At 63.6% G+C, this 67,296-nt stretch overlaps 1 protein-coding gene across 7 annotated transcripts; it reads left to right on the forward strand.

Annotated features, from left to right (window-relative positions):
- Positions 1-9,432: 9,432 nt before the first annotated feature.
- On the forward strand, positions 9,433-49,279 carry Tpcn2 (two pore segment channel 2). 7 transcript variants are annotated; one of them, XM_076847743.2, is made up of 25 exons: positions 9,433-9,574; positions 12,592-12,656; positions 13,292-13,368; positions 13,691-13,868; positions 15,058-15,174; positions 16,875-16,981; positions 17,723-17,798; positions 19,794-19,893; positions 20,737-20,802; positions 21,143-21,207; positions 21,698-21,774; positions 22,268-22,349; positions 22,469-22,555; positions 24,546-24,665; positions 24,786-24,845; positions 25,981-26,109; positions 26,739-26,788; positions 28,015-28,114; positions 29,981-30,052; positions 30,618-30,691; positions 31,020-31,101; positions 31,216-31,298; positions 31,771-31,852; positions 32,216-32,295; positions 32,926-49,279. In XM_076847743.2, exons 1-25 carry the CDS (start codon positions 9,460-9,462, stop codon positions 33,002-33,004), a joined length of 2,223 nt encoding a protein of 740 aa, XP_076703858.2. In that variant the 5' UTR covers positions 9,433-9,459; the 3' UTR covers positions 33,005-49,279. The 7 variants fall into 7 exon arrangements, with proteins under 7 accessions (XP_076703858.2, XP_076703859.2, XP_076703860.2 ...); XM_076847744.2 differs by lacking the exons at positions 31,771-31,852; positions 32,216-32,295; positions 32,926-49,279 and having other exon boundaries at positions 31,003-31,101; positions 31,216-31,301; XM_076847745.2 differs by lacking the exons at positions 31,771-31,852; positions 32,216-32,295; positions 32,926-49,279 and having other exon boundaries at positions 30,646-30,691; positions 31,216-31,301.
- Positions 49,280-67,296: the final 18,017 nt, after the last annotated feature.

A 67,296-nucleotide genomic window follows, 5' to 3' on the forward strand; every position in this document is an offset into this window, starting at 1 on the left:
TGTCCACTGTGGCCAGCTGAGTCGGGTCTTGGGCAGCAGGTGTAGAGCCCCACCTTGGGTTGAGCCAGGTGGGACTGAGATGATTCAGGGCACCCGGGAGGGGGTGCCGTTTCACACGGGGACCTGAGCCCTGAGGATCTGGTGTCTGTGGGGTCTGGGGGCCCGTCCCCCGTGGATTGGTCCCCAGGTCTCGACTCTGTGGCTACAAGAAACACGGGCGAGTTGCTCGGGCGGCAGAGGGAGTTTTCCGGCCCCTTTCCCAGGTCCTGCGCTGGGTAGTCACAGTCTTCCCACCAAGTCCTCAGGGGCAGCTGGGGGAGGCTGAGCCCCCATCGCCCCCCGTGGAGCCTCACCAGCAGGTCTTTTGCAGTGGCAGTGGCTGTGGCTGTGGTCCCTGTGGTTGGCACCGTGGCACTCACTCCCTGTGCCCAGTAGCAATGATTCCAGGGGCTGCTTTGGCCGCTCTGTGGTGACTAGCAGGTCCCTGCTCCAGTGGCCATGGAGTCCATGCCTTTCCTGTCGTCGGCCAGAGGGCACCTCCCAGGACCTCCTCTCTAAGGTCCCTTCTCCTGGTCCCCCTCTGTCCTTCCCATCTGGGCTGGGAGGGGAGAGCGGCCACTAGGGCTTGCTGAAGTGGGGGCCCTGCTGCCGGGGCTCCAGGGGGCAGCCCGAGAGCCCAGAGAGACGGTCATCGCGCACTCTTGAGAGCCCCTCTCATCAGGGCCATGCCGTGAAGGGCATGCTGGGCCGCATGGCCACCTCAGAGGTGTGCTCGTGGGGTCGTCGCGGTCACCAGGTGTGCTGGGAGCCCCGCTCTCTCCCCTCTGTTCTGGTTGGGTGTTGACATTCGAGTTCGTGGTCCTGTGGTCCTGTGTCACCTCCGTCACGCTGTGCCCCAGCCCTCTCCTGGACGCCTCTGCTGCCGGCCGCCCGCTCTGAGCTGTGGGGCTCTCTGACTGTGACCTTCAAGGCTCTCTCACTTCAGGAACTTTTTCCTGAGTTCTTTTTCACGTGCTCTGTGCTGTGGCTTTGGTTTTCTCCCGGGACTGCTGCCGTCTGTACCCTGGGTCCTGCTCGCTGACTTCTCTGCCTGACGTTTCCCCTCGACCTTGTCTCCATGTTTCTTATCGACCTTAAACGCTTCCTCTTTCCCTCTTCTGTTTCTCTTCGGGAGCTACTTGTAGCAATGATGGGTTCTTGGGTTCTTTCCCACTTTTGTCTTCATTTCTTCTTTCTTTTGTTGGGTCTGGGGATGGAACCCAGGGGCGCTAAACCCCTGAGCCGCACCCCCAGCCCTCTTTACTTTTTGTTTAGAGACGGGGCCTTGCTAAGTTGCTTATGGCCTTGCTAAATTGCTGAGGCTGCCTTTGAACTTTCGATCCTCCTGCCTCACCTCCCCAGTAGCGGGGTTACGGGCGTGGGCCACTGCGGCTTCATTTCTTAGTCTCCTTTGTTATTGACAGTTCTCCTCTCCTCCGACTGCTTCATCTCTGAGGTTTTCTAGCTCTGATCCCTGCTCTTCCCACACCTTCCTGGCGTATGGCATAGTGGCTCATTTCTGAGATGGTGAGGTGACAGCTGTGGTCTTGTTGAGGGTGCATCCCTCTGGTATGTCCCCTCTGGCTCGTAGGGTGGTCATGCTGCTTCCTGGTTTTGTCCATGAGGTCAGAATGTGTCCCCAAGATTCCTGTGTTGGAAACGATGCGGAGACTGAATGGGGGTTAGGCGTGCTGCCGCAGCAGAGGGTTGCTGCAAGGCCAGCCGGGCCCCACCCCACCCTCCCCTCCCCCCTGGGAACGAGGCAGCCAGGAGACCCTCACCAGATGCAGGCCTTCCCGTAGCGCCTTTCCACCCCCAGAGAGATGTCCTTCCTGGACACTTCAGAGAAAAGGTGGTGGGACGCCTGGCTACTGTTCAGCTCTGCTTGGATTCCCTCACTCTCCACGCTGCCCCCTTCTCCCGCTGACCTCTGGACCTCTTCGCCCCCTCCTGCCCTGCCCTGTTTGGATTCCACCCCAGCGTCCAGTCCCAGCGCTGAGCTCTGCTCTGTTGGTTTCAAGAGTCTGTCCCGCCTGTCACAGGGCCACTTGACTTCCTCGCTAGGCTCTTCCCCTGCCTGCAGAGGGAGCCTGCCAGACCCACTCCCACTGGTCACTCCTGTCCCCTGAGGGGACTGTAGTACTTTCCAGGGAGCATCTGCTGGAGGCCGGGGTCTCTAGGTTCTCAGGACCACCAGGACTGCGCCCCCACCGCCATCCCTACCCCCACCCCTTGCAGCTGCAGCTGTCAATCTCCCACCCGCTCGTCAGCTGTGGGCAGAGGACACCTTGCCGCCCAGGCCCACAGGCGCTGTCACCGGGGGTTTGGGGTTTGCTGTCCCGGGTGCTCCGCCGCAGGGAAGTTTGGGCAATTAGAACAGCATCGTGGCCCCTTCCCCTCAGAGCTGCCCGCAAGCCCACCTGCAAACAGTAGCAGAAGCATTTTAAAAACTAAAGTGTCAACAACGGCCCGTGAGCTGTTCTTCAGTGGAACGGGACGCCCACAGAGAGCAGAGTGCGATGCATGTGGGGCCTGGCCGTGGCCACCCTCTGAGGGGCTCCGCAGTCCATTTGCAGGGGGTGGGGGTGGGGGCTTCTGTGTGCCCAGAGGCAAGGTGAGGTGACGGGCAGAGGCTCTGTGGCCTGGCTTAACCCTTTTGCATGCTGAGGAAGGACCAGCCCTCTGTGTGGCGATCAGCACCAGGCCCTTGGGGCCTCCCCTTCTGACCTCCAGCCTCAGGGCTTCTGCCCCTAATGGTCCTTGGGCATTCCCACTGTCGTAGGGTCTTCAGAGCCAGCAGCAGCTCAAAGTCTCGGGCAGTCTCAAGTCCGCCCTGCCTGCCCAGCCCGCTGGAAGATGGCCCGTCGCCCGTGTGCGCAGATCTGATCCATTCCCCACCGAGCTCGCCCTGAAGTGCAGAGTGCAGAAGTTTCAGCGTCCCGAGGCCGTGTGGCCACCAGCAAGTCCACCTAGAAGCTGTGCTCTCATGAGTGCCCACCACGCAGCAAGGGTGCGTCCTTCCCTCCCAGGTGCAGCGACTGCCCTGGTGTCACCTGTGGTCAGGGCCCTGGTGGCAGTCCCCTTTGAGAGGGTAGGGCCTAGCCATGTGCTGCCCACTGTGTCCCCAGGGCAGGCCCAGTGCTGGGCACTCGGGGCTGGTGAACAGATGTGAAGACCAGGTCCGAGCTGGGTGGTAGAGGCCACTGGTTCCTGCCCGAGCATGTTGTCACCCATGCGTGGGGATGATGACGGTGCCTCTCCATGCAGGGGATTCAGACCCTCGGTGCAGATGGCACTGGACAGGAGCAGGGGAGCCCCAGCTTCTCGCCCCTAGGCAGAGGGTCCGCTGAGCTCATTCTACATGCTCCCCCAGAGGTCCCCAGGCTGACCCCAGCTGCCACCATCTGAAAACCCCTTTCTTGGCTTCCTCCCTGCCCATGCCCAGCCCCCCCGCCCCCGCCACTCCTCTGGCTCTTCCCACAAGTCACTGGGGCGCCAGCCCTTGTCCCAGGCCCTCTTGACCTAAGAGGACACGCGTGTGAGGATCTGGCCTGCAAGGTCCCAGGTTCCGCCCCTCCGCCCTCCTGCCCCACCCTGGCGACCCCTGTCCCCACAGCCCTCCCTTGTAGGCTACCCCGGGCTGCCCAGTTCCCAGCTTAGCAAGCCCCCCCCCGCAGACCCCCAGGTTCTTGTTGCTGTGCCCCGGGGGAGAGGGCTCAAAATAGCAAGTGCGGCCCGGGCCTGGCTGGGCAGCATCTGGCTTTTCCAGGGTGGGTCCCCTGACGCCTGGCTCTGGGCTCTGGGCCCAGCCTTCCTGCTCTGCTCCAGGCTGGGGCCAGGGTTGGCGTCCACTGGCCTTGCTGACTGTGGACCTCGGACAGCATGTGTGGCCCCGAGCCTCTGCTTCTCCAAACGCAGCGCAGGGCTGGTCACCGGCTGCTCTTGTGGCCCTTTCATGGATAAAGTGGCTCCGGGGCCTGGGGAGGCTTTGAGGTTTCAAAACACCTCTCTGCTGTCCACCTGGAAACGGGCCTGAAGGAAAGGGGTGGCCAAGCAGGCAGGGCCCAGGGCCCACACTGTGTGCCCACTCTCTGCAAACCGGGACACTTCACGTTGTCACCCTCATGTTAAGGACGCGGTAACAGAGGGGCTGGGGCTGGCGGTGGGGCACCGTCAAGGACCTCGCCTTTTTCGCTTGGCCACAGGCCTGGTCTCTGCTTCCTTCCGAATCATCTCAGAAATCATTTGAAACTTAAGACGAGCCCCCTCTGCCCTCTCAGTCCTGCCGTGGGAGGCTCCGGTTGCTCTCGGGTGCTCCACGGATGGGGTTGTGAACAAGGGAACGAAGGGGTGAAGCCCAGGAAGCTGCCCAGGCTGGGTGGGAAGCCCAGCTCCCTGAGCACCCGTGCTGAGGCCCCCAGGGAGGAGACACGGCGTGCCCCTGGACCTCGATGGCCAGGGCTCAGGACCCCTTGGGGGTCCCTGGGGGGCGATGGCTGTGCTGCGTCCTTCAGGTGGCCCTCCCTGAGCTGGGGCTGGTGCTTCCCTCTTCCGTCCCTTAGATCCCTCTAAAACGGCTGGGGGGGGGGCGGACAAAATGCAGGGGCGGTGGGCACTTCACCCCAAGTGAAGCCCAGCAGTGTTTGGGAGCCAGGGGGTGTGTCGACGTTCCAACCAAGCCAGGCCTGACCTCTATTCTCTTGGGAGGAAAAGCTCACGGTGATGGAGGGAGCCTCCGGCGGCATCCCTGGGGACACACGAAGCCACCCTTGGGCTGAGCCACTCAGTGTCCCCACCAAGAGGACATCTTGGTCCATTGCAGTTTCCAGAGTGCACTGCTGGACATAGGATCAGTGCTGGAAAGGGCGGCCGACTGTGTGGTGTGGGTGGCTTCTTGGCTCAGCGGTGGCGTGGGGTGGGCTGGGGACGGGAGACACGAGGACAGGGTCCCCTTGGAACCTCCTGCTCTGTTGCATGCCTGGGAGGGGATGTCCCTCTAGGACCCCCTTGCTGGTCTACATCTGGGCTGCTGCTGACTCTGCCTGGAGGCTTCATCTGGGCCAGTCACTTGCCAGAGGGAGTTGTGGCCCTTGATGGCGGTCCCAAGGCTGCAGGTGGTGGGCCCATCTGGGTGGGCTCTGCTCCCCGCTCCATCCCAGCTGGTTGGGCTGATTGGGTGGACCCGCCTTGGGAGGGAGCAACAGAGCCCCTCTGCCCTCGGTTTCCTCATCTGCCAACCGAGAGGGTGACAGCTCCCTCGACCTGGGGCGGGGGTGGGAACCGCCTGAGAACTAAGCCCACCGGGGTACCTCAGGGGGCCCAGAAACGAGGGTCAGGGCCAGGTCTTCCTGCTTCTCCTGCGTTAGGCTGGCCTGTTGGACAACCTGGATGTCTGGATGTGGCGAGCCCCCAGGTGCCAGGGCGCCAGGCTTGGTCCGCAGTGTGGCATCGTGGAGGTGGAGGGATCTTTAGGAGGTGACTGGTCTGGGGCGCCTTCCTCGTGCACGTGGGGTGGGACAGAAGAAATGCAACCTGGGTGGAGTGTGAGACCCCGAGGAGGAACGAGCAAGTCAGGTTCAGTCCAGAAGTTCCAGACGTCCCCAGGCCTGTCCCTCTCCAAGCCAGTCCCTCTCCCAGTCCGCCAGTGCCAGATTCCTGGGAACCCCACCTTGTGCACTATTCATTAAACCCCCAATAACTAGATTAATCAAAGAGAGGCATGATGTCTTCAGAAACCCATAATTGAGGGGACTTTCCAGCATATTCAGGATCCTGAGACTGATGAGACCAGCATGAGCCATCTTAAGGTCACCAGACTGAGGCCATCCCTACACCTACACCTGCCCACCCCTCTCCAAGTTTCCTTTAAGAGCCAGGAACCCCAAAGTGTCTCTGGTTCCCAAGGTGGTCTGCATTCTCCCTTGAATGCATGCTCCTTGCTTCACCCCAAAGGCGTCTCTCTCTTCTCCCTGAACGGGCTCCTGCTCTCCTAGAGAGAGCTCTGCCTGTGTCCTGACTGGTGCATGTGGAAATTCTTTTCCATCACATATGACAAGAAACTTGCTCATCCTGAGTCGAATTTGCCCTTCTCTCTAGGAACTCCTGGGACCCTGAACTTCTCTGGAGACGCCTCTTCTCCCGTGACAAGTGGTTCTATGTAAGAATTGAGGAGTGGTTTGGGGCAGTTGTTTATTTATTTTTGGAGCTGCTGTTACAAAGTGAGGCCACCCTGCTTCCCCAGATAATGAGCCAAACAAACCTCTTCTCTTTATACAGTTCCCAGCCCCAGTCATTTTGTTACAGCAATTCAAAATGGACTAGGACAACCCCTAAGGAGCCCCTGCTCCTGGTGATCATACCAGCATGATCCCCTCCCCTAGGGTGGGGTGGACCTGGTACTTGCTTCCCATACATAGAAATATAGAAAGAGTGATGGGATGACACTTCTGCAATTGGGTTATAAAACCTAGAGGACAGTGTGTAAAGAGCTTCCAGGTTGAAGAACCCTTGGAGGTGCTGGGAAGGCGGTGAGTCCAGAGAAGTCATGAAAATTCCCTCCTCTATCTTGCCCTAGGCATCTCTGCTATTCGGGTATTCCTGAGTTGTGTGCTCTAATTAATTAGTTAATTATTTTTTGCTGTACATGGGATGGAAGCCAGGCTCTTGCAGTTGCTAGGCAAGCAGTCTACCACTGACATACATACTAATCCTCCTCCTCCTCCTTCTCCTCCTCCTCCTCCTCCTTTTTCTTTCTTTCTTTATTTTTTTTGAGATGGTCTTGATGAATTGCTCAGGCTGACCTCAAATTTTTGATCCTCTTGCCTTAGCATCCTGAGTAGCTGGGATTATTGTCCTGCATTCTGGCAAATTATTTAATTTTAGAAAGGGGTTGTAGGAACCCTTTATGTCAGAGCCAATCGGTCAGAAGTACAGAAGTACCAAGGATTGCTCTTCGTGTCTGAAACAGGGGAGTCTTGTGGCCTGAACCATAGCCTGTGGGTCTTCCCTAACTGTAAACAGTGTGAGAATCAAGTTGGTGTCCGGTGAGTTGGTTGGCATTTGGAAAACTCCAAGCACATTTGGTGTCAGAAGTGTGAGTACAACAGGTTGTAAATCCTGAGATGACCTCCGCTCCTGCTGAGACCTCTTGAGAGCCCAGAGCCCGTGGTGTCCAACTAACCCACATTCAGATTCCTGACTTCGAAAAAATGGGAAGATAATAAACATTATTTGAAACCATTACTCAGCAATGAATAACTAATGCGTACACTGATTTTGATGTATCTTGGAACAAATATGACTAGCAGTTCAAATCGAGTTGGTGGTGTTTATTGCTTGCAACACAACTAAGTAGAGAAAACGAGTCTATTCAAATCAATTTGAAGAGAACTGTCAGTCAGAGGTATGAGTCGGGGTAGGGTCCCAAGAGTCAGGAGCTGGAAGCATGTGGACGGCAGTTTGGGATGTGGGGACGCCTGATGTAACAGTGATTCAAAGGCACAGTGGGCGTGTTCAGTGCTAGGGATAATTCAGGGCTGTTCCCTGTGTCTGTATGCACCTGTCCGCAGGGTACAGCGGGTTTCTTCTTCCTGGGCCAAGTTCTGCTCTGCTGGGGGGTGGGCTGCACTTGAGAACCACTAGGTGCCGCCATCTTCCTCCCTTCGGGGTGATAGTTGCATAATATTAGGAATGCATTTAATCCCATTGAACTGTGCACTTGAAAATCATTGGGATGCTAGGTTTTAAACACCCCCGACCTCAGGGGAAGAAGGGCAGAGATGTGGCAGAAGGAGAAGTCAGATTTCAAGCTCCTTGCTGCATTTTGAAGCATCCCATTCGAAGAAGCATCCTTGCCTAAGGGACCTAGCTGAACTCCTATCTGGACCAAATCTTGTTCATCTTTTAGGAAAGGATGTGTGAAGGCCGGAAGTCCCTCTTCTGATGCACTAGCCAGAACTGGTTGGATCTAAGATGGTTTCCAGGTAATCTCTAACTTTATTTTAATCCCATCTACATGCTTTATGAACCCCAGCCCCACTCCCAGAAGACACAAATATTCCTCTGACCCCCGTTTTGTAGTCCTGGGGATTGAATCAGGGGCACCCTGTTTCTGAGCTACAGTCTCAGCCCTTTGTATTTGCAAAGACAGGGTCTTGCTAAATTACTGAGGCTGATCTGGAATTTGTGATCTTCCTGTCTCAGTCTCCTGAGTAGCTGGGATGACAGGCCTTTGCCACTTTGGTGTCTGACCTCCTCCCCTTTATTAGCCTGTCCTTCCTCCTCATTTCTTTTATTACCTACCCACCCCACCGGTAAAGGAACAGATTTGCAAGCCTTTCTTTCTGCTTCTTCTGTTCTTTGGCAAACAAACATCAACAACAAAAAAGCTCCCCCAAAGAAACCAAAACAAAAAAACTTCCTTCACTGCTCAATCTGGGCTGGTCTCCTTTATTGGTTCTGTGATTCCAAGAGGAAAGGGGACCTAACCCTGGTTCCCACTGTCATAGCAGGAAGGTTCAATATGCTCCTGCTGGCTGTGGTGATGGAGTGGGCCACAACGGGATGGCCCCCAGGAGCTGAGAACCACCAGCCGCCAACATCCAGCAAGTAGAGGTGAGCTTCAGTGCTGGCGACGAGCAAACAGATTCCGCAGCATACTGAAGAGGCTGGGAGTACATTTTCAGTCCACAGGTTAAGACCCCAGAGTGGCCCGGGAGGTCCGGAGACAGGAACTCAGTCCAGCCTTGGACTTTGGACTGCCAGGACTGCCAGATAAATGGGAGCTGTTTCAGTTGAGGTTGTGGTAATTTGTCACTTCAGCAACAGAAAACCAACATGAGATTTTTACATATTTGAAAACACTTTTTTTATATATGTTGTAAGTATTTTTTCAAGTGTGTCAATTGTGCTTTTAAACTTTACCCTAGATTGCATTTACCTTCTCTAATTATCGGAAGACAAACTCAAGTTCCACTCTGGGGGCTGACTTTTGTGGCTGTCCCACCTACCCAATCAATATTCACATGCATCACAATCACCCAGAATGCGTGTCCAAACGTAGCCCTGGGTCCTGTTCCCCACTCAGGAGGTCTGGGAGGGCCCAAGGAGTCGCATTATTAAAAAGTTCCCAGGGGACGCTCAGTTTCTGGTCCCAACAGTACCAGGAAATGCATTCTTTCCCAGCCCCGGGAGCTAGTTGAAGCCCCAAGGAGCTGCCCCTCCCGGGAAGGACACTGGTCCCACCAGAGGGGCGGGCCCTGTAAACTCCGCCCCCACGCTCGAGGCCTGCGTTCTCATTGGCTGCCAGTTTAGGGCTTCCCCGCGTCACAGTGCGCTCGCTCCTCCTCCCGAACGCCAGGGGCCGTGCCTCGCGCCTGCGCAGTGAAGGGGGCGCTCGCGGGTCCCGCGCGTGGTGTTTGGATGGCGGAGCTCCAGGCCGAGTCCAAGCCGCTCCTGGGCCCGGCCCATAGCGGCAGCGGTGACGGCGATTGCCCTCAGGCGCTGCCCACTTGCCGCAGCGTCCAGATTGGTCCTGGTGAGCGGCCCGGGCCTGGTGAGGGGGCCGGGCTGGCCGGGGTCCCGCAGGGTCCTGCGGTCCCGGCACCCGCGAGTCCTCCCGGGGCCCCACTCGGCTGGCGTTCGAGCGCGGCCGGGCGCAGGGGAGCAGCTGTCCCGAGCCAGGCGGAGTCGGGGCGCTGTGGGGTCGTGGCCGGCCCCGAGGGGTCGGGGAAGAGGACGTCGGGCAGCCCCCACCGGGTGTCGGGCTGGCCAGACGGCGGCGTTTCCGTGGTGGCCTTAAGGCTCCTAGGAGGCAGCACTTTCATCCCCTCCTTCTCCCTGTTTCTTGTGGGGGAAACTGAGGCCCAAGGGAGGTGCCACTCAAGGTCACAAGCCCGGAGTGGCTCATGGGGATTCCAGACTCCTGGAGTGACTTTCCTGGCCTGGTCACAGCAGGTGGGCCCCAGCAGCTGCTGGGCCTGGGGCCCTTCTCCCTCCCCAGCCTCTTCCTGCCCTTCCTGTTTCTGGTCAGGGATTGCAGAATCTCTAGGAGGGTGCAAGGGTGGAGTCCACCATCCCTGGCTGACCGCAGGGGAATTAGCTGCTGGGTCAGAGGCAGAAGGAGCTGTGTCATCTTATTCAGGAAGATACAGCCTTGGAGAGGCCCGGAGACTGCCCCAGGTCATGGGTGACTGCTGCTAGAAACACACTGGACTGTCCTGCCTTGCCACTTCCTCTCTGGGCTTCTTCCTCCTCTGCCCTGGAGGGGAGTGTGTTGGGATAGTGACCACCACCTGTGGGGTGGTGGATCCTTGAAGGTGCCTGACATGACAGGAGATAAGGGAACTAGAGCTGAGCTGGCCAGGAGCTGGCCACACTGTTTCTGCCCCCAGGGAGATTCTTAAGTTGCGTCCTGGGACCAGACATCCTTCAGCCCCTGCCAGGCTGGGACAGGATACATGAATGGTTCAGGGCACACAGGCTTGGTGTCTGGAGGGCTGCTACTTCTTGGCTGTGTGAGGATGGCCGTTGCTTATCCATTCTGAGTCTCAGTGGCCGTGATAGGTAGAGGGGCCTGTGTGATTCAGAGAGCATCCGGGAGGTGGTGTGGGTGCCGCTGGCCGTCCAGGGCAGGAGAGCCGTGAGGCTGCAGGTCCCAGCCTGGCCGAGTGGACTTCTGGCTGTTGAGACAGGAGCCAGGGTGGGCAGTGTTGATGAGGGGGTCTCAGGGCTCTTGGCCTTGTCACTGGGGTGAGGGCAGTTCTGCCTCTGTCCCAGCACTGTGCTGGGCTCTGAGATGGCCCCTGTGTTCCATAGGGAGGGGAGCTGTTGCTATAGAGTGCCCAAGGTCCCGGGGGCCCTGTGGCCAGGTCCTTTTGGCTCAGCCCACCTAACAGGGCTCCATCGAAGGTTGAGAAGAGTGCTTTTCCCCCCGGGTCAGAATCTCCCTTCCACAGCTGGAGAAGTAGTTGGAGTGAGGGATCCCCAAGACTGCAGACCCACATTTAGTGGGGTGATGGGGTGTGGGCAGATGATTGCCACCGTGATGGGCAGGTGAGCTGCCCAGGGTGAGATCCCATTCCCACAAGGTGGGGCGGTGCCCCTGGCAGAGGCAGCAGCCTGGGTAAGGGCTTGGCGGGGCCACCTTCACAATGGATGGCATGGTGGGGGACAGGGTCGAGAAGCAGCACGAGACAGTGGTGGGCAGAGGGGTGCCCCTGCAGTACCAGGCTGGACGGAGTGACCCTGGAGGACTCATGGGATGCTGTGTGGGCTTCCCAGGATTTGTGACAAGATCCCTTGGGACTTCAGGTGGGACTGCCTTCCTGGTCCTGGGGGCTGGGTGGGCTCTGATGGCTGACCCAGAATCTTAGGACCAACAACCAGAAACCAGGTGAAGTGAACCACAGGAACAGTGTGGTTTGGTGTCCGTCCCTCCTCTAGGGACCTGCGTGAGGGCTGGGCTCCCAGACCCTCTGCTTCCTGGGTGTTCATTGCCCACTGGGGTCTGCTGTGTGCTGGGCACAGAGGCAGATAGCGTCTGTTTACAGACATTCTGGGACACCGCAGCACCTCTGTGGTGAGGGTGAGCCTGTGGTTGAATGTGTGGGGACTGAGCCAGTCAGCCCGGGGGAGGTGACTTGCTGGCTGTGCTGTGAGGGGCGGGAGGTGCCCGTGAGCAGCTGGCCCAGGCTCTTCCTGAAAGCCCCCTCAGTCAGGGGCTGGCTGCGTCCATCACCTGGGCCTCCAGGAGCCCCACCTCCTGTGCCCTGAGAACCAACTTGTGCATGGTGAAGGACACAGCTCCCTTTGCCAGGGAGGGCCTGGAAGAGGCCTGGCACTTGGGTGCTGCCTGGGCTCTTCCCTGGGGGGACTTGGGTTCCTGGTCCTGAGGGCAGGGACCAGGAGGGAGTGGGACTCGCTTGGTCTCTGTATTCGATGCTTTCCATTTTATGTGTCTGTTAATTCTGTGACCTTGGTGGGTGGAGTGGGCTGGTCGTGGTAGCCCATTATATTGTTGGGGATGCTGGGGACATGCAGGAGGCTGGTGGTGGGACCCAGTGGCTAAGGAGTGACACAGCCCTGTCATGGATCATACTTGGGTGCCAGACTGGCTGGGGGCTCTTGTACTCCGTATTGTACCTCACAGCGTCCTCTCAGAACCGGGCAGAGGCTGTCAGCACTCCTGCTGGGCAGAATGGAGACACCTGCAGAGCCTGTTCCTGGGTGGGAGAGGGTCTCTGGACCCCAGTCTAGCACTGGGGCTCTGCAGAGTGCTGCTGCTCTCCATAGGGCTTCGCTGGGGGCAGCTGTCCTCTGCACTCTGTCCTCTGGGCAGTGGTGGTCCTGAGGGCGGAGCTGCCTCTTTCTAGGCCTGGTGCCAGGAGCTCCGGCTGCCATACTCCTCTTCTGGTGGGGACCTGCGGAGGCCAGGTGTCAGGTGCTGAGCTCAGGGTGGAGGGATCTGTGGCTAGTGGTCTTCTTCCGTCAGACCACCATGGAGGGTGAAGCCACATGATCCTACATGGTCACATGTGTCCCCTCTGCCCACAGCCGCTGTGGCCAGTCGAGACCTCTGCATCGACCAGGCTGTGGTGTTCATTGAAGATGCTATGCAGGTGAGTGTGGGCTCCCTGCCACTGCATCTCCCTGCCCCTCCAGTCCTTGCTGTCCTGGGTCAAGGCCTCAGCTGCTGGCCTGCGAGTTAGAGTAGCATGACAGCGGGCCCTTGGCCTGGTGGCCGTCCTGGAGTTCCTGCTGTGAAGAGGTAGGTGACTGGGTACTGTGGTCCTTGAGGTGTTGACTCACCACATGCCAGGGCCTGTCCTGGGTCTCCCCGCTCCAGGTCCCAGGTGGGGCTACATCCCAGAGGAGGACATAGTGCTGGGGACAGCAGCAGGCCTCACACAGAGGAGAGCCTCATAGGTAGGCAGGGACATAGTTGTGCCCTCTGCAGATCTTCCCCAGTGTCCCCTTTGACAGCTGGCCTTTGGGGAACTCGGTCTGCCTGGCAAATCTGGCAGCTTGAGAGGGTCTACAGCTGCAGCCGGGGGGTACCTGGGGCTGGGTCCACGCGCCAACACAGATCCTGCCTGAGAGGGACAGAATCCATTCCTACCCCTGGGCTTGTCTGAGCGGGTCGCTGGGTGTGCCCTGTGTTGGCTGTGCCTGTGGTAATGTGGGGACGCCTGTCAGGACTTCCGCATTGCCGAAGGGCCCTGCTCACGTCCTCCCTGTGAACTTTCCCTCCCAGTACCGCTCCATCTCCCACCGCATGGACGCCGGCTCGATGCGGCTTTACCGATGCTACTACTCGAACGCGTGCCAACGGTGAGACTGCACCTGAGGCGTGTGGGGTTCCATGTCCTGCTTGGTGGGGGTGGTGGCCTCACCCATTCTAGACTCTACCTGCCTCTGTCCAGGTGGGCACCCTCCCTGTGGGCTCAGAGGGAGCGTTAGTCTCCCTGAGGGAGGAGCCCTGGTAAGGGTGGTGGGGGCTCTGGGTGCTGAGAGCTCCCTTCTCAGGATGCTCGGCCAGCTCAGGGCAGTACTGGGCGGGAGGTGCCAGCTCCTGCTGTCCCCGAGCGGCCTGCCGTTTGCCTGCCAGGTACTTCTTGGCTCTGAGGGCAGCTGCTGCTTGTCTCCTTCCCAGGATCCTGAACTTCACCATTTTCTCCATCCTGGCCTTGGCCTTTATTGAGACCCCGTGTTCACTCACGAAGACTGCCGACGTGCGCTACCGCTCCCTGCACTGGGAGCCGCCCTGTGGCCTGACCGAGGGCATCGAGGGACTGTGCTTGCTGGTCTTCATGACCGACGTGTCTGTGAAGGTACGGTGGGCGGCGGGGTGCCTCTGGGAGTACTCAGGGGCTGACCTTTGTCGGGGGACAGTGAGGCTACACAAGAGGACTGAGTGGTCTCACCTAAGGGCACCCTGTCATCCCCTAAAGAGGAGGGTGTGGGACAGAAAGGGTTCTCTTGTCCACACAGTGGCTGCTGCACATCTGACTCTCAATTCTGTCTGTGACAAGATCCCTCTGGAGGCTGCAGGTGGCCCTTCTGGCTCATGTGGACCTGTGGCTCTGTCGGCCTAGGAGCCTCCAACTCCCCCACTGGGCACAGAAGGGCCGGCTCTCTCGGGGCTGTGTGAAGCCTTCCAGAACTGTGGTCCCAGGGCCCCCATGGCCTGGGTCAGGCTGCACGTGGCCTTCTGGTGGTGCAGTACCTTTGCTGGGAGCCTGCCTTGCAGTCCCTCCTGGGAGGGGTTAGTTGCGTGGCTGGACACTGGGGGGTGTGCAGAGACACGCAGGCCCTGGCACCTCTTCCATCTTTTTTTTAAAAATGTTTTTATTAGTTTTTGGTGGACCTTTATTTATTTATCTTGCTTATATGAGGTGTTGAGACTTGAACCCAGTGCCTCACACGTGCTAGGCAGGCGCTCTGCCCTGAGCCCTAGCCCAGCTCTCCCCATGTCTTTAACCCACAAACGGTCAACAGGTCTGGGGATTTTTAAACTGGAACCAAATCTGGTAAGAAGTTGATGTGAACTGTTCTGAGTGGCTGGTGCATTTGGTGGTCTTTAGATGAGAGTGGCCACGTGCTCTTATCTGCAGGGGTGACCTCAGGAGGCTGTCTTGCTGGTGGGAGCGGCTGTTAGGACAGGGAAGAGCAGACTAAAGCCCAGCCCACGTCACCTTCTGCTGTGGTCCAGGTGCCCTGTGCTGGGCGCTGTCTTGTCCGTCCTCCCAGGATGCCTTCCCAGCCTGTCCTCCTGCACTGGTGGCTTGCATGGGCAAGTTGGGAACCCTGTGACCAGGGAGGATGCTGAGGCCCACGAGGCTGAGGGCCACGCCTGAGGTCACACAGCTAGTGGTAGTGCTCTTGGCCAGAGGCTACTTCCTGACCACGTGGAGGTGGCCCTGTGGGGCAGTCTCCTGCTCTGTGGGCTCCTTCCGTGGGCACTGACGTCCCCGCCTGGCTGCAGGCGCGTGGCTCACCGCTCGCCCTCGTCTCCTGCAGTGTTTCCTGGTCGGGCGGGCCCAGTTCCAGAGGAATGTGTGGCTGCTGGCCTACATCGTGGTGCTGGCTGTGTCTGTTGTGGACTGGACCGTGTCCCTCTGTCTCCTTTGTCAGGAGGTGCGTGGTGAGGACATTCTGAGGTGGCGGGAGCTCCTTGGGGTTGTGGGGCACAGGTGCTGCTGTCTGGGGTCAGGCTGCTGTCCATTTCCCTAGCGCTGCCCTCGCCCTGTAGCCCTTGGGCTCCTGTTGGGCAGGGAACCACGCTCCCACCTGCGCATGGGGACCCGCTGCCTGGAGAAGGCAGGAGGCGTCCTTGGGCATCCCGAGCATGAGAGGATGACCTGGGAGCACATCCTGGGCCTCTAGCTCCTGGCCCTCAGCCCACCTGGCAGCCAGACTCACTTGCCTGGGTCTCCATGGAAATGCCACCCTGGTCTCTTGCTATGCCCAGAGCCATACCCCAAGCTCTGTGCAACCTAGCAGTGTTGCATAGCCACCAGCCACCCCCAGAGTTCTGACCGCAGGGCCTTTGTTCCCTGCAGAGCACCCTTGGGTGCCTTGGTGGTGTCGAGCGGTGACAGGTTGGCCGCTCTCAGCCGCGTCTGTCGGGGTCTGTGGGGGAAGGAGACCCATTGGGTGCTGTTGTAGGGAGAAGTGGAGAAAGACCACGCAGATACCGGGGAACCAGAGGAAGAGGTGGGGGTTGTTGGCATATTGGCACCTGAAGCCCCTGGGAGGGGACTCCAGAGCTGGGACCTTCCCTGCCTTTGGACTTCTGGGAGGGGTGGCCAGCGGGGGCTGCTGCTGGGAATGCAGTGGAGGGGGGGAGTGTGGTGCCCTCCCACCTCCAGCTGGCAGACCCAGGCCCATGAGCGCAGGGAGCCACTGCCCGAGAGGGAAAGCCCCCTCCATGGCCTTCTGCTGCTATGAGGGACAGCCTCTGGCTCTCCCATAAGTGCTGCCCTTCTCCCTTCTGAGAAGGGGAGGACGGCCCAGCAATCGTGAAGCTGAGTGACAGTCAGGGCATCCGCCTGACTGGCCAGCAGATATTCTAACCCATGGGCTGAGTTACCAAGCTAACCTCACTGAGAAGGGCGAGGAGGGGTGGTGGGAAGAGTCCACTGGTAAGCACTAGCAGGCCCCCGCCTGCCAGGACCCATGCACGGCACGGAAACAGCCCTGGCTGTCCAGCTGGTCATATTCTAACTGACCTCTGTCCTTCCCTGCTGCTGAGTGGGGCTGTCATGCTGCATGGCCTGTCGGGGGAGCCCTGTGATGCTGGACCACAAGACCAGAGCCTCTGCCTGTGGGCAGCCTGTGACTGCGTCTGGGCATGCGGGGTACCCATGCCCCTGCAGAGCCGGGGCAGGCTGGAGCCCCTAGCTGTGTTAGGTCACCTCTATTCCCTTTGGCCTGCTCAGCCCATGCCCGGGGCTGGGGCCCTTCCAAGGATGACAGATGCAACCCAGAGAGGGCCAGCAAGTTCCTGGATGGGTCACTCTAGAGGGTCTGCCGTGCCGGTGCTGGTGGACCTTATCCAGTGGGACCCAGGTTCTGTGTGAAGGAGAGGCTGCTGACCCCTGAGGAACGCCAGACCCAGGTGTCATTCCACAGTGCAGCTGGCTCTGTCATGGGGGACCAGGGCCAGCTAGAGAGGAAGGATGGCGTGACGTGCCACTGAGCTTGGTAGGCAGGTGCAGAATCCAGCAGGGCCCTCGATGGGCCTGAGTCGCCTGGGATGTCTGCCCCTGGGATGGCAGGGGTGGGTACAAGTGAGGACACAGACAGGGTTCTGAGTCTGCCCCGGGCTTTTCCAGCGTCTGCGCATCCGCCGGCTCCTCCGCCCCTTCTTCCTGCTGCAGAACTCCTCCATGATGAAGAAGACCTTGAAGTGCATCCGGTGGTCGCTGCCAGAGATGGCCAGGTGTGCTCTGGGTTCCTGGGGCTGCAGGGCTCCCGTGCAAGTGCATAGCCTGAGGGCCTGAGGATCAGCCTGGGCACTCCTGCCCAGAGTGCTGCCTGAGAGGCGCACTGGTGCTTTGGCGCTCCGAGGAGGTCATTGGATCTGGCGGCCCCCTTAAAGGCCCTGGCAGACCTGCTGCTCCTCCCCTTGGCTGCTGGTACTGGGGTGCCCCCTGACAGGTCTTTGCTTGCCCCTGTGCTCCCGTGGCGGTCCCCTGCCCCTGCTCCGCCGTCTCCTTCCACTCTTTCCACCCACAGTTCTGTGGCTGCTGCTGGGTGTTAAAAAGTTCTGATGGCGTCCCTGCTTGCAAGTCCTTGTCACCACCAGAGAGTTGGGGCTCTTGGGGCCAGTCTTGGCTCTCCATAAGTCCCCTCCCCTGCCCACAGAAATGTCACTCATGGTCCTCCCTCTGCCTTGAATCCCTTCCTTGGTGGCACATCTGGCTGATGTCCCTCTCATTCAGCCAGAAGGATGGAGGTGGCCTTGGGCCCTGGGTCATGCCCCTGGGTTGTCTCTGTCCCACCACAGAAGGCCGGCTCTGCGAGGCAGGAGCAGGCCACCTTCCAGCCTCTTGGGCTGAGTGCTCAGCAGATCCTCTGGGGACAGGAGGGGATGGCTGTGCCTGACTCTGCCCCAGGTGCCCCCTAGGCCAGTGGGCGGGGGCCTACGCCTGGTGGGTGCTGAGCCCCGCCCTCTCCCCAGCGTCGGGCTGCTGCTGGTTGTCCACCTCTGCCTCTTCACCATATTTGGGATGTTGCTGTTCACCGTGGGCCAGGAGGTGAGGTGGTGGGCGTGGCCAGAGGTGGGGCTGGGCTGTCCTCTGCACTGGCTAACCCTCAAGCGAGGTCTGCGCAGGGTGTCTGTGGAGAGTCAGTAGGCTGGAGGGAGTGAGGGCCGGCGCGGCCCTGCCTGAACTGCGTAACCAGGAGTCATGTGGCCACGTTGAGCCCAAGGTCTATCTTCAGGGGCCCTAGTGCTCCCAGCACCCCACTGCTGGGGCCCTGATGGCCCCAGTTCTCCTGGGCTTGGGGCCACTGTTCCCATCCTGCCCCTGCCCACACATCCTTGTCTCTAGCCCTTGATCCTGATCCCCGCTCTGCCCAGCCCCAGCTGAGCCTTTGACCCCCAGCAGATTAGTGTTGTATGAGGGTGTGCCCCTGTCACCTGGCCTCGATGCCTGCTGTGGGCCCCCCACTTTCCATCCTCTGTGTTTGCCCTCATGTCCTGGCTGGGGTCACTGTCTGCCTCAGGCCTCGGCCACCCTTCTTCTTTACTCCTTTGTCCTGGGATGTGGCTGGTCGTGGTCAGCAGTCAGGGCTGGTTTTTGTGAGTTTGAAGAACCTCTAGGGCTGGGGCTGTGCCGCCCAGGAGGGGAGCCAGGTGCACCTTCTAACCTGGGAGAGGGGTCAGCCTGAGCCACAGCTCCACGTCTTCATGTCTCTGTGTGTGAGTGTGCCTGTGTGCGCCTCCGTGCTTGTGTCTGTCTGTTGGGTGTGTCCCGAGGTGACAGGGCAGTTGCTGGACTGTGAAGGTGGCCTTACTGCTGACCCCCAGGACCTCCGCATGACTGTCCCATGAGGGTGTAGTCAATTGCCGCTTCCAGAGCCCAGGGGAGGCAGCAATCAGTGTGGGGTGGAGGTGTCCTTGGCCTCTAGCCTGGGAGTGCTAAGTGTCCCCAGCTCCTGGGAGTGTGGCTCCCCCTCCAGGTGGGTCTTGGCCCCAGCAGGGAGCTGGCTGAGCAGGGGGACGTGAGCACCCGCAGGAGGGTGCTGCCCTTGGTCTTGGCAGAGCCCGCTCCCTGCCTGGCTGGAGTGGGCGGGCCGGGCGGTGGTGGCTGGTTCTTACCCTCTCTAGCACGGCCTGGAAGGCAGGCTGGGAACCTGCGCCTGCAGGTCTGGGTGGCCTTGCTCAGTGTCCCCTGCTCGTGCCTACTGTCCCAGTACCTGACCTCGTTTCAGCCCTTTGGTAAGCACAGTCCTGGGCCAGCCTGCTCGGCATGCGGGCTGTCCCCGCGCAGGCTGGTTGGAGGTGTTTCTGAGGACTGGGGTTGGTGTAGGGCCTTGGTCCCATGGAGCAGTGTACATCCCATCTCTGGACCGTGCCCCAGGCCAGCCTGTTGTTGCTGGCAGTGGGTGGGGCAGAAACCCTGGGCTCAGACTTCCTCTGCTCCCCCACAGGGTGGGCCTTGGGGTGGGGGCTTGGGTCGGAGGGTCACATGGGGCGGCCCCCACAGGAATTGACTGTAGAGGTGTGGCAGGAGCCCTGCTGGGTTCAGGCCCTGGGCGGTGCCTGTCTTCCTGGGGAGCTGCTCCACCAGGGGTGGCCTTGTTATAGACTGGTGCCAGGTGCCGGGTGCTGTGTGCTGGGTGCCAGGTGCTGTGCTGAGGCCTTCCTTGTTCAGCTCAGAGCCCACCGAGCTAGGCCTGGGGGGTGGGTTGTTTCAAGCCAGGAGGGCCAAGCTCACATCCAGTTGCTGCCCTCCCCCTGGCCCTTCGCGTTCTTGCTCCATCCTGGCCCTGCGGAGGCCCTGCGGGGGCTGTGTGCCAGACAGGCCCCTGGAGCCTGTGAAGTCCTCCCCTCAGGAGTTTGTGGTGCCCTTACCACCAGTCGCTTGTCCATGCTCAGCACACCTGGGCGGGTGGGTGGAGGAGCAGTAGATGAGGACAGCTTGGTGGACCGTCCTGGCTGCTGGGTCCCAAGGTCAGCCGACTGGAGGCCCAGCCGTGGGGTGAAGGCCTGTGTGGCTTCCCAGAGCCTCCTCTGCTCTCGGCAGGATGAACATGAGAAAAAGGAGAGGCTGACCTATTTCCAGAACCTCCTGGACGCCTTCACTTCCCTCTTGGTGCTGCTGACCACGGCCAACAACCCTGACGGTGTGTGCGGGTGGGCAGGGCAGGCGGCCTGGGCGGAGCCCCGTGGCCTGGAGGGAGCGTCCAGGGCTGTCCGACCAGGGGACGGGTGACTCTGGAGTCCTCTGTCCTTTTTTCCTGTTTTTCACCCCTCTCCCCCTTCTTGCTGCTTGTCTTTCTGTCTGGCTCCTTGTTTTCCTGCTTCTCCTGCTTCCTGCTCCCTGCATCTTGCCTCCTTTCTCCTCGGAGAAGCTGACTGTGAGCCGTGTTCTCTGTGTGACGATGAATGGCGGTGGTCAGTGGGCCCTCTGGCAGCCTCACTGGGGCCCAATCACTTTCCCTGCTGCTGCCCAGGCCCAGCGTGAGGTGCGTGCTGCTGGGGAGCATGGCATGCGAGAGACCCTGGGGTCTTGGCTGGCTGCGATGGGTGCTGGCAGGTCCCCCACCTGCCCAGGTGCAGCGGTACCCAGAAGGGAGGCCTGTGGCCTCGTGGGCTTGGCTGTGGCTCTGCCACGCTGGCTGGTGCCTTTCATTTGGGCTTAGGGATGCTCGCACCAAAGGGGCCTTCCCCACCCGGGAGAGCCAAGCACCCTGCCCTGTGCTGTGAGACCCAGCCAGTCTCTGTGGGGAAGGGGGTCTGGCCGCAGGGAGGCCGATCTCAGCTTGGCCCAGGGTTGACTGTCCTCCATGGACCTCCATGGGACCTTCCTGTCCCGGAAAGGGCCCAAGGTGACAGGCTGGGGTTCGAGCAGAAGCCTTACTTCTCCCACAGCCTCCTGTGCTGTGGGGAGTCTGGCCCGAGTCACATGGGAGCTGGGAGGGTCCCCGCGGGCTCGAGCCTTCTGTCTCTGTCCCTTCCTTGCTCAGTGATGATCCCTGCGTATTCCGAGAACCGGGCCTACGCCATCTTCTTCATCGTCTTCACCCTGATAGGTGAGCGCCCCGTCGGGCGGAGCCTCCCAGGCCACAGCCCCGGTGCTCAGGTGGGCCCTGACCTGGACCCCGCAGACACCTCCCCAGCCCGGGCCCTGCCGCCCTGCCACCCCTGGCTGCCGCCCCTCGTCCACCCTTCTACCCGTGCCGGCCTGGCCTGCTTGTGCCCACTGATAGATGGGGCGTGAGGCCCTTGAGGTCCTGCTGCGAGCAAGGAGTCTTCCGGCCACCGTGGTCTCTAGTCCTCTTTGTGCCCACTCACCTTGCCCGGGGAGTGTGTAGGACCTGCCATGCTGGGGCTCCAGGCCACTCTGAGCTGACCAAGGCTTTTCTGTGGCAGGGAGCCTGTTCCTGATGAATCTGCTGACCGCCATCATCTACAACCAGTTCCGGGGCTACCTCATGGTGAGGCGAGCTGTGTTGCGGGCTGTGTCTGGAAGGGTCCTGAGACCCAGCGTGGAGTGGCCCCAGCAGGCCAGGGGGTAGCCCTCAGCCTTGAAGGCCATGTGGGTCAGGCAGGGACCGCTGCCTCCCGTGAGCCAGCTGGGACACACCTGTGTCATTGCCTTGAGTGGTTCTGGGAGTGCAGGAGTTGTTGCCGTGGCTACCCACGGTCCCCAGAGCTGTCCCAAACCTTAGAGTGAAGTTGCCAGGGACCCACACAGGAGTGACCAGTGGGCTTCACTTCCCCTGGGCCTTGGCCACCTCCCTCCTTTGAGGACAGCCCCCCTGGGATCTATCATCCCCTGTTTGAGGGGTGAGAGGCCAAGGATGGCTGGCTTCCCTGGAGGCTGCTGGGGCCTCCCGTCTGCCCACCCTCGGGGGAGGGGCAGGGGCAGGGGCAGGGGCCGGCGGGGTGTGGGGGAGTCCACTGCTCAGAGCGTCCTCCTTGCAGAAATCTCTGCAGACCTCGCTGTTCCGGAGGCGGCTGGGGACCCGTGCTGCCTACGAAGTCCTCTGCTCCATGACAGGGTAGGCTGGGGATCTCCAGGCCTGAGTGTGGCCAGGGCCCCCCTCCCCAGGAAGGGGCTGTTGCCCTGGTGGGGTCTGGGCCTCCCCGAGGGGTCTCCCCAACAGCCCCTGCTGCCTGGCCACGGGCTCGGGTTCATCTGGAATCCTGAAAATACTCTCTGGGCTCCTGCTGTTCTCATGTCTGCCTCGGCTCCTGCCTGGGCCAGGCGTCCACTCTGCTGTGTGGTGGACGTGGGCAGAGAGCTCGAGGGCATCACTGAGAGCATTCTGGACCTGCTGCTTGGTGGCAGTGGAGTCTGCTCCTCTGAAGGGGACGAGTGTCTCCCTGGGTCTTAGATGATGGTGGCTGTACCACCCCTGCAGGGGGTGCTGCTGGGAAGTGCCCCTCAGGCAAGGCCCTGCCCAGGGCAGTGAGGGTATGCAGGACAAGTGCCGGGGAGGCCGGGGCGGGCTGCCACGGGGCAGTGCTCACTGGCGGGTTTCCATCCCACAGAGTTGGGGTGATGCCCCAGGACTTCCTGCAGGTGCTTGAGAAAGCCCAGCTGAGCAGTTCCCAAAAGCAGGCCATCATGGAGGTAGCTGCTCCCATGTCTGCCCAGCCTTTGCGCTCTCCGAGGCCAGCGCTCACGGCCCGTGGGGTTGGGGCTGGGGCGTGGCAGTCCCTTGCGGCCTGCTGACAGGCTTGCCTCCGCAGAAGGTACGCTCCCTTGATGGTGTGCGGCTGTCAGCTGACGAGTTCCAGAAAATCTTCAGTGAGGTCGACAGAGGTGTGGTCAGAGAGGTAACGGGGCGGGCCTGTGCCTCCTGCCCAGCCCAGGGCTACCAGGGTGCGCGGGGACTCTGCATTCTTCTCATGCTGTCTGCTGGGGTCTTTCCCCTCATTGGCAGTGGGTGGAGGTCATTTGGCTTTTGCAAACTGGGTAACCTAGGGCGGGCTGGGGCCATGAAGGCCCAGGACTGGAGCCACGTCCCTGCTCTGGCCTTGTCCTTCCCCGTCTGCCAGTTTGCTCTTCCATGGGTAGAGTTTGGGGTAGAGTCCTGAGAGCTGTGTTGCAGCTTTTTTGGATGCCACCCTCTTCCCCACAGGCTGCGGGCAGGGGCCGTATTTCAGTTGGAGTGAGGAGCAGGAAGGCTGGACGTTGGGTGGAACTCAGGCCCTGAGCATGCCAGGCCAGGGCTCCACACTGAGCGTGACCCCTCCAGCCCTTGGACAGTTTTATTTTGAGACAGGGCCTCGTTAAGTTATGCTGACTGGCTTTGAAATTTGAGATCTTGCTGCTTCAGCCTCCAGAAGGGATCATAGGCGTCCACCACCATGGTGGGCAGGTTGTGGTTTTTGGTGGCCCCTCCAGAGTCATGGGCACTCGGGAGGTCAGCTCCTGTCCATCATCCTGGCCCTGCCCAGGTTGCTGGTCCATTCATGCTGATGAGCTGCTGATGAGCTGCAAGTGAGACTGCCCTGCCAGTTTCCAAAGAAGCCCGTCCTCTTAACGAGGGGCTTTGGGTTAAAGACGAAGCGGTGGTTGTAGTAGACAATAACAAAGGGTGGCGAAGCCCCCTCGCTGCCCCTGGAGGCCACCCATCCGATCACGTGATTTGTCATTCCACGTCACATGCAGCATGGAAGTGCTCTCTCCGTATAGCTGTGTGGTTGTGATGGGGTGCTCGACTCTGTTGGCCAAGGTGTCCGTGTGTGGTCAGGCACAGAGTGGACCCCTCCCCAGGCCGCTCAGTCCTCTGTGGTGCGGCTCAGCTCTCAGGTGGTGGGCATGCAGGAGGCAGTGGTCCCTGGTATGGCACCTAGGCTGCCAGTGGTCAGGGTGTGCTGGAGGTAGGTGGCCTCTGGGCGCTGGCCTCCACGTCGCCAGGTCAGGCTGCAGCTCTGGGTCACCTGGAGTACCATGTGGCTGGAGGACTCTGGATGTCCCCTATCACACCCCTGCCCCACCCCAGAGGGCACCCAGAGCCTGCACTCCCACCATGTCCAGCGTTCCTCATGCTCACTGGTGGCCAGGGGTGTTGTTGGGGACTGGCCTGTCGCCTTGGGGCAGGTGGTGAAGGATGAGTTGGGAGCCCAGGGACGGGATCTGAATGCTGAGGCTCTGTTCCCACGGCCCCGCGTGGTTGGCCTCTGGGCTGCGTGAGTCTGAGGCCACGGCAGCCCCTGCCCCTCCCTTCTGGGTGCAGCCCCTCCTCTGCCTCCGTGTCTTCTGCATCTTCTCTTCTTGTGTGGAATACCTTGTGGGGACGAACTGCTGTCTTTCTGCCCACCTGCCGCGGTGGCCTCTCCTCATGTGGGGCTGCCCGGCACTTGACATGTGGCCTTTGCCACAGAAATGGTGTCTAACTTCACTGGATTGAAAGGAAATGCCCACTTGGGGTTGGCGACTCCCGTGGACACCCGGGCACCTCCTTCCCTGCTGAGTCGCTGGCTTCCCGTGTGGTTTGCCGGGTTGTTCGTCCCCATCCTGGGCACACGGGAGGTGTCTGAAGCAAGGCCATGGAGCTTGGGAAGTGCTGGTCTCGTGAGGGGGCCAGGCTGGAACTCCCACGGCGGCGCTGGGCTCCTGCTGCCCTGGGCGCTCCTGCTGCGCCTGGCTGTGTCAGGCTGTGAGCCGTGCACGCACCTAACGTGGCCGTGGGTCCCAGCGTGGCTTGGTGAGGTGCCCTTAGGGTCGTGGCTCCCTGGTGGCGGGGAGGTGGTTTGGGACTGCTTCCTCGACGGCCGGGCCTGCCGCCATGCGGTTCTGAGCCGCGGGTTCCCTCCTCAGCACCCGCCGAGGCCCTGCTACCAGTCCCCGTTGCTGCAGAGCGCCCAGTTCCTCTTCGGCCACCGCTACTTTGACTACCTGGGCAACTGCATCACCCTGGCGAACCTCGTGTCCATTTGCGTGAGCGCCGGCTGCCCCTGTTGGTGTGGGAGGCGGGTCTTTCAAGCCCCCTGCCCTGGCCGTGCTGCCTGCCGTGTGTCCTGCTGGCGCTGTGAGCCGCCCTCTGCTCTGGCTTCGCAGGTGTTCCTGGTGCTGGATGAGGACGTGGCCCCCAGTGACCGGGACAACTCTGTCCTAGGGGTAAGCTCTGGGATCTCTGGCCCGGCAGGCCGTCCGCTGTGTTGAGGAGAAGCGAGGCAGGGTGGCCTAGTGCAGAGCACAGCGTGGCGCAGTGGCGGGGGGCCGGGAGAGCTGGGGGCCCGTGGGCAGGGTCTTCCTGCCCTCTGCTCTCAGCTGGCAGCTGGCTGTTGGCACTGGACCTCATGTGGAGAGCTCTTGTTGAACCCCTCAGAGAGCTGAAGTTCTTCTCCCGGGCAGTAGGTAGAGCCACCAGCACTCTGCTGCGTCCCCTGCTGAGTCCCTGAGATCATGACAGTTCCCTCGTTCCCTAAGAATAAAGCTAAGAATGAAGCTCGATTTGCCAAATTGAAAAGTGACCTCGTTGTCACATGAGGCCTGGAGTGGAGGGTGTCACTCCATCAGTGTGGGGGTGGCGCTCCCCAGGCTTCCGCTTCTCGCGGGAAGACCACGTTTCCCGTTTCCCCTTCTTCATGTCGGGCTTTTCCCTGGCCGGTGCCAGGGGGCTCCTGGGCCCTGAGGGCAGGGTGGTGCGGGGTTGCTGCTCTTCCTCCTGAGGAGCCTGGGGCAGGCCTAGCTTTGCTTGTCTTTCTGTGCTGGGGTGAAGCCTGGGCCTCTTCGTGCCAGGCCAGCCTCTGCCTCTCAGGCCCTGCTCCCCCAGGCTCTCCACACTGGAGCAGCGTGCTTGTCGGGAGGGCCGCCAGGCGGACCCGCAGGCAGTCAGCTCTGGCCCCCCAGGGGGCTCCATGCTCAGCCCCTCCACGCAGCTGCCTCCGTGCAGTCGGTGATTGTTCTCCTCAGGGGTCACCTCCTCACAGGAGGACGGAGGCCGTGTTCACTTGGGAGTAGGAGGCAGGCCACACACCTGGGAACGTGACTGCGCCTCCCTGGGCCTGTGGTGTGGGAGGGTCCTGTGACCGCCTGGAGGGGAGAGCCACTGGCTCTTTTATTTACCGGTGGAGACCTTTGACGAGGAGCCCCCCAAACTCTCACCAGGGGCTGGGGAGCCGCCTGTGAGCCGGGAGCCCTGGGGGGGCCTGGGCGGGGAGACGGCAGAGCGGGGTGCCGGGTGCTGTGGCGTCAGGCAGTGGGTGGTGTGGCCGCAGGGCCGTGATGGCTGAGGCGCCTCTTCCCTCAGGTGCTCAACTGCGTCTTCATCATGTACTACCTGCTGGAGCTGCTGCTCAAGGTCTTCGCCCTGGGCCCGTGGGGCTACCTGTCCTACCCCGAGAACCTGTTCGACGGCCTCATCACCTTGGCTCTGCTGGTAAGGCTGGGGATGGCCAGCCATCCTCTCGCGTGGTGTGGGCTCGGCCTGTGGCTTCGGCTGTGCTGGTCTGAGGCTTTGCTGAGGACCGAGTGCCTAGGGAGCTGGGCTCCTGCCTCAAGGAACGGGGCCAGCCTGGCCCAGCTGAGCTGCTTGGCAGGTGCTGGGGCCTGCAGGAGGTGGGGTTTCTACAGCGTCCAGTGCAGTGGAGTGAGTGGCCCTCAGGCCCGCACACACTCCACCCTCAGTGTGACCTTGGGTGTGGGGGAGGGCCTGCTGGTGTGCTCAGGTGCCCAGGGTGCCCTCAGAGGAGTGTCCACGCCTTTCCCCAGATGCTGGGCCTGGGGGCGGTGCAGCAGGACGCTGGAGTGGTCCACGGGAGCATTTGCCCCTGACCACGCTGCAGGAGAACCCGGGGCCTTCCCGTCTGTCCTTGATTGAGCTGCTCCTGTGTCTGCAACTTCTAGGCCAGAGTGACACAATTCCTGTCATCTGGAGCCAAACCATGGAGATGCAGACGGAGCTGACCTCTGCCTTTGGGGAGAACGCGTTGGGCACGCGCCAGGCTCGTGGTCCTTGGAAGGCTGCGGGTTGGCGTTGCTCTACAAGACTTTCTTTTGTCATTGAAGGTTTTGGAGATCCTCACGCTGGCTGTGTACGGGTTTCCCTACCAAGGCTGGTATGTGACCCAGGAGAACCCTGGGGGCCCCATGGCAGCCCCACCCTGTGCCTCCGGGGGCCCAGGCCCTGCCGAGGGCTCTGTGTGGTGCACCAGGCGAGCTGGGCCAGGGCGGGGCCTGCCTGATGGGAGGGGGCAGCCTCTTTGTGCTCCTGAGGGTCTGTTCTGTAGTCTGGGTGCCCCAGGCGTTGGGCAGTGGCCCCCTTGAGGTGCCCTCCTGAGCAGCAGGGGTCCTTGTCCTAGCACTGCCATGGGCCTGTGGCCCCTGAGTTGCTGAGGGCCAGAAGCAGACACTCCTGATCCCCCAAACTCAGGCCTGGGGACTGGTGATCACTGGGATCCCTCCAGGAAGGTCCGGCGGGGGCACCTGTCTTGTGTGGGACCTTTGGTTGTCCCCTTCCACAGTCTACCCCCATATAGTGGTGGGGCTAGGGCTTATGCCCATTGGCCCCAGTTCTGGCCAGTCAGAGGGCACGTGTGGTGGGCTGGTGGGTCCTGGCCTTGCACCAGGACTTCTGCTGGTGTGGTGCCTGTCCCAGGATCTGTCAGTAACCAGTTGGTGCCGCGAGCATGTCCCAGAGCACAGTGCAGGCCAGGACAGGTGGCCCCGTTGTGGGGGTGCCTGGGGGCTGGCATGGTCCCAGAGCTTGCAGGAGGGCACAGTGCCGGGACCTGGGTGCCCTGCAGGAGCTGCTTGGCCAGCACCTTGGTGGCAAGAGGCTGTGCTGCTTGCACCCCAGGACAGGCGTCCCCTTGTCTCTAGTGTGCACTGTACCCTGCCCTCTTCTTGGTCCTTGCCAGGGAGTGGTGGGTGGGTGTTCTGGGCAAGGAGCATACAGAGAAACCCCCAGCAGGGCCAGGTGGGGCAGGGCCAGGTCAAGGGGTGGGACTGAGTCACAGCACAGGAAATGGGGTCTGGGGTGAGGGGCACAGGAAGAGGGTTGGAGGTCAGGGGCCGAGGAATGGGGTGGGAGACACGGACCAGTGGAGGTGGGGGTCTGGAAATGGGGTCGGGGAAGGGCCTGTCTGCTCTGCCGGGCCCTGAGCGCTCGGTTCAGGACCTCAGTGACCTTTATAGATGGGGTCTTTGCCCTGTGGTGCCTGGAGGCTGTGCTGGGAGGTGTGACCGTGAGGTCTGTGTGTGGCTGTCTGCAGGCCATGCCCTACTGCGTGCCTCCGTCCCCTGGTGGGTCTCTGGCCTCCACTCTGCCCGTGCATCTCCCCAGGAAGCCAGAGATGCGGGGCCTGCTGTCGCTGTGGGACATGATGCGGCTGGTGAACATCCTCATCGTGTTCCGGTTCTTGCGCATCATCCCCAACATGAAGGTGCGTGCGCTGGCCTCTCTTGTCGTCCTCAGCGCTATGTGGCTCTGGGACAGGCAAGTCTGAGGCCACGGACCGTCCCCACTACCCCAGTCGCCCTTGGGCACACCTCAGCCATGCCTGCATCTGAGGTGGGGCCACAGTTAGAGGCAGGCGAGTCCAGCCCTGCGTGTGGTGAGGATCGGGGCCAGCGAGATTGGGTGTGCGTGCCCTCGGCTGTCCCAGGAGCCCGCGTGCTGGAGGTGGGCTCCAGGGGTGTGGTAGTGAGGGGCAGGTGGGGGGTGGCTGGTGGCCTCTCTGAGCCCCTGTTTCTCTGATGTGCCCTCAGGATCCGCAACCTGTGGGCAGGCAGGTGGTCAGTGGGTTCAGGCGCAGCCCCTGGAGTGGAGGCAGAGCGCTGCTCCCATCCTAAGCTCTTTTTGGGAGAGGTGAGACTGAGGAGGTCAGACCCCGCTTCCAGGTGTCTTGTTCCTTCCTCCCACCTCTCCTGAGGGTGTGCCATCCCCCTGTGCTCGCCACAGCAGTGGGTTTCCCATGGAAGGTGGCTGGGGTCCTGGGTGCAGATGGAGCTGCTGCGCTGGAGCCTTCTGCACAGGACATGCACGTGTACACGTGTCCACATGGGGTCACACTACACACACGGCTGCATGCAACTGCACGGCACACATGTGCAACCATGTGAACTCTAGACGGCACTCCTGCACACAGCCATAGAGCACATACAGTCACATACATGTCCGTATAACCATGTGCAGTGACGAATGTCCACATAACCACGTCAGTCACACACATGTCCACATAACCACGTGTAGTCACGCATGTTCACGTAACCATGTGCGTTCACATGTCCACATAACCACGTACGGTGACGCATGTCCACATAACCACGCCAGTCACACACATGTCCACATAACCATGTGCAGTCATACACATTGTCCACATAACCATGTGCAGTCACATGTCCACATAACCAGGTGCAGTCACATGTCCACGTAACCATGTGCAGTCACATGTCCTTGTAACCGTGTGCAGTCACGTGCTCACAGCACAGCACATGCGTGTGTGTCATCGCATCATCCACAGTGTGCACACCGCACACATGTGGGTTGTAGGTCTGCCATGTCACACGCTCGCAGGACGGTGTCACATGCACACTGTTCAGGCACCTGTGTGCATGTGGGTGTCTGCGTGGGCTTGCACCCTCGCCCTTGTGGTGTCCACCTGCTGGCGCCCCTCTGCCTACAGTGTGCGGGGGGTTGCAGGCCTGGCTGGCCGGAGGGGATCCGTCTTAGTGGGCACATCCAGGGCTGTTTCCTCGGAGCTGCCCTGGCCCACGGGTGGGCAGACAGACTGGTCTGAGGCCCTGGACACGGGCTCTGCCCAGGGGCACAGAACTAGGCCTGCGAGGTGGCCGGGCATGTGGGGAGTTCCTGGCACAGGTGGGTTTGGGCATTTGGGGTGTGGATGTGTGTCGATGGGTGTAGGTGTGGTGTGTGGACAGGTGTATGGGTGGCGTGGGGTGTGCAGGGGAGGGGGTGCACATCTAGGCGTGTCCTGGTGTGTGTGGGAGGTCATGCAGCACCTGTCTAGGTGTGTCCCTGTGTGTGTGGCTGGCTTTAGGACGTGTGTACATGTGTGTCCCAGTGGGTGTGGGCAGCTGTGGCTGAGTCTGTGTGTCCAGGTGTGTGAGCAGTGTGGGGACAGCTGCAGGGTGTGGCCAGGTGTGTGTGGGTGGCTGCTGGGTGCCTGTGGGTGTGTGGCTTGTGGCTGGGTGTCCACCTTGCCTTTCTGTTCAGGGTCGTAGAGTGGGTGCTGGTGTCCCTCAGTGGGCGGGAGGAGTGAGGGGCTGTGCTGTCTTCCTGCCTGCAGCCGATGGCCGTGGTGGCCAGCACCATCCTGGGCCTTGTCCAGAACTTGCGGGCATTTGGCGGCATCCTGGTGGTGAGTCCTGGAGGGTGCTAGTGGCGGGGGACCAGGACCCTGGGCAGTGGACTTGGGTAGACTGGCCGACTCTGCCCGGTGGGCAGCAGGGTCCCTGCTTGGGGCATCAGCAGGGAGGTGAGGCCAAGGAGGTGCAGGGCTGGGCAGGAAGCCAGGTTGCCCCCTTCCTGGAGGCGGGACCTGGGGCTGTCATGGGTGGGGCTGGATCGGCATTGCTTTGCCAGGAGTCTGGGATGCCATCCCAGGGCCACCTTGTCACTGTGGACTGGATGGCTTTGTCTGCTGGCTGAGCTTGGGAGAAGGGCCCCATGCTAGCTGGGGTCCCTGAGCCGTCTTTCACTGGCAGGCAGCACCAGGTCCCCTGGGGAGCATGGACATACCTGCCCAGCTCCACTGGCACCTGAGGTCGCCTGGCCCCAGGGGTCAACAGTGTTTTGAAGTAGTGGTGCTCATGGTTGGGGGCAGCGGCCAGGCTGGGAGCCTGTGCCCAGGGCAGAAGGCTGTGGCCTCTCAGACCCTGGCTGGCTCTGGGCCAGTCAGGCTGACGGGGCTGCCGGGCTCCTAGGTGGTGTACTACGTGTTTGCCATCTTAGGGATCAACTTGTTCCAAGGTGCCATCGTGGCTCCTGGCAATGACAGGTGAGGGGTCCCTACTCCCTTTGTGCCCCCCACCCCCTCCGTGCCCTGCCTGGGGCTCCTGAGAACCACCGCACCCATACCCCTCTCTGAGTCCAGGCTGCAGAAGTGGGTGGGATGGGGGGTGGGCAGTACAGGCCCAGAACCTGGAGCCCCACTGTGACCCCGGAGCCCAGAGGAGCTGTGTCCGTCGTCCTGTTGCGTGGGGGACACTCTGTTCTTCCTCCTTTTTCCCAGGGGCCTGAGGGAGGTCCTGGCTGAGCAGGGGCTAGGGGAGTGCTGAGTGCTGCTTTTCTGGCCCCTGCCGCTGACAGGGGTGTTGTGTCCCCAGCCTGGCCCACGACAACGGCTCAGCGCCCTGTGGCAGCTTCGAGCAGCTGGAGTACTGGGCCAACAACTTTGATGACTTTGCCGTGAGTCCTGTGGCCTGACCCCTCCCAGTCCTGGCTCCCTGCCCCCAGGCCCCCCCCGCCCCCCCAGGCTGCTCCCCGCCCCCCAGACTCTCCCGACCCTGCTCTGCCCCGCAGGCCGCCCTGATCACCTTGTGGAACGTGATGGTGGTGAACAACTGGCAGGTGTTCCTGGAAGCCTACGAGCGCTACGCAGGCGGGTGAGCCCCACCCCCAGCCAGGCTCCCCCAGACGGCTGCCGCCTCCGCTCCAGGTGCCCCGGCTGGCTCCACAGTGCGGGGGTGGCTGGCCGCGCATCCTGGCCGACCTCGTGTCCCATCTGCGCTGCTCCTGGGCGATGGCCGAGGACGTGGGTACTCTCTCCCGGGTGTGGTGGGGAGGCGCTGGTGGCCTGCTGTGACGGGAAGTCAGTGGGCTGGGCCAGGGAGATGGCAGGTCAGCCCAGCCCAGCAAGGGCCTGGCCTGGAGGCCAAGGTGTGTGTGGTGTTGAGCTCCCACGTGAGCTTGTGGCCTGGACCCTCCTGCGTGAGCTTGTGGCAGGGGGTCTTCAGTGGGGACACCAGTGCCACACACCAGCTGGGCGTGGATGAGGTCCTGACAGGCGTGCATGGTGGGGTCAGGACTGGACCTCCCGCTCTGCTTGCCCCAGGATGCGGCCCCTGTCCCCCACAGGTGGTCACTGGTCTACTTCGTGTTGTGGTGGCTGGTGTCGTCCGTCATCTGGGTCAACCTCTTTCTGGCTCTGCTTTTGGAGGTACCGGAAGTCCCTGCCCAGGCCTGTCTCGGTTTCTCGCGCGTCAGTCACTGGTGGGAAGCGGGGCTGGGCCTTCCTGGTCTTTGGATGGCTGTGCTGGGCTGGTCTGGCCGTGGGTGCTGCTTGCCCTGGCTGCTGGGCTTTCTTGGGACACGCTGCATGGTGGTGCTGCTCAGGCCCGGGCCTGGGCTGAAGGAGGGCCCCAGCCCTTGCCACGGCAGAAGTATCACTGCTGGTGTCCAGGCGTCCAGGGTGAGATGCCCACCCTTGCAGTGATGCTGGCCACCTGGGCCCAGGAGCAGCAGGGCTGGCCTCACACAGGGCCCACACTCACTGCCCGCCCTCCTCCCTCCCGCTCCCCAGAACTTCCTTTACAGGTGGGACCCCCGCAGTCACGAGCGGCACCTCTCGGGGGTCCAGCTGACCGCAGAGCTCATATTCAGGTGCGTTCGTGGGAAGCTGCTGGGAGCAGCCTCCTGGGGTGAAGTGCAGCAGCAGGCCCCGATGGGTCTCCTGCCGCCATGTCCCTTTCTCCTGAGCCACAGCTGAGTGGGTCACAGCAGCTCAGGGCCAGGGCCAGGAGTGGGCTGGGGCTCTCTGCTCAACGCGGCTCCAGCGCGTGAAAGAGCCCCCCTTTCCGTTTCCTGGCCTCTGGGTGCTCCTGTGACCTTCCTTCCTGTGACCATTTGAATGTCTCTTCACTGGTCCAGGAAGGCGGCCAGTCACACTGGAGGTGGCCTGCTGAGGGTCTCATTTCCTGCCCGGGTGCCAGGTGTGCCCAGTGGGTGTCTGGGCTTTTACGGTCTTTGCTTCCCCTCACTGCTGGGGCCGGAGCTCGGGGCCGGAGCCTTCGCGGAGCCCCGGCAGTGCCCTTCTGGCCTGTGCTGGTGTCTGAGCCTTGGTGGCGCTGCTGGCGGCCCTGCGTCTGTCCCGAGGCTGGGTCTGGTCCTTGGGGTCCCAGTCCCTGTGTGTTCGTTCTGGCCCGTCTGGTTTGGGGACCCTCCCCTAAGCTGTGGCTCTCGCCCAGCGCCTGGTCCAGGCTCCTGAGGTGCTCGTGGTCCTCTGCCTCACAGGGACATCCTGGAGGAGCCCAAGGAGGAAGAGCTGATGCACCGGCTGCGTAACCACCCGCACGTGCGGCTCTGCAGGTGACGCTCTGAGGGCCCCTGGCCCGCCGGCAGGAGAGAGGCTGGCTGGGGATGAGACGGCACATGACCAAGCAGGACAAGCCTGTGCTCTGACTGACCACCTAGGGGACAGCCGGGGACAAGGAAGCCAGTCCCTCTTGCTGCCCTTCAGCCGTTGCGCTGCTGGGCTCTCCAGGTGGCCGTGCCCTGCTGCCGTCCTTCCCGAGCTGCTCCTGGGAGGCGCTTGCTTTTCTGTTGTGGAGGCGACTCTGGGGCCTGGAAGCCAGCCTGGCAGCCAGAGGCGGTGGCCTTCCCGTGCCGCCTGCGCCGGCAGGTGCCTTCACTGCTGGAGGCCTCCAGGGACAGGGCCGCGTGGGCTGGGCAGGTCCCCTGCAGCCTCGGGCCTGGGGGTGCTGGTGGCCGTACACGGGGGAACCTGGGTGTGTTGTTACGGCACGGGTTGTGCGCGTGATGGGGGCCGGGTGTTTCTGTGGATCAGAGTGCCAATAATTCCACGGTGGCCCGCGGAGGCTGAGGCGTCTTGTGCTTTCTACCCACGCGGGGCTGCTGCTGGGGCAGGGCTGCTCGGGAAGGCGAGGACACCTGGCTGAGGGGCTTCCTGCCACTGCACGGTGGCCTGCAAGCCCGAGGTGGCCTGCTTGGGCCAGGGTGGGGAGCGGGAAGTGAGCGTCTCTCGATCCACCTGGACCCGGGTTGACCCAGGGCTCTCGTTTGGGTGCCAGCTCAGGGGGTCGCTGCCTAGTTCCTGGAGCCCTTCGTGGAGGAGAGCGTTGGGTGGACGAGTGAGTCTGCGTGGGCTTGAAGGGTGAGCGCCCGGCAGGACACAGGCGCCCTAGTCTTGCCAGCTTGTGTGGAGATGGGATTTGAGGATGGCATACTGGAAAGGGGCCCAGGGACACTGTGTAGCCCCAGAATGTGGGACCATGAGGACCTAGGTGGTTGTGACTGCACAAGCTGGCTTCCTGTGGGTCCTGGTGTCCCCTGGAATCCTGTGCCTGTGCCTGACACTCTGCCTTGGTCGCTGGGCCTCCTGGAGCAGGCTGCCTCTGAGGGGGGGGCTGGATAGGGCAGAAGGACCCCTAGGGCTGGGCCGCTAGCTGCTCTGGGGACAGGGTGGGGCCTGCCACCCCTTGCTCTTAAGGTTCGGGCGCCACCTAGTGGTGGCATGGGTTCCGCTGATTTCTTCTAATGTGTGGTGGGCCCTGCGACCCCGTCAGCCACTGCTGCCATCTGGGCGGCACCTTCCCTGTGGACGTCTCCCGAGTCCTCTGAGAGGCAAGGAGTGTCCCCTCTCCAGATGAGCCTAGTCCTCAGGGCACGTGTGGGATGGACAGCTGGCCCTCTGTCCACCTGTGTCTGGGCTGTGTGCAGAGCCACCTCTATGGCTTTTCTTGCCAGGTGGTGGATAATTCTGGGCGACCTGTGCTAGGCACTGCTCAGGGCTGTGCTGCCCTCAGGAAGGACGCTGGGAGCTGCTGTCCCTGAAGGAGTGTGTGGAGGGGAGGGAGGAGCCGGGCTGGGCCTGCTGGCGCCTGTGCACTGTGGCATTCTGGGGGCTCCTGACAATTTCAGATGCACTGAGTTTGACAAAGATGGGCTCTGACTTGGCTGTGCTGGCTGGGGGAGGGGGCAGCCCTGGTGCGGTGACCAGTCCACCCTCTTCCTTCTCTGCGGAGCGTGGTGGCCATGCAGCTGTGATGGAGAGCACCCCCTTGAGGAGTGTGCTGGCCCCTCGTGGCCCTTGCAGCAGCCTTGAGCGTCTCCAGCCGTCTCCCGTGGTCACCTCCGTGCTCTGGCTGGGCACAGGGTCGGGGCTTGTCCTGCTGGATCGTAGGTTCACCCAGACGGTGTGAAGCTAGAATCTTGGCCCTCAGGAGGCCGGAGGAAGGGGAGGTGAGCGGGGTCCTGGGCCTGGGCCTGGGCGCCAAGAAGGCCTGTGTCCGCAGGGTCAGCAGGAGACAGGAGGGAGGCAGCTGGGCTTGTAGTGTGAGGGCAGGTGAGGGGAAGGGGCTGGGGCCCACGCGGGACAGCAGCCTGTCAGGGCCACGGGTGGGGGTGTGTGGGCACCTGTGGCTTGGACACGGGCCTTGTGCTGCACACACTGGAGCGACACGGTTGTGGGTCTGAGCAGCTCATGATGGGGCAGGACGTGTGGGTCAGCTGGGGAGCACATGAGGTCACTGGGGGGACCCACTCTGGCAGGCACCAAAGCCCCATGGCCTGAAAGCCTCAATGCCCCGCTGGACCTGGGAGGGTTGGCTCTCCATGGCCAGCAGAGCCCCTGGGAGCGCCGCCTGGCCCCGTGCTGGGGAGGCGGGTGCGAGCCTGCTCCCACCCGCACACCCCACCCACCAGGGGCTGTTCTCACTTCTGTCCTCCCTAGAGCTGCTGGGCCCCACTGGCTCTGTGCCGGCTGGCACAAGGCACAGGTGCTGTGACCGCGGTGGCGTGGAGGAGGTCCAGGGCCAGGTCCTAGGTCTTGCTCGTGTTTGGTAACAGTGACTCGGAGGTGGCAGTGGCCTTGGGGAAGAGTTGCCAGGACAGCAGCGAGCTGGCCTGAGCCCTCTGGGGGGGTGACGCTGGCCACTGCCCTCTGTTCTGTGTCCCCCGAGCACGTGGGTCCCGAGACACGTGGCATTGTGGCTGTGTCCCAGCCTCCTGGATGTGCTCAGTCCTCCTGGCTTTTGTGAGCCGTGACTCTGGGGATTGGCCCCGTCGGGCAGGGTTGCCCAGTACTGGCTCTGGACGCGCCTGTGAGAGTGTGGTGGAACTGGCCGTGCCCCCCCGCCTCCTGCTCCCTGCTCCTCGCCTCCTGCTCCCTGCTCCTCGCCTCCTGCTCCCTGCTCCTCGCCGTCCTCGTGGAGGGTCCTGGCTGTTCCTTCTGCCTGGTGGGCTCTGTCCTGCCTGGGCTTAGCTCGGTGCCTGGGTGGCCCTTGTGGCAGGGGCCTCCTCTGGCTGCTGTGTGCCTCGGCTCTGCACCCACTGCCTTTTGGTGGTTTCTTTTTGGCACAAAAAGATGCTCAGGGCTTCTCTAACGTCCACCCATGCCCTGTTTCGTTGTCGTCTGGGGGGCCATCTCCAAGGAGCTGTGGGGACGTCCCTCAGATGAGAGAAGTGTCTGCCGCTGGATGTGGCAGGAGGTTGATGCTGCCATCTGAACCGGGCTCCCTCGGGGACAGTTAGAGCGCTCGTCGCTTTATTGGCTGATGGCCATGAGATTGCTCTGGCCTCCCTCATCTCCACCTCGGTGCCCTGTGGCTTTGCCGGGCTGTGAGGGCCCTTCTCTGGTTGGTTCTCATTCTCCTTATTTCTTTGTTGGATCAGTGCCACCCCCTCCCCATACAGACCCCCTCCCCATACAGACCCCCTCACCTGGCTTGGCTGTGTGTCTCTGCATGGAGGCCTCCATCCATGGGCTGTCCTGCTGCCTCCAGGGCAGATGTGGAGACAGGTCCTTGAGTGAGGAGTAGAGGTCCCGCCAGCTCCCTATGACCTGAGAATGAGCAGGTGAGGGCCAGTGGGGGCACGTGGCTCTGCAGAGCCTCCCCTGAGCCTCCTGGTAGGCACAAGGCACAGAACACGGCAGAAGCACAGCAGGAGAGAGTGACCCTGATCCTCGGACGGCGACTGTCTATTCAGAAAAGACGCAGTTACTAAAAGTAGTGTGAGCTCAGCAGAAGAGATGACCAGGAGCTGGCCTCAGGTGCTCCCGACCACAGCTGCAGGCTCTCGAAGCTGCGTCCTGAAAGACGCCATAATTGGGTGCGTGCCTGGAGGTCCTGAAAGTCGATATCACAAAGGACACCGCAGGCCTGCACACAGGAAGTTCCCAGTGCCCGTGTCTACTGCGACAGTGTGTCCGTCACCCCGCCTCCAGCACTGCCTTGGTCAGCAGCCTGACATGGCCCTCCCTGAGCTCCTGGCTCCACGGGCCACGTCCAGCTTGGCGCGGCCTGTTCTCTGCTCGGGCGCCAGGCGATTGTTGAGATCAAGTGTGGGTGGGGCCGCGTCCCCGGGCTCTGGACCAGTCTGCGTCTAGGCTTGCTGGATTGCTTCCAGTTGTGTGCCAATGTCCCTGTGTCCTTGCTGGCCACCAGTAGGGGCTGCTCTCAGGAGCCAGAGGCCACCTTCACTCTTCGCTTTATGGCCCTCACCCTCAGAGAGCCCCTCACTCCTGTCCCTGCACCCTTGAGGCTCTTCAGAGGGAACCCAGGGCTTTTAAAGTGTCACCAGATGAGGTCACTGGGATGGTCCCCCCTGCTAGTCAGCTGTGCCCCCGAGTGCCACCCAGGCTCTGAGTGGCTCCCCCTCCTACATCCAGCCCACTCCCCATGGGAGGTCATTGGGGTCCCCGGCTCCGCCCTCCGGGGCTCTCCTGTCTTGGTGCGGAGGATTGGTGTGTAGCAGCGTCCACTTCCCAGGTCCGTCGCAGGCTGTGACCGCACGTCGTGACTGCTTTTCAGGACACCTGGTAAGTGGTCAGACGTTTACGGGGACATGCAGAACCGAGAGCTAAGCCCCTCCTGTGGCCTAGCGATTCCAGGGACGGGAAGGGGCTGGCTCTCCTCAGTGGTGATGAGGGACAGGCAGGTGCCTCGTGCCCCCGCTGGCCGAGCGCAGGGACTTCTGGGAGCAGGTCTGGGCTTCAGCCTCAGGACCTCAGGTGTTGCCTGTTGTCGTCGACCGCCCCCGTCCACCCACACGAGCCAGCGCTTTGCTCTGTGGGTTGCGCATGCGCGGATTGAGCAAGCCGTGGACTGAGGACACTCGAGCAGCACTGAGACCACACTGGGCTCTTTCCCGTTGTCGATGCTTTTTACGCCGTTCGGGTTTGAGATCCAGAGCCGATTCCAGCACCCGTGACCCAGGCGCTCGAGTGCCTGGGTGGTGAGGGGTGTCCTGGGCCCAGCCCCCGGGCGCTCTTGTAGTTTCCTTCCGAGAACCCCTGCCCGCCGGCATCAGGGGAGATGAGGGAGTGGTCCCCTCCTGGGGGGAGGGGTGGTATGGGGGCACCGTCTGGCAGGGCGCACAGGCTGCCATCGGGAGCTCTCGGGGACGCGAGTTACGATGTGTTAAGGAAGGAAGAGGCGAGCACACGGAGACGAGCACGTGGCCCGCCCCCAGCCACCTTTTCATCCTGGGGCAGTTGTGGGAGGGTGTGAGGGGCAGCAGGGCCAGGCGCTGGCCAGCGGGTGAGGGCCTGGGCAGTACGAGGGAGTAGAGACCAGGAGTGGCTGTGGAGGAGGGTGGGGGCAGCCGTGAGGCAGGGGTGGCTTAGGGGTCCTCTGCACCCAGGGGCCAAGGGCAGGGCTGGCCAGGGCGGGTTTCTGCAGCTCCAGTGTCGCCGTCAGGAGCAGGCTGAGGCCCTCGGGCCTTCTCCCTGGACCCTAGCTGTGCAGGCGGCTGGACGGGGTCCAGGATCGTGCCCCGTCTGTCTCTGGCCCCGGGAGCCGCTCCTGGTGTGCCAGGCTGGCCTTTCTTGTGTCTGGGCTGCTCCCTGCAGCAGGAGGGCTGTCCCCAGTGGGGCTGGATTGGGTTTCCTGCTGCCAAGGTAATTGGCGGTTCTTATGCAAAGGTTAGAACAGCTCCCGGCCGGCCGTGAAAAGAAAAGTGGGGCTTGCGCACCACACTGCTCTTAAAAACCAGAGGGGGCGGCGGGGCTTGGATGATGTCCTCCACATCAAAGTGGCCAGCAGACGGCCGCGCAGCCACAGGCGGTGCCCTCCCTCTGATCACATTTCTGGGTAATTCTATCGGGGCTTCGGCAGGGTGGTGGGGCCCACATCTGCGGGGGCCTGGCGGGCCTGGTTCCCACCACAGTTGCCTAATCCAGGCCTGGACCCGGTCCCCTGCCACACCTGTCGCCAGGTGAACCCGCTCTGCCTCTCAGCTTCCTTGGCCCCGGGGGTTGTGGCCGTCTCTCAATCACCACAGACAGGTCCTTGACCTGGGGGGGGGGCAAGAAAGAGCTGCTGTCAGCAGGGTCCCTGGTCAGGACCACTCTGGCTGAACCCAGGTCTGAAGCCCAGCACCTGTCACGTGCCCAGCTCAAGGGCAGAGCCCCCTGCGCCAGGGCTCTAGCCTTGGGGACCTGGACTTCTAATAAGTCCCCAGGGATGTCCCAGACTGGCCAGGCAAAGTGGACATCCCTTCGCTCCTCTTTCCCTCCCTCCTCTCCTTTTCCTGTTTTCTTTCAGCAAATAAGAAGCCCTCAGCTGGTGGAGAGTTTTGAAGGCAGCCCTTTGGAAAGGGCAAGTGACCAGGTGGCCAAAGGACCCTGTGGTTCCCTCTAGGCAGAGGATTCAGGGGCGCTTCCTGGCTTGGTGCTGCTGTGACGCCACCCCGTTGGTGGGACGTGTGGTGGCCAGCAGGGGCTGGGGGCATTCCTTCCCCTCCACTTGCTTCGGCTCAGGGCCTGTGACAAGTGCACAGCTGGGCACAGAGCACCTCAGTAAGCCCTGTGATGCCCCTGGCCAGGATGCCAGCGAGAGGTCCTGGGCACGAGGAGGGCAGAGGTGGGGTCGCCCATCCTGCCTACCATCTAAAGTAGCCTGAGGTGCCCTGGTGGGGTCGAGGACTGGGTGTGGGATGGCAGTGACCTGCCCCCGTAGGAGGGTGGGCGGGGAAGCCCTGCTAGCTGACCCCTGCGTGGAGTGCGTGTTGTGGTCCCAAGTGGTCAGGGCCTTGGTTCAGCCACGGTGACTGTGGTCTTGTTGACCACCAGCATCCCTGTGCCTGTGTCCAGCTAAGTGGACCCCCAGTGAGTGGAGGCTGCCCCCAGGTGTTCTGCCCCTGGAGTGGTGGCACCTGTCTCTGGGGCCCCTCTCCCTGGCCCCAGCTGTGCCTGGCTGACCCCCGGCTCTGCCACACACCAGATGAGAGCCAGGCTGCTGGGCTCCCACCACAGGGCTCCCTGCCCAGCCTGATAGCTCTGCCCCGGACTCCTGAGCTCCTCCTTCCCTCGGAGAGGGGACGGGGGACTCCAGAGGCCGGAGCTCTAGATCTGGAAGGCCTTGGAACCCCAGAGCCGCCATCTGTGTTCTACTGCTGGGGAGACCGGGGACAGAGCAAGCAGGGGGGCTGCCCCAGGCCTGGCCTCCTCTAGGGCTGCTCTGTTGGTCCCGTGACACCGGGGGCAGAGGCCTCCCCCACACCTTCCGTCCTGATCACAGAGAGGTCAGCTCTGGCAAGGACCGAGCCAGCACCAGAGAGGCCCAGCGGGTGCCCTTGGTGTCCGTGCCTGTATCTGACGTCTCTGGGGCTGGGTGGCAAACCCAGGGCCTGGTGCAGGCCGAGACCACGCCAACCGCCAGGCGGCCCTGTCTACCCTGAGCCCAGGGCCTTCCCACGGGGCTTCTCCTGGCACGAGGGCAGCTGGGCCCAGCTCACCCAGGGGCTCTCAGCCCAGGCCTCTGCCTTGCTGGGCAGCCAAGGAGAGGGGAACCAGCGAGGCCGTGAGTTTGGGTCCCGGGATGGGGGGTGGGAGGGGGGACGCAGTGTGGCTCACCTGCTGTCCCCGTCTGTGGCGTGGCCTTCACCTGGGAAGAACCTCTAGAGCCAAGCGTCAGAGTGAAGGGCTGGAGGGCTGGTGCCGCTCCCAGTAGGACTTCTGGTGACGTAGGATGGCAGCTCTGCCCGCAGGCGACATCAGGGTGTCCCAGAGTCCTGGCACAGGCCAGGGGCCCCCCGCCACCTTCAGGAGGAGAGGAGGGGAGGTCACAGCTGGACTGAGGAACTTGGTTGGACCTGCGTCTTGGGACCTGTGACTCCCTCCCCCCACACCTCCTCCACCGCCTCTTCCTGCAGAGGAGGGCTGAGAGCCGAGGCTGAGGCTACTGTCCTGGGAGGGTGGAGGTGGCACATGGGCAGCCTGGGCTTGTGTCTGGGCAGCTCTTCTGCGGAGGCTCCCTCCTGCCCGCCACCTCCTATGTGCAGGTATGGCACCGTCCTTGGCTGTTGGAGCCTGCGTCCTCCCAGAGTCCCTTGGACAGGACTTAAAATTGTCCATTTCAGTGTCCTCTTCCTATTTGAGTCTGGCCCTGAGAAGCCTCAGGTGTCCCTAGGCCCATTGGCTGGAGGCCAGAGCCGTTGCCACCCTGTCTCCTGGCCCGCCTCCCTGCCTGTATGGTGGGGCTGCTTTAGCATTGGCCGTTGTCCCTATCTGTCCCTGGTTTGGTGTTGGTGGGGACGGCCATACCCCGAAGCACATCCCACCTCTCGGACCCTCAGTGCCTCGTCCCAATGGTGATGGCGCTTAAGAATCAGGCTCAGGTCGTTTCCGTCTCCCTTGTAAATCCCTTTGGTTTCAAAAGAGGTCTGGCTGGGGACGTCCCACTGCAGGTGGAAGCACTGGTCTGCAGTCCAGTGACGGGCGTGCTTTCTTGGAAACAGCCGCAGTGTGTGACCCTGACGGCCATCCCTGGGCCTGGTTGGCGGGGGCGGGGGGCGCTGGTGCCTGTAAGGCTGCTGTTCCCTGTGTGGACCCTCCGTGCCGAGCCCCAAGGACCTGGGAACCCTGGCCGCTCCCACACCCCTCCTGAGGGTGGAGAGGTGTTTGTAGCAACCTGTCACCTTCTGGATTGCACCAGGCTCGGGGCAGGTGGCCACAGTGTCTGAGTCTGGCACACAGTGCGCGGAGGCGGAGACAGACAGCCACCTCTGGCAGAGCGTGTGCCATTGCTGAGAACGGCAGCTGCGTGGCAGTTACTCGGAGCAGGCTCAAGCTGAGGGCAAGGTGGGGCCCTGGGGAGTCGCTGCGGCGGCCCGTGTTGGAAAGCTCCTGTGACATCTGGCCCTGGCCAAAGCCCTGCGGACACTCCTCGCAGCGTGGGCACTGGTGATGCCTTTGGTTTCCCACCCTGGTGCCCAGCCTGGCTGGTGCATGGCTCAGGACTCCAGCCCCCCTGGAGGGCGAGGGGGTGAGGAGTGGGCTCTGGTCTCAGGCTCAGCTGTAGCCCGCTGTGGTTAGACGCAGCAGGGCCATGGCACAGCGGGACGGGGGTGGCCCGGGCCCCTTGACTCCCCCCAAACTAGCCAGTGAGCTCGGCCCCCGTCCAGTCAGCCGAGATGCGTGGAGGGTGGGCAGGGACGTTCTCTGGTCTGTGGTGCTCTCCAGTCTTGGTGGAGCCCCTGCTGGCCCACGGGGCTTCTGGTCAGTGGCCTGGGCCATCACTAGCCCACACCCGGTGATGCTGAGGATGCTGGCACAGCTGTGGGATACTAGCAAAGTGGTGACCCCCAAAAGAGGTCAGGGTCCTAACCCCCAGTACCATGCCCATGACCTTACTTGGGAATGGGGTCTTTGTAATTGTGTGTCTAGAGATGCGGTGGGCCTGGTTAGGGTGGACTGTGCAGAGAGTGACCGGTGTCCTTGGAGGAGGAGAGGACAGAGGAGGTGTGTGCAGATGGAGGCCGAGGCCGGAGGCAGGAGGACCCTCCCCGTGGGCCTGCGCCGTGGTTCTCTGTGTTGGCCTCCAGAGCAGGTGAGCAGCTGCTTGCCCAGTGCCAGCCTGTGTGGGGGCCCTGAGCACAGCCCTGGGGACCAGGACCCAGACGGCGGTGCCAGGCAGCCGAGGCCGCCAGCCGGGGCAGTGCTGCAGGACAGCAGTCAAGACGGCCATCTGAACGTTTCTGTTTCCTGGAAGGAACACCCCTGGCCTAAGCAGCCTGGGTCCAGGGGGAGCTCTTGAGGGCTGGCGGAGGGGTATCTTGGTGTTTTCAAAAAGGTACCCACAAAGGCTGCCTGGGTCTGGTCAGTGATGCCCGCTGGGCAGAGGGGTGCCCTGCAGTGACTTAGGGGGCTGTGTCATTGGGCACGTGGCTGGTTGGTGCTGACAGCTGCTCCCAGGGAGGCGCTGTTGGAGGGGTCTGCATTTCCAGCGAGCCCCACAGCTGCTGGATGTCGCACTCAGCCCCAGCAGACTAAGGTAGGACTCCCGGCAGGCCTGCGAGCCCCTCTGTCCCCCAGCACTGCCCCCCGCAGCCTGCACACAGGTCTGGGTCCTGACGTCAGCTGTCTCAAAAGCCAGGTCACACCCCTTGAGGTTGCTGAGCACCCCCTAAGATGAGGTGTGCTGGCAGCACCTGCATGCAGACACAGTGACCAAGGGCAGGTGCTGCTGTCCAGCGGGTCCCAGTGGGGCCCGGGCAGGCCGGCATCGCCAGCACCCTCCAAACCCACAGGACGCCTGCAGAGCGGCTTGGGTGACGGCGAGTGCAGGCTCCTCGTGACATCCTGCTGGCCGTGGGCCAGGTGCTCAGAGATGATTTGCATACAGGTGAGGGCCTAGGGACTCCGAGGCCCCGAGACCAGGCAGGGTCAGGTAGGACAGACACCTGGAGAGCTGCCTTGCAGGGCCCGCGCAGTGCCTGGACAGGCCAGCAGAGGGCAGCCGAGCTCCAGTGGCAGGCGCTGGGACAGGCAGACAGCAGGGCAGCCACCTTCTGGCCCTCCTTCCTCCCTCTGACCACTGACCAGGGCAGGGGGTCCTCTGAGGGGCCTTCTCGGGCTCCACACCTGGGCAGGAGCTCCCTCTGCGGCTCCACCTTTCCTCTCCTGTGCTCACTTCTCTGGCCCCAGGGACCCAGGGGATCTGTGTGTGGCAGGGATGTGTCCCCATGGCTGGTAGGAGGCCATGCCGACATTGTTGATTCGGGGCTGCTGGTCTCTCTATGGGGGGACAGGGTGTGATGAGGCGTCTGCGGGCTCCCCCACTGAACTCGCTGGCCACGGGGTGCAGGGCAGTGCCAGGGCTGCTGGCTCAGGGACCCTTCTGGGTGGGCTGGGGTGGCCCCTGGCCTGCCCTGCCTGCTAGCCACTGTGGAGGCACTCAGATCCCTGTCCCCCTCTGGAGGGACCTGTGTTGGGAGTCTGGGTGCTGGGCAGCGGGTGGCACAGGCCTTGGGAATCTGTGGACTCCAATTCCCTCCACCCTGTTTCCCCGGAAGCGTGGTCTCAGGTGGCTTCGCTAGCTGCCCCTTACCTGGCCCATGTCAGGCTTGTCAGGGCAAAGGAGAGGGTCCACATCCGGGACCCTGGCAGTGGGTGTCAGCCAGGGATCTCATTTTTGCAGCAGGGCCATAGTTCCTGGGGGAAAGCCTGGGATCAGAGGCCATGCTGGACACTCCCCTTGAACAGGGAGGTGGGCAGGGCAGTGGACTGAGGCTGGTGTGCAGGCTGCTCCCCCCGCTGCCTGACTTGGTCTTCCCAGGCTGTGCCGTGGGCTGGAGGCCAGACTCTGTTTTCCATGGTCGAGTCCCTGAGGGCTGTGCCCTGGGTTGTGCTGGGCACGTAGTAGGTACTCAGAAAGCTTCTGTGGACGGATGGACACAGGAGCAGTGGCCACCTGTGCCATCGTGCTGCTGACCTGCTGGGTGGGTGAGGACCCGGGTGCCCTTCTTTTGCTGGCACCCGCTGTGGTGCCCTGTGACATGGATGAGGAGGTTAGCCAGGGGCCTGTGTGTGCTGTGGGGAAAGTCAGGTGAGCCTCGGACCACACGAGCTCTGGAGGGCCCCGGGACCCTTAGCTCAGACTGGCCGTCGGGGGCCCTCGGTAGTGTGCTGTGGCTGTCTCAGAAGAGAGTGCAGCTCGGAGTGTTCTGGACACCCCCAGCGTTGACACCCGTCTCTCTGTGCACCTGGCTGGCGGCCTTGTGTCAGCCACTCACGGACAGAAGAATGGCATTGATGTTGGGGACTGTCCCCAGTGAGGACGGGCAACAAGGGAAGTTGTCATGGGGTGTCTGCAAATGGTGATGGCACTGTGACTATGGTGGGCTGAGCATGTCAGACTCTGAACGGGTCAGGAAGCGGTAGGGTTAGGAGGAAGTGTGGGGCTGCACACGGGTTAGGACCACTCTGGTGCTCAGGGGGCAGGGGGCCGTAGTGACCAGGGCTGGGCTGCAGGGACACAGCCTGAGCCCCTTGGCTCGTGGTGGACAGTAGAGAAGTCGCTGGCTCTTGCAGGCTGGAGGCCAGGTCATGGCCTGTGGAGTGCCCCCGGGAGGCAGTCTTAGCTGGGTCAGATGCCTTTGGCATTTTTATGAGATGCCAGGAATGTTTGGGGTGCTTGGGGCCGATGGTCCTGCGTTCCACCTGGTGAGTTGTTTTGCCACATACCTGAACAGCAGTGACTCCGCGTGACGGCGGGCGTGTGGGGCAGTGATCCCTGCTCCAGCCAGCAGCAGTGGCCAGCAGCGGGGAACCCCAGGCTGATGTGGAAAGTGGGGGAATTGAAACTGGCAGAGGGCAGGGGGCTCTGCCCAGCTCGTGTGGGCAGGAAGTGCTCCTTCCAGCCTCCGGGGCTGGGCACCCTGAGAAGAGAATTCACCCCACCCCCAACTGGTCAGCACACGCCAGGCCCAGCGTGCAGCGGGCAGGTGGGGCTGACCGTACGCCCTTCTTCAGGCGCAGGGTGCCGGGTGCCCGGCTGGTCTCCGGGGCTCCGCAGGCTGGTGGCCTCAGCTGTGGTAGCATGTCCTCTCATGGTTTCAGAGGCCAGAGGCGCAAGGTCAGGCTGTGGGAGTGCCCCCTCCGAAGGCGCTGGGAGGACCCTGCCTGGTCCCCCAGCTTCTGTGGCTCCCGTGTCCTCCGCCCTCCTTGGCTTGTACCTGCACCTTTGCAGGCTCTGCTTCTGGTACCGTTGGGCCGCCTCCCCCGGCTGTCTGGGCCCACATCTCCCTCCTCTTAGGAGGACGCCAAGTGTGTTGGGTTCAGGGCCACCCTCCTCCAGGTGGCCTCTGCTGAGTCCACCGGGTTTCCAGATCTGGACGTGATTCTGGGGGACGTTCACTGGCTGGCAGTGTGTCTCCTTGTTCACAAGTGGGACACTTACCCCAGCATTCCTTGGAATGGCTGAGTGTCCAGCGGGGAGGTGGACAGGTAAGGAGGGAGGAATCAAGGGCAGGGTGACCACCTGCTGCTTTATGGCTGTCTGGACTGTGCCCCGACCCTGTTTCCAGGCTGGTTTTGAAGCAGACGGGCCACGGCAGAGGTTGAGCAGGGCTGAGAGCTGCGCTGCAGGTGGCCACGTGCTCTGCCTGCTGCCTGCACAGGCTTCTGCCCCTGGGTGGCCGCACCCATAGGCCTGGGATGGGACAGTCCCTCCCTTGCTGACCCATGGTGAGGACAGAGGAGGATAGGGCACAGTGTCCTCCCAGGATCCTGCAGAGATCAGTGTGGGCTCTGGATCTCGGCCACTCAGATGGTCAGGGGCCCTTATGGATCCTGCTCCTTCCTTAGGGAACTGTGGGTCCTGTGGGCAGTGTTAGTGGCCAGTGCTACAAGATGGACCTGGTCGCATTGGGGTAATGTGCCACACTGTGGAGCCAGGACCTGGCCTCTGCGGCCTCTTGCATGGAGCTGGCCTGAGTGGCAGATGCAGGGCCTCCTGCTTAGCAGTGTCCTGGAGCCCTTCTCTGACGATGGCCAGCAGGACCCCAGGCCTGGCAGCCTCTGTGTCCCAGGAGCTGCTACCAATTTGTCTGTGATGAGGAGAGAACTCTGAGCCAGCGTGACCCCAGGCGGACGATGCCCTCGCCATGCCACTGCAGGCCCGCCTTGCCCTGCGCCCGCCTGCCTGCCCTGCGCCCGCCCGCCTGCCCTGCGCCCGCCCGCCTGTGGTGGTGAGAGAAGTTCCCGTCACTTTCACAGGACCCCTGTGCTACTGTACGCCTAGGCAGGGACCTGTGAGCCCCTCGCTGTCCCCTTCCCTGGATGGGCCTGGACAAGAAGCACAGTGTCCTCAGGGAGCCCTGTTCCAAGCCTGCTGTGGTTGGGGTTTCAGTGGATGGGCGGTCGCCCTGTGGTCAGCCCCAACCCCGTCTCTCCATCTGGGTACGACAGCTCTGGCCTTGCCCAGTCTGGTGCCCACACTTATTCACCTGGCACAGAGAAGCAGCCAGTTCCAAGAAAGGGACTTTTGATCCTTGGAGGCGGCTGCTTTTGCCAAAAGCCCCCGACGTCTCCGCCTGGCCCCGGCCCAAGCCTGCTTCTCAGGGCAGCTCCTCCGCCCGAGGCTGTTGGGAGACACCTTTGAAAAATGGCCCTTGCTCTGGCTGGAGGGTGGCCGACTCAGTCCAGCCTGGCTCCTCCTTGGCTACCAGCCTGGGCCCAGGACGCAGAGCCATATGGCAGGTTCAGAAACCAAGCCAGGGCCCAAATTCCTGCGTGGTGGCCCCGGAGCCCCTGCTCTGCCTGACCCGCAGCCTCCTAAGCCTCCCCGAACTTGGGGTCAGGTGGTGGGATGGCCTTGCACGCCCAGCTGGCCTGCACGCTGCCGCCAGCTCCGAGACCTAGGATGTGCCAGGGAGTCTCGTCCTGCCGCCCTCTTGGGTGGTGACGTTCCACGGGGCTGCCTCTGCTCCGAGCCGGACGGCCCTGGTCCCTCCTGTCCTGTTCAGCCATGCTGACGGTCTTAATGAGCCCATCCTGAGCACTTCCTTGTGGGCCCGTTTTGAGGAAGTGTTTGTGCACCGAGCACTTTCCCACAGCCAGGAGACAATGTGCTGTCCCTTGCCAAGAATCACATTTGCCATCCTTCGTGTCCTGATGCTGGAGGTGAGCCTGGAGCCCGGCCAGGCCAGCCTGCCAAGCGCCCTCCATTGATCACTATCAGGATGCGTTTGATTAATATCTGCCATGGATGGAGGCCCGCGCTTGGCCAGGCCCTGGTTCCCCGCTGCTGAGGGGCTCTGCGTGCCGGGTCTGGGTGGCGGCTGGTGGCGGCTGTGAGGCTGGTGCAGGGGCCTCAGGCAGGTGGCCTGAGTGACCGTGCTGTGCTTGGCTGGGGCCTTGTGAACCGGCCGCCCAGGCCCGCTCTGGCTCGGCTGCCCAGCCTGGCTCTGTTTCCAGTTTATCCAGGTCTGTGAAGCAAAACCCAACTGTCCAGTCCTGGAGTTCGGCTGGCCCTGCCTCCCAGGCTGGGTGGGAAAGGCCTCTGGGCGATTCTCTGAGCCTGTGGCCGGGGGACAGGAGCCCCTTCAAGCCTCCTGCCTTCCACAGACTGCCCCGGAGGGGACAGGCCAGGGACTTCCACGGTCCAGTCCTCACCTATTAAGTGGTTGGGTCAGGGGACAGCAGCAGTGTCCAGCTCCATGGGGGCTGGCCACAGAAAGCCATTTGGGGACAGCAAGTGGCAGCTGGGGGCTTTTGGGGACCTCAATCTCTGGGAAGGAGAAAGAGGATCTCCGCATGAATGACAGCAGAGGGGACTGTGGGAGGGGGCAGCTGTGTGGCCTGGGCGGGTGGCTGCCGTGTCCTGTCCGTGTCCGAGAGGCCCCTTGCGGGCAGAGTCCTGAGCAGGGGTGAGCAGCCCGGGCTGCTCCCTTGCTGGAGAAGCTGGTGACCCCTGGCCGAGGCCGTCCAGGGAGCACGTTTCCCAAGCGGCCGAGGCTCTGGTCTCTCAGGAGTTGGGGTCTTTGACGCGTGAAGGGCCTGAGGGGCCGGGCCGAGCTCTGCCGTGGCAGGGGTGGCTGGGTCCCCCTGCTGGGAGGGGAGCGGGTGGCTTCCACACCCAGCACTCCCCGGGGCGCGTCCAGGCTGGGTGCTGAGAACCCTGAGGACGGCCCTGGCCAGGTGCTGCCTCCCTCTCCTCTGAGCAGCACTCGGTAGATCTGCCTGGACCTGGCCGTGAACCTGGCAGCACAGCCATGGGCTGCCCGGTCGGACGCCTCCACCCCTCAGCCCACGTCTGCGGGAGGGGGCTCCAGCCGCGCCCACCCCCACCCGCCCTCTTACCTGTGCCGGCCTCCCAGCCTGGCGCCCTCCCCAGCTCTTCTGCCAGCAGCGCTGGGGGCCGGGCCTCCCCGCCCCCTGCCAGCCTGAGATGCTGCAGCCCTGTGTGGACGTGCCCACGTCTCCACCTGGCCCCACGGCCCCACCACCTCTGGGGACCTTGTCCCTCCCCAGTGTGGAGCCAGCCCTGGCGGGGCCTGCAGGAACAGCCCCGCCCACCACCCAGGCACACCCGGGTCACAGCTCCTGCCTGTCACTGTCCTGTTCCATGCCTCTTGGGCTCAGGGCATTTGTCCTGTGCTAAAAACACGTGGAAGTCCTGACCCCCAGCACTGGTGGGCATGGCCAGGGGTCTTTGTAGGTATGATACAGGTGGGGGCTGTGGTTGGACATGGCTTGTCCTCCCCCAACTCATGTTGGGGTCAAGGCCCTGTTGGGGGCTTCAGAGGGCAAGGCCTGGGGGAGGAGACCAGGACGAGCTGAGGTCACCAGGGTGGACCCATGAGAACACCACCAGAGGAGGTGTCTTGCCCTTCTACCAGAACTGTGAGCCCAAATAAACCTCTCTTCTCTGTAACTCACCCAGTCTGTGGTATTTTGTTATTGGCAAACAGGAAGTGGATGAATACAGAGTGACTTTGGGGTGAGGTCATCCTGTGTGATCCTGTGGGCCTAGCATCGAGTGTCCTGTGAGGGCCAGAAGAGGAAGAGGCCACAGAAGACACAGGCGGAGACTGCAGTGACGAGGCCAGGGAACTCCGGGGCCCAGAACCTGGAGGAAGTGGGAGGGCTCCTCCCGAGGCCCCTGGAGGGACCCACAACCCCTTTTGGGCTCCCGTGCCCAGACTGCGAGCAGAGGTCTACCTTTAGGCCACCCAGTTTGGCCCGTTGGTCACAGCAGCCCCAGGAGACCGCCCGCCTTCCTTGGGCCTGAGCTGCCTCGTCCTTAGGGATCATCCAGGTCTTAACTGAGACCCAAGAGGAGCCCCTGGTGCCCATCAGACCCGCTCCGCCTCTCTGGGCAGACGTCCAAGCCACTGTGTGCACGTACTGACCCTGCCCTGTCCCGGTGCAGTAGTTATTGATCGTTTGTCGATTGATCAGTTACACATTTACGGCCCACTGTGGAGGACGGGGGCAGACCCTTTCAGTCACAGTCTGGGGCTCGGCTGTCACCGGGCTCTGCTGATTGATGCCAGCTCTAGTCACGTGCAGTATATTGAATGAGTGAAGGGGCTGGTCACCCTCCTCCCCTCCCTCCTCTCATCCACCCGGTCACCATTTACCAAGTGGCCCTCGGGGCCCAGGGGCTGTCCCGGGGAGCGGAGAGAGCAGGGTCTCCAGTGGGACTGTGGGTGTGGCAGTGGCAGGGATGGGGCAGTGGGAGCTGATCACAGGCCTGGGGACAGTCGCCCAGGTGAAGACAGCTGGTCTGAAGGGCTGCGGCTGAGCGGGCAGCTGGGGCAGAGGCGGTGCCCCTGGGCTCCGCAGGCTGCGCGACCCTCTGCCATGTGCTGCGGGAGGTGGGGAGCCGGACAGTCCGAGTGGAGCAGGGAGCGTTTTCAAGGCTCACCCTGGTGGCTGGACACTGGCTCTTGTGGTGGACAGTAGGGCAGTGAGTACCCAAGACGCCTCCAGGTTGGCTCCGAGTCTGCGGGTGTGCTGGGTGGGAGAGCAGGAGGGGACGGGCAAGGCAGGCCAGGTCGTCTACAGGCCCTGCCGTGTCCGAGGGCACCTGAGCCTTCTTCCCTGGACAGCTGCCCCTTCTGTGCCTCAGGTGAACCTGTCCACCTGGCAGAGCTGCGCTGAGCTCCCTGTGCCGGGCACGGCCCTGGTGACCTGCCCACTCCCCACCAGGTGCCTTTCTGCAGATGCGCAGACTGAGGCTCACAAGGAGCCTTGGTGAGAAGAGGCTGTGGGCTTGGGCCCAGGCCCAGGGGTCTAAGGACAGGGCTGTCAATTGTCCTGCGCATACGTCCCTCACACTCAGTGGTCGGGGCCTGGCGGAGAGAGCATGGGTCGTTCAGCCTGTCTCTGGAGCGGGCACGAGCTGGAGGGGGGTCTGGGTACAGGACGTGGAGGGGCTCTAGGAAGGGACAGTGTGAGCAGTGCCCAGAGAAAGAACAGGAGGCCAGGGAGTCGGCCTGCGGGGTCCCCCGTCTCCAAGGCTCAGCAGGAGGCGGCCCCCCTGCTGCCCAGGCAGGTCCTTGCTCCGCTCCAGGGAGGGACACGGGAAAAGCAGGTCATTCCCCCAGGATGGGTGGCTCCACCCACCTGTCCAGCCACCGGTCAATCTCCATCCATCCGTCCACCCATCCACCCACCCATCCACTCGTCCATCTGTCCGCTGTCCACCCATCTGTCCATCCAGACTCCTTCCCCTTTCCTCCTTGTGGTCCCGGACACACATTCTTTGGGTCCTGGTGGTCAGCACCTGGTCGACTGGTTCCTGCTCTCAGGCGCTCGGACAGGGAACAACCCAGCGCACAGTTTTGCCACCAGAGTTGTGAGGGCTGCTGGGGACAGTGAATCTCTCCTGGAGGGTGGCCCATCTGTCCTCGCCTCCCCTGCTGGGCGGGCCTCCCTGACCAGGGCACCACTAAGCCAGATGGACAGAGGAGTCTGTTACCTGGCGGAGAAAGGGAGCAGGTGGCGGTGGGAGCAGAATAGCAAAGCCTGTGGAGGGGGAGGGTCCTGGGGAGGTGGGGGCAGAAGGAGCCCTGGGTGTGGCTGTGGGGACACCAGGGCCGGGGACACCACTGGGGCTGGGAGCAGGTGGTGCTCCACGGGCCTGATGGCCAGGGACACCACTGGGGCTGGGAGCAGGCGGTGCTCCGCGGGCCTGATACACTTGGGCGCCCGTGGACCCCGGTTCAGTCCTTGTTTTCTTGAAGGGTTTCTCAGGAAGCGGAGCTCAAGGTCAAGATGGGCACTGCCGGCTTTTGATGCCCAAGCGGTTCGCCTTGGCCAGGTCAGCTGAGGGAACACGTGGCTGACCCGGCAGGGCGAGAGCTCCCGTGGGCAGGTTCCCAGCGCCCTCCGACTGCCCTGCGCTCTCCGCGGACCTTTGGAACATTCCTCAGCTTTTACCGAACGTTTCTGGAATTGGCCTAGAAACCGGCAGAAGTCAGCAGCTCTGGCAGAGGTGGCCCGGGCTGGCTCGGTGACCATCCCTGTGCCCGCCTTTCCTTCCAGTGGCAAAGGCACACTTTAAAACTGCAGGCCTCGTCCCCAAACCTGCAGCTTGGGAAAGAGTATGTCCCCTCACGATGCCACCAGGGGAGAGGGGCCGGAGGGCAGGGAAGTGGAGACCACCCTGCGTGGGGTCCCCTCGGCCGCGGGCTGCACCAGGTCACGGGAAAGGGAGCCTGGGAAGCTCCGGCGCCCTGGTTGTTGGTCTGGGCAGACGCTGGGCGCACTTTATAGCCCTGTGATCTCCGGGTCTCTTGGGTGGGGGTGGCCAGTTGATCATTAACTGCTCCGTGTGGCATTCCAAATCCTGGTCCTCGAGAGTCAACGCAGCCTGCCGAGTCCCCCACCTGTGGGCCACGCTGGGCGGCTAGCCTCCCGCAGCGGGCGGGGCAGATTCCCTGGGTGCCAGGTCCTTGGTCCTGCGGGGGGGGGGGGCCCTGCAGCAATGACTCATAAATGCCACGTGACCTTTTGGGAGTCTGGCCTGCCCGTGAGACCTGCAGTCCAGCTGTCTCCCCGAGCTGGTGATGTCCACCCCGAGACGGCACAGGGGCCCCTCCTCATCCCCACTTTGGTGACGTAGGGACGCTCTGTGCCCCTGACAGCGGGGCCCAGGTGCCCTCTTCTCAGGCTTGGCGCTGGCTGTCCTGGGCGCGGCTCCGTCCTCATCGCTCACTGGTGTCTCTGACGTTTCTGTCCCCGAGGACCCTGGCAGAGCACAGCTCTTGAAGGGTTGACGAGCTCCAAGGTAGCGGGTGGCGGCAGAGCCGGCCGCATGCCCATGGGGTGGCTGTGCGCATGTGCACACTCAGAAGTCACTTCCTTGTTTTGAGCTCCCTGGACATGGCCTCCGGTCCCCTCTGTGTTCACATGCTGTCACTGTGCTGTCCCCTTGTCCCCACGCCTGGCCGAGCCAATGTGCCCAGCACAGATGCTGTCTCTTTGGGAAGGCTGGTTCAGGTCCAGCTTTGCCACCTTTTGCTCTGTCCCCACGCTCCTGGGGGCTCTTAGGAGCTGCCCCTGGTGAAGCTGAGCCTCTCACCGTGGGGCCTTGTGGCCTGGGTGGGCAGCCCCGGGGCCCTGCTCCTCGGCCACCAGGTGACCCCATGAAATGTGCACTTTGACCCATGACCCCCAGCTCGGGGGAGAAGCCTCCCAACCGGGAAAGGGGTCTCGGTGCAGAGTTTGGGGAGTCGACCCAGAGCGGTCCGAGTGCCGCTGCCCCTGGCCGCCAGGCTGGTTCGGAGACAGTGCCCGAAGGCCCATCTCAAGGGCAGGCCTCGGGTCCCTGAAGCAGGGCCACGCGGGGTCGGTGGGGCTGCCCGTGTGGCCTCGGCAGCCTCCCTCCAGGGTCGGACGCTGGGGGAGGGGCCACTGCCACTTCAGGGAGGCTGAGGCCCAGAGCGGGCAGGCCACAGGCCCGCGGCCCCGGCTGGGGCAGAGGAGCCGTGTCCGTCCGGCTGCCCGTGCTCGCCACGCCTGCGCCAGGAGCCCGCGCCAGGAGCCCGCGCCAGGTTGAGGTCGTGGTCTGACTCCGTCAGAGCTGGCCAGACAGCGGCCGGCCCCAAGCCCCTGTGGACGCCCGTCACTCTGGTGCCATCAGGTGGGCGATGAGGATGGCCGTTCTCTAACTGGGGGCTCAAGGTCGGCAGTGGGTGAGGTGACCTCCGGGACCCCGGCCTAAGCCCTGCCCCCGTGTCCGTCCCATGTGAGGGCTTTCAAGGTCACTGTGGGCCTGGGGAGGGCGGGTGGGGGTCCTGCAGGCCACGACCTTCCCAGGACCCCTGGCAGTGGCCCGCAGCCGGGGTCCCGGGAGAGTTGGGCAGGGGGCGGGCTTTCCCCTTCAAGGAATGAAAAGGGCGACACATTCCTCGGGATCAAAGGTGTGTCCAGGGGAGGGCGGGCGCCTTGGCCGGACGCCGCCCGCAGCCCGGGCACATGACGGCCCCTGAAGCTGCTGGCACCAGCTCTGGCCGGGCATCTGCAGGACGGTGGTGCCAGGAGGGGTGGCCTTTCACCAGCCTGGCACCTCCGCCGTGTGACGGCGCTGCCTTCCCCAGGAGGACCAGGCTGCAGCCCCAGGCCCGTGGCTGGCCTCTGCCCTTCCTGTGGGCAGCCGGGCAGGGCGGCGCTGGGCGAGGGGCGCCCGCTGCCACGCAGGGCCTTTCAATAGGGCCCGCTGCTGGGCCTGGAAGGGCGTGTCAGTGTGCCAGGCTGCAGCCTGTCCAGCCCCGGGGGCACGGTCACCCCTCCACTCTGCAGGGCAGCCAAGGCCGGCAACGTCCCCCAGCTCCTCTGCACCCTGAGAGCCGGGCCCAGACCCCACTGACCCGGGCTTCCAGGGCCAGGCTGGCTGCCCAGCAGCAAGGGAAAGGCTGGCCGCAGTCTGGGGGGGGGGCGTGAGCTTCCCGGGCGGCTGCAACCGGCCACCGTGGACAGCAGATGGCCACTCTCCCGTCCTGGAATCAGGGACCCACGATTGGGCATCTGCAGGGCCTCACGCCCTCCGCAGGCTCCAATGGAGGCTCCTTCCTGCCCTCCCACCTCCTGAGGCTCAGGTGCCCCCTGCCCTGTGGCCACATCTCTGCAGTCTGCTTCTCCCGTGGGTCCTCTGATCCCGTAGGAGGACACACGCTGTTGGGCTTCGAGCTCCCCAGCAGGATCTCGTCTCTAGGTCCCCAACTCGACCCCAGCTGTGGAGACCTGTTTCCCCACACAGGCGGGCTGACAGGTTTGGGGGCAGGGTCAGGGCGCGATTCTGGAATCCCCAATAAAACTCGGGCGTTTCTGAAGAAGAGACAAAGGACCGAGGGAGCAGAAAGCAGAGTCCTCCTGCCCAGGCGCTGAGCGCAGGTGGGGGGCCATTTAAACAGAAGAACCACAAAGCGGGGGCCGGAGGGGCAAGGACAGTCCTAAGACCATGTCACAAAATGTCACCACGTCCTCGGAACTGGCACCTCCCGTGCCCACTCAGGAAGGAAGCTGCCGCAGTGGGCACGTGGTCAGGGTGCAGGTGGGTGGGGGTCAGCTTCTAGGCGAGGCGGCTCTCACGGGAGGGGCCAGCTTGTGCAGGGTGAGCTGTGGGGGCAGGGCGGGCTCTCCTGACCTGACTTTCAGATGGGCCCATAACATCAGGAGGTGGACGTTTCTTTGTGGGGCCACCGTCCAGCCCCCTGGAGGAGCTCCCAGACACTCAGTTTCCATTTCCTCCAGCAGTGACAGGGGGTGCTCTGCGGGGGAAGCCCCTGCCCCCCAAGGTGGGCGGGCACTTGCCAGTTGGCCACAGCACCCTGCCCCTGCCTGGGACCCCGATCTGGTCTCCCCACCATTTCACAGAGAGGCAAACGGAGGTGGCTGGGGGTGGCTGTGAGGCCGGGAAGCCGAGCGCCCCCCCCCTGCACCCCCTCCAGCCTCCCTTATCAGGACTCTTGTCACGTGGAAGCCCCCTGGGGTGTCCCTGTCCCCGTCTCCCAGGGTGGCTGTGCTGAATGACCGGAGAGGCTCAAGTCCCTGGGACAAGCAGCTGTGGAGGCCGAGCAGCGCTGGCTGGGCGTATCCCTGGTCAGCGTGGCCCTGAAGGCCGAGTGAAGGAACGTGAGACGCTGGGACCCGGAGGCAGCGTCTGCCCCCCAAGTCGCCCTGGAAGCTTCCAGAGCCCACGCTGTTCCATGTGCACCTGCGCACGTTCAGGCCCCAGCTAGGAGAAGGGCTCTGCTGTGGCCCTCTGCATCCCTGAGGTCACCCGGAGCCGGTCAGGGCACGGCATGGGCGAGGGCTGCCCTGTGGCGGGGACTGCAGGGGATGGGCATGTGGGCACGCAGGGTGCAGGGGCCCGCCATCGCGGACAGCTGCATCCAGAGCCCAGCCCCAGGCAGGGTGCCTGGTGGACACCTGGTCGGGGCAGTCCATTTTACAGTCAGGCAGACCGAGGCGGCTCAGGGTGAGTGGCTGCTGGTCCCTGGATGCCCAGGGTACCCTGTGGGGCAACCCCTGAGTAGGTGGACGATGAGCGGCTGTTCCACTGACCACCTGTCCCTCCTCACGTGACTCAGGTCACGGAAGCCAGGGAAGACCTTGGCACTGAGTGTGGGAAAGCTACCGCTCTTCCACGGGGACTTCTGGGTGGCAAGACGGGAGCAGGACCCGGCCTCTGCTGGGGTGGGGGCTGCTGTATGCCTGCCCTGGCGCCACAGACCCTCAGGGGCTTGTGGCCCAGCTGATAGACACTTCTCAGCCTCCCTGTGGCCCAGGAGCTGCATCAGCTGGATGGTCCTAACAGCAAGGGAGGCCCGTCACTCTCTCTGGTTTGTGAGTTGGCCGACTGACGGTCCAGCCCGGCTGGATGGAGGATGCCTTTCCCCAAGTCAGGCCTCACCTTCAATAGCGAGTGCTCCCTTATCCCGGGAAATTAGCCTGGGCTTGTTCATACGGTAGCCAAGCACCCCAGCTCCAAGTTGGCAGCTTAAATTCACACAAGATTTTCAGACCTCTGCTTGCGTCCTGTTTACTCTCGCCCCTTTTGGACAAGCAAGTCACCAGACTCCTTGAATATGAACATAATGGCTGGAGTTCTTGCAGCTATTCTGGACTAGGAGGACGAGAGTCACACAGTAGGGGTGGTGAATCAGTAAGTTAGAAGGAAAGTGGCAGCTTCCGACTTCTTGTTACTCAGACATATTTTACATGATGGGAGGGGTACATGGGGTCAGATTTCATTCTGATTGATCCATTTGACAATCTGGGTGATCTCTCCACATCCCCTGGTGGCCTGGGGATGGGATTGGAGGAAGTGAAGAGGGTACTTCAGGGCCTGGAGGAGCTCACCAGGGCAGCTTGGGCAGGCCGTCCAGGGAGCTAGGGCCAAGCTGGGCAGACTGGCTCCGCGGCCTGAGACCTGGAGGATGGCGGCCAGGACTGTGTGTCCAGCACTGGTCCCACCCGTTGAATGCCACAAGGGCCCTGGGCAGCAGCTTGTCCTGTCATGGCTTGGGAAGCCGAGGGGCTAGGTCACTTGTGTGAGGTTGTGGGGACCCAGCAGCGGAGCAAAGATTCAACCCAAGCAAGTCCTGGGCCCAAGACCGGGAGGGGCCCTGGGTGCAGAGGCCGCCACGCTAGAGCCGCCAGCCGGCCCACCCCCGCCTGGCGCCCAGGCCCGGTCACTCACCAGTGCCTCTGAAGCCCCCGCGTGCAGCGCCCACCCGAGTGTGGCTGTCAGGGCTGACTGTGGTCCTGCGGTCCCCATCCTCAAGGGATCAGAGACGACACCAGTCCCTTGGGGTGTGACCCAGCCCAGAGGCAGGGCGGGGAGACAGCCCTGGGAGGCCTAGGGTCCCCTGGTGGCGTGTCCTGTCCCTCCTTCAAGGGACACCTGTGGGATGGGACAGTGACCTCCCGCTCCTGGGCTGGCGGGAGTGTGGCGGCCCCATGTCGGAGCGTCCCACGGGGCTGCTCCTCTGGGGGCCAGTGGGGACCCGGGCCTTGGCCGGCTGCAGTGAGACGAGGGAGTGGCCCTGGGTGGCCCTTGTCCTTTTCCCAGGTCCCCCAACTCCCGGCTGGTGGGCAGGGCCGGGTGCACAGTCCTGGACGTCCGGGACCGGGGGCTGCAGGCCGCTCCCCCCGAGGCCCCTCCGTGGCCGGCAGACGGCATCTGCTCCTGTGTCCTCTCGCGGCTTCTGTGTGTCGGGTCCCGATGGCCTTTTCCCCTAAGGACACAGATGGGTTAGGGCCACCCAAGTCCCCTTATGCCTTCCGGAATGGCTTCGTCCCCAGGACCAGCCACCTTCTGGTGCCGAGGGTCCAGGGTCCACCTGTGGATTTCTGGGGCACCGTTTGTCACGGGGCCCGGGAGGGAGGAGCCAGGAGGCAGAAAGGGGGACCCGGTCAGCAGATGTGGCAGAGGGCTCTCGGGGCTCTTGGGCGGTGGCGGGGCCGGCGGGCAGAACTGGGTCGGCGGAGCCTCTCGGTGGGGTGTCCTGCTCAGGGCATTTGGGGCGCTGAAGCCAAGAGCATCGAGCGTTGACCCCGGGCGCCCAGCCCCGAGCCGCCCCCAGCCCCTTCTTGTACTTATTTGGAGACGGGGTCTCGAGGGCCGCTCAGGGCCTTGCTGTGTTGCTGAGGCTGGCCTGGAGCTCCTGGTCCTCCTGCCCCGGCCTCCCGAGCCGCTGCGCCGGGCCAGAGGCTCCTCCAAAGGCCCTGGCTGCCCTCCTCACGCGGTGGCCCTGGTCCTCGGCAGCTCCTGGGTGTCCCCTGGGACGAGCACCTGCTTGTGGCTGGGGGGATCGTCGGTGGGCTCCGTGACCGAGGGCTGGGGTCCGCCTCAGGGCGGAGGCCCGGGGAGCACGGTGGCTGGTCCCCGGGCCTCTGTGTGTCCCCTGCGTGGCGCCTGCGTCTTTGGGCTATTTTGGTCCTGGACGCTCAGAGCTCCCTGGAGGGTGGAGGGTCCTGTGGCTCCCGTTGCCCAGCTGCTGGGGAGCAGTCTTGGGCAGGTGGACTCCAGTCCACGGGCCAAGTCTGTATTGTCCATCGTGGGCGCAGGTCTCCCAAGGGTGGCCACCTGGCCTGGTGCAGCGTCTCCCTGGGCCGGGTGGCTTGTCCTTGTCTGTGCTGCCCACGGTGGCCTTCCCCTACGTCAGAGTGGACCAAAATGGAAAGGGAGTGTGGGGAGGGGGCCTGGTCCGCACCCCTCAGATGGCCCTTGGATGTGGCCAGGTCCTCAAGCCTCAGCCCGCCCCTCCCCACAGCCCGTCCTGCCCACCCCGTCACCCCTGCCCTGTCCCCAGGTCTCCCGGGAGCCGTGGCCTTGCTGGTCCAGGGCAGTGGGTTTCCTGGCTGGCCTCAGTCCTGTCTGGCCTCCCTCTGGCTGGCCTCCCTCTGGCTGGCCTCCCTCTGGCTGGCCTCCCTCTGCCCTCTCTCGGACCTTCAGGACACCTGGGTCCCGGGCCCCCACAGCTTCTCTCCATGGCCTTGGCTCCTGGTTGGGGTGTGCCTGCCCTTTGCCCTTTGCCCTTTGCCCTTGCTCCCCACAGTCTCCACCGGCCTGCCTCAGCTTGGCTCCTGCTTCTCCGGCGCTGGTCTGTGGGGCCTCAGAGCCACGTCTCCCTCTTGGTGCCCAGGTCCCTCGCTGCCCCGAGGACCCGGTCAGCCTGGTCCTCCTCCCAGCCATCGGTGACCCCTCTGACCCGAGCCTGGTGTGCTCCAGTGGGAGGCGTGGGCTGAGGGGCCCTGCGCACCTGCCCGGCACCTCTGCAGCCACGATGCCACAACGCGGCCCAGGCGAGGTGTCAGCCTGGTGTGGCGTCTGCCTGGCGTGCACCTGGCGCTGCGTGTGCCCTCTGGGGGCTTCCTGAGCGGTTTCTTCCCAGTGTACAGAGTGGCACCAGCTGTAAGGAGGGGCCACCTGTTGTTGACCAGGACACCCTGGCCTTGGGGGGCACCACTGGGAGGCTGTGGAGCCCTCAAGACGGGGCCGGGGGTGTGTCCCGAAGGGACCGTGGGCCCAGCCCTGCTCCTCCCCTTGGAGGCCCGGCCAGGAGGGCAGCCCTGTGCTCTGCCAGGCGCCAGCCGCGGTGCCCGGCCTCACCACAGTCCCAAACCCTGGGGGCCACCGACGAGTGCCGAGTCCCGACACTCGATCCCAGGCACACCTCTGCGCGTGGGTCACCTCAAGGGTCCGCTTCGGGGACGCTGGCTCAGCCCAGGGGGCTGCGCCCCAGGCGGGTCAGGGTGGCTGGGTCCCCAGGTCCTGCGGGCCCCCACTGAGCACGTGTGAAGAGCGGGGGTGACGTCGAGACCCACGCGAGCTGGGAGGGCCGCGTGGCCCGTGCAGCTGCTCCCTTCGCCCATGGTGGCCCTTGGCGTGTGCTCATTCTTGTCACCGCAGTGACGATAGCAGTGGCCTCTTCCCGCTGCCCTCTGGGTGCTGGGCAGTAGCGCCTCTCCTCTCCCAGCCGCCACGGCCTGGCTGCCGTCCCCACGGGACGATGCGGAGACTGAGGTCTGAGGAGGGAGAGCCTGCCCGTCACCGTGGCCTCCCACCTCCGGACCCTGCAGGCCCTGTCCCACCTGCCCCAGCCTCCGCGTGGGAAGAGGGCCCACGGACCCTCAGGTCACAGTGGCCCTCTGTGCTGATCCCACAGTGGCCCCCAGGCCCAGAGGGGCTCAGAGGCTGGGCGGGGGTCCCAAGCCCACTGGAGTCTGTGCATGCACGGGGGGGGTGGACAGGAGCGAATGCCGGGCACAGAGGGGTCAGCTGGCAGCTCTGGGTGCCATGCCGGCCTCCCGTGCTCTGGGTGACTGACGGGAGGCATCGTCCTGTTTTCTAGGAAAGCACTGCTGAGTACGGCCCTCCTGGGCAGTGGTCACTGTTTACAAGGACAAAGGTCAGTCTACTTGCAGGGATGGCCAGGTCCCCGCGGCACTTGGCAGAGAGCAGAGTGCAGGGAGTCTAGAGCCCGTCCGAGTGCCCGAGTGACCCAGGGCAGGGCCACCCTTCCTCCTGGGCCTGGTTCAGCGGTGACCAGACTGGCCATGGAGGGTGCTGTGCTGGGCAGGCCCGGGTGGCTGGGCCCGAGTTCTGCCTGCAGGGTGGCCCTCAGCCTGCCCCCCGGGGCCTCCAGCCTCTGCTGCAGCTGGCCAGGGCTTGCTGTGTCCTGCGAACACAGTCCACGCCCGCAGCAGGCCAGCTGGCCACAGCCGGGCAGCCCTCTGTTCCTGGAGCAGGAGGCCTTTGGGGCTCCTGAGAGGCCTCCGTCACCCGCCTGAGGCCCCTTGACCATAGTGAGGACGCTGCTGCCCAGGGTCCCGGGGGGTGCGGGGTCTGGGCCGCAGCCACTTCTCCCGGGAAAGTTCTTCTGTCCCAGACCAGGGAGGCTCCGCGGAGCCAGGCCGTCCCACCCCTGGTCTGCCCTGCAGCTCTGGGACTTGGCCCGGCTGAGTGGCCCCTGGAGATGCGGGGGACTCTGGGGGTTTGCCGACGGGGCCACAGAGCCCCACTAGCCGGGACCTTTCCACAGGGGATGGAGACAAGCAGGTCACGCTCTGGCTGGGCTTGTCCCCGTGGTGGGGACAGTCTTCCCGGGCCCCTGGGCCCTCTGCCCTGGTGAGGAAGCCCAGAGTTCTGCCATCTTGAAGGCCACTCTCCACACCGACCCAACACCTGCTGAGGCCAGGGCTGAGCTGCTGGCCCCGGGTTTGGACCCGGCTTCCGTGGCCCCGCGTTCCCGGGCGTCCCACTCAGCCGGGAGGGTGGGAGGCGCCTGTCCTGCGTCAGGCCAGGGCGTTGGCCAACACTGGGCACTGGGTGCCTCAGGACCTCGAGCCCTGGGCTGGGTGGGAGTGACGGGGGCCGCGGCCTCCTCCCTGCCCCCCCCCCCCCCGCAGTGTCCGGCGCGTGGACTTCCTGGCTGCCCCCTGCCACCCAAGTCCCTCTCCTTCTCCATCCAGGGCCCCTGGGGCTGGCTCCGTCCTCTGCTCCCTGCTTCCCAGAAGTGGCCAGAGGAAGCTCCGCTGTGTGGAGGGGCTTTTTGTGGCAGGGACAAGGCACAGCTAGACCCTCCAGTGTGGGTTCGCCCGGGTGCTGGGTGCTGGGTGCTGGGTGCTGGGTGCTGGGTGCCTGCACAGGGCCTGCACTCTGGGTAGGGCTGTGGACTGTAGGTCCCTGCCCAACTTGCTGTGGGACCTGGGGAAAGTCACATCTCTCTCTGGGTCCGGGGGGATCCATGGAGCCCGTCTGGCAGGGTCCGGGGCAGTAGGACAGCTGGCCAGCCCTGAGCCCTGTGGGGCACGGCGAGGGCTCTGCCGCCACTCCTTGTTGTCACCTTCACAGGTGTGGGTCGGGTCTCGGCTGCCTGCGCCCTGGGAGCCGCGGGGACCCGTGGTTCCTGGAGAGCAGCCCTGTCCATGGCGCACGGGGCAAGTCGCTTGGGGAGTCTGGAATCACAATCCGCCACATTGAAAAAGTGTCACGAGTCTGAGGAGGTGAGCTGCAGCAGGCGCAGCCGGTGGCTCCATTTCAGGACACGGAGGAGAGGCCGTGCGCCCCTAGAGCCCCGGGATGCTCCCCCATCTCCAGGCAGAGGGGACAGTCCTCGTGCAGATAACGCCACTTCACGGGCTTCAAGTTTTATATTTCAATCAAGTAAAATGAAGCGTCTTTAAACATGTTTTCTCCGTGTGGCCAGGCCGCCGTCCTGGCCGGGCAGTCAGGACGACACGTGCCCTCCTTCCCTCTCGGCCCCACCCGTGCGGGCCTCCTGCCCTCTGGCTGTGCCTCTGTGGTGGCCCGCCTCGCCCAAGGCCTCAGTGACCCCCCTGCCAGAGGACGAGGTCCACCCTCTGATGCAGGAGCCGAGGGGACGCTCAGGGGCCATCTCTGGGGCCTCTGGGCTTTTGGGGAGCAGCCAGAGGAGAGAATTAGTGGCCCCCTTCTGAGCCCAAGCACCTGCTGTCACTGCTGGGAAGGGCCACTCTGGGTCCACCTGAGGACTCTGACGTCCCCTCGGCCCTTCCTTTCTCTGTAGTGTCACCGGAGGCCAGCACCTGGACGGGGACTCGACAGTGCCCGCATGCAGTCGGTGCTTCATAGTGGCTGATGTGTGGACAAAGGGGTGCTGGCCTCTGGGGGGCTGCCCCTTCCTCGGCCCCAGGGCCCCCCGACTTTCCTCGGGACCCCTCCACTGGGGGGTTCTGTGGCCCCCACCTGGCCACTGACAGCAGGGACGCGCCCCTGCACCGGGGCCACCCGCGGCCCTGACACAACCCTGGGGGCTGTGCCGCCCCGTCCCCACCCTGGCTGGGGAGGCTGGGCGCAGGGAAGGCCATTTGCCCAGTTGGGGTCTGCCCCGCCCCGGATCCGAGCTGCTGAGCCAGGGTCTCCGTCACAGCCGCCACCCGGGTCCGCTCTGGGCTCCTTGTCTCCCTGGTGCAGCCTCAGTTTCCCCAGCTGCTCCGTGGATGACTGGGGCCTCCTGGTGGCCAGGGTCCTCCAGCTCTGGGCGTCTCTGCGTCCACTCTCGTGTGACCTTGCCTGGAGCTGGGACCCAGGGAGGGCTGCGGCAGGTGGGTGGGAGCACCCCAGGTACCGCCTGCCCGCCCGCGCCCTCCTAGCGGCCTGGCCAGCAGAGGAGAGAGGAGAGACCGTGCGGCCTCCCGGAGGCCGGGCCAGGGAGCCCTCCCGGGCCACTGGACGCTGGGAAGGGCTGCTCTGCACCTTGGCACGCGGGCCTGGCAGCTGCTGGGGGCTGGCTGCCACGGTCCCTGGGCTGGCACCGTGGTGGCCGTCGGCCGGGGCGGGTGGGGAGGGCCCAGGGGCAACATCCATCATGGCCAGCAGCTTGCGTGGGCCCTGCCAAGTCACGGTGGAGCCCGGCCCCGGTGCCAACGCACTTGGTAACGGCTTGCTGTGAGAGACCACAGTGGCGTCAGGACAGTCCGCCCTGCGACTTCCTATCAGCAGCCTGGAGCCGGGCGGGGGCGGCCAGAGCAGGCTGTTTGCACAGGGCGGCCCGCGGGAAGGTGCCCGGGACGGAAGATCGGAGCCGGGAGGCCGGGAGGCGGGAGGCCCGTGAGCAGGGCTCCCTGGCTGCCGAGGCCCACCCCAAAAGGGGCTGGACAGCAAGGGCTAGTCCAGGAGCCAGGTGGCCGTGCCAGGTGCTGGGGAGCACGGAGGCCAGGGTGGCGTCTCCAGGACACGCAGCACCTGGCCCAGGAGGCTTGAAGGGCCCACGATGGTCAGCAGACAGAAACAGGCCGAGGTGGAAGGATGCACGTGTGGTAGGCACGTGGGGAGTGTCCCTCAGAGTTCACGCGCAGAGCCTCAGCCTGCCTGACCGCTCCCAGCAGGGCCTTCGTGGATGTCCCTGGTCAAGGTGAGGTCACATGCAGTGGTGGGCTCTGACCCAGAGGCTGTGTCCCGCAGGAAGGCCACAGACACGCACGCACACGCACGCGCACGCACACGCACGCGCACGCACACGCACACGCATGTGAACACGGGTCTGAAGCTCGTGCCACAAGCCAAGGCACACAATGACCACTGAAGCTGAAGGGGCAGGAAGGACCCTCCCCTGCCTGCGTCTGACCCCCCAGAGCTGTGTCCACTCTGTGTCCACTCTAGTTTCCAGCCCCTGAAGTGGGGAGGTGACGCAGCCCTGGGAAGTGGGGCAGGGGACGTGAATCAGTCCCACACAGTCCCCAGACACAGTGTTTTTATTGTCATTATTGTTTTTCTCATGGAAGAAGTTGTCCTCGCGGTGTGTCCCGGCCACAGCCTGTGGGAAGCTTTCTGTCCTGCCCGGAGCTGGGGGCGCTGGGCAGGCTGGCGGGAGGGGTCTCCCGAGGGAGGGGTCTCCTGAGGGCGGGACTCTGCTGGGCGTGTGGCCCTGCCATAAGGGCTGTCTCCTGGAGAAGGGACTTGACCTTCGTGAGCCTCCAGTGTGACCCTAACCCTGCCTCTGTCCTCTGGGGGGAGCCTGGAGGCAGGTTGTGCAGAAGCCTGGGCTCTCAGGGTGGGGGCAGGCGAGGACTGGCCGGACCAAGCGCCTGAGCCAGCACTTCCCGTCTGTCCTGGGGGCCGCACCTGGCACCAACCTGGAGGGGGGAGGGGGCGCTGTCAAGGACACCCCTGTCCCCTGCAGCCTCCCACCCGCCGTCAAGAGAGCCGAGCCTCCTTCCCCAGCGGGGCTGAATGGACGTCCTGCTCCAGGACCTGCCGGGCTGGGGACCGCTGGTCCTTGTCCTCGGGGCCGGCTCAGCACCGTGCTCCTCTGAAATAAGGCCCAGGAGGCTGTCCCCCACCGCCACCCAGAAGCCCTTCCCTGGGGGTGTCTCACACGAGGCCCAGGGACCCTGCTGGCCAGAGGGCAGGCGCAGGGCGAGGGCTGTGCTGGTGACCAGCCCGGCACTGACCAGACGCGGCCCCGGCACAGTCCCTGTGCCCAGGGTGGCCCAGAAAAGCTCCAGACGAGGACATCTCCATGAGCCCAGTGGGCCTCGGTGCAGGCGGCCTGGCCTTCCACACAAGGTGGCCTCCAGGGCCACAGAGGTGCTGTCCCATGTCCCCAGGAACGTGCCACACGCTTGGCAGCCAGGCCCACCCTGGGTGCGGTGTGTACCCTCCCCCTGAAGCCACTGGGGAGACAGGGTACAGATGGGACTGCAGCCCTCCTCACAAAGGGAGGACACCGAGGCACAGAGTGGCCGGGACACTTGCCGGTGGGTGGCACAGCTGGGCAGGCGGAGCCGGGAGGAGAGTCCTCCGAGGTGCAGGGGTCTGCTCCCCCTCAGGTGTCTGGGCCTGCTGGGCACGGAGGCCACTGCCTGCATTCAGCTCTGCGGCTCCTGGGGCAGCACAGGGTGGGGGGCAGGACAGGGCTGGGGGACAGGACAGGGCTGGGGGACAGGACAGGGCTGGGGGAGCTCAGGGTGGGAGAGCACAGGGTGGGGGCACAGGGCTGGGGGACAGGACAGGGCTGGGGGGGCTCAGGGCTGGGGGGACAGGACAGGGCTGGGGGACAGGACAGGGCTGGGGGACAGGACAGGGCTGGGGGGCTCAGGGTGGGGGGGCTCAGGGTGGGGGACAGAACAGAGTGGGGCAGCACAGGGTGGGGGACAGGACAGGGCTGGGGAGCTCAGGGTGGGGGAGCTCAGGGTGGGGGAGCTCAGGGTGGGGGACAGGACAGGGCTGGGGGGCTCAGGGCTAGGGGGGCTCAGGACTGGGGGGCCTCAGGGTGGGGGAGCACAGGGCTGGGGGGCTCAGGGTGGGGGAGCACAGGGCTGGGGGGGCTCAGGGCTGGGGGGGCTCAGGGTGGGGGCCTCAGGGTGGGGGAGCACAGGGCTGGGGGGCTCAGGGCTGGGGGGGCTCAGGGTGGGGGCCTCAGGGTGGGGGAGCACAGGGTGGGGGAGCTCAGGGCTGGGGACAGGACAGGGCTGGGGGGCTCAGGGCTAGGGGGGCTCAGGACTGGGGGGCCTCAGGGTGGGGGAGCACAGGGCTGGGGGGCTCAGGGCTGGGGGGGCTCAGGGTGGGGGCTTCAGGGTGGGGGAGCACAGGGTGGGGGAGCTCAGGGCTGGGGACAGGACAGGGCTGGGGACAGGACAGGGCTGGGTGCCCCCTTGCCTTCTGACCCAGAGCCGCGTCAGAACCGCGGTGGGTACAGGGGCATTCAGCACCGGAGCTCTGGGCCCGGCTGCCCACCTCAGCCCCTTCCTGCAGCCCTCGGTACCCAGCGTCAGGTGGCACCGACTCGGGATTCTACAGCTTAGGGGTGGCATGCCCACTGGGGGTGGGTCCTGGGACAGGCCCAGGGCGTCACCGTCCATGAGTCTGGTCAGCTCTGGCGTCCTGGAGAGCTGTTTCTTGGTGACCTTGGCCGAGGAGCAGGGGACTTCCTGCGCACGGGGGGGTCTGTTGACAGAGGAGGCCTGGGGCCTGTTTCCTGCTGCGAGTTTGGGCCGGTCACTCCCCAGCCTCGTCCCTCCCTCTGGAAAACGGGTGATGGGGCTTGGGGCCCTGAGGTGTCCCCCAGGACAGCCTTAGTCACATGGGGCGTCACTGAGTCAGTCCTGGTGGGCAACGCTGGGTGACGCTGCTCCCCAGGGCTCGGTTTGCTCATCTGCAGAATGGGGGACACGGCATGTCCCCTGGACCCTGGAAGACAGGGACACTGCTCCCCACCTTCAGCACGCGCCTGGTTTGTGTGGGGTGTAGGCTACAGCTGGCATGAAGGGCGCTGCCCCCACAGTCTGGCGCCATTTGAGCGGGTACACCAGCACCCACAGTCGAGTTGGAGAGCGTTCCCCCCCAGGACCCCCAGGATGCCCCTCTGCTGCCAGGACCCCATCCCTACAAACATGGGTCTGTTTTCCATCCATGTTTTTCCAGAATGTTCTATAAGTGGGACCAGCAGTGCTCGGCCTTGGTGTGGCTCCTATCCTTATGCACGGCAGGTCTGTCCACGTTGGCACCTGTCTGTCCTCAGTCCCCTTTTGTTGCTGAATGTCGCCTGAATGTTGCAGGCACGCAGGGCTGCACCACCAGTTGATGGACACTCGAACTCTGTCCATTAACAGGTTCGTTTTTCTTGGGACATGCTGGAAGCGGGGTTGTCACCAGATTGTGTGTTAAATGCGTATGTCGGAAATGGCTGCCTCCTTTCCCAACATGGCTGCGTCGATGCCAGCAGTCCCACACGGAGTCCTGTGGCTCCTCAGCTTTGTCCACACTTGCTATTGTCAGGTTAAACATCTTAGCTCCTTGGAAGTGTGCAGTGGTTTAATTTGCATGTCCCTCTGGTGCCACCGGGCTCCGTGTCCTTTCATTGGCTGTCAGTTTTCTTTCATGAGGCGTCTCTTCCCGTTTCCCCACAGACAAGCCGTGT

This window comes from Callospermophilus lateralis, chromosome 2 (genome assembly GCF_048772815.1).
Source record: "Callospermophilus lateralis isolate mCalLat2 chromosome 2, mCalLat2.hap1, whole genome shotgun sequence".
Classification (NCBI taxonomy): Eukaryota; Metazoa; Chordata; class Mammalia; order Rodentia; family Sciuridae; genus Callospermophilus; species Callospermophilus lateralis.

Bases quoted from the DNA above. Each gene is read 5' to 3' on its own strand.
- Tpcn2 (XM_076847743.2), top strand. From the start codon at position 9,460: ATGGCGGAGCTCCAGGCCGAGTCCAAGCCGCTCCTGGGCCCGGCCCAT. The intron at 13,369-13,690 runs GTGAGACTGCAC...TCTCCTTCCCAG, and splicing joins TACTCGAACGCGTGCCAACG to GATCCTGAACTTCACCATTT. The intron at 30,053-30,617 runs GTGAGTCCTGGA...CCGGGCTCCTAG, and splicing joins CATTTGGCGGCATCCTGGTG to GTGGTGTACTACGTGTTTGC.